Here is a 72,089-nt window from a genome sequence, read left to right as displayed (position 1 = left end):
CTAGGTGTTTATGAAGACTAAAGTTTTATTAGTTTTAGTTCAATAACTTTAGCTAATCAAAGTAATACCTTATATGTCGTAATATATCTCAGGGGCCCATTTTGATAAAGTGAACAAGTATGCCAACTTATCGCAGAGCGGAACTTACAGAAGAAGGGAACTCTTCTTACACAGATTGTCTAACACTACTAAAGCAACTTTTTTCCACAATAATTACACGAGGTCAAAGCATTCAAAGTATTATCCATTCACTATTTCAGTAGGGTTTTGAAGAACGTAGAAAACAGATGATCTCATAGATCAGTCACTCCGCTCCTCAAATCGGGCATTGCCCCGTCAGTCTATAGATTTGGCAGTAGCCTGCAAAACGTATCTTAATATGACTATACCATTTTTGGGTGTTCATTTTCTATCTCTTAGGTCACGCAGCAAGAATTGCTACATATCAGTGTATGCTTTGCGCATTCCATAGTGATGAAATTCGGAAAGTAAACTGCCATGTAGCAAGGGATGGACATATAAGCATTTTGCAATAGGTGTAGCTTCGCCAATTGGCTTAACCAGTGGCCAATACAGGACAACAGTTGCTTGATTATTTTGGCTTTACGTGTAAAAGTTGAAAATCTAACCTGTCACATAATTGTCTCCACCTCATTCAAGGGGAGAAATGTGATTTTTCAATTTTACACAAGAAGTAGAAAATTGTTTTCCTTCCAATTCATCTACTCTTAGCACTAAAAACTGAGAGAGAGAGGACTAGAAATTGTAAAGCATCGGTGAAATATCAAGCTAAAATGGCATTCATATCACTCCAACTTAATCAGTCTATACACACCATATAGATAAAATTTTATGCCAAGCAGTAGTAGGACAAGAGTGGCATAGGCTCTGTCCTGGCTCTACTGCACATGTGATATACTTGCTGATGAGATAACTTCTCAATCTTGAAAAGATGGCATTTTTCAAGAATTTAAGATTAGGTATAAATAGTAATTGCATGTTTTCCACCTTATGACTTACATCTCTCACCATAGCTCATGGATGACCAAGCACTACCAAAGATAGCAACTGACCAAGCATTATACAGTTGTTCAGAAAAGACACAAAGTCATCTAAAAGGAGTTAAACACTCTTATAGGCGGAGTCAACGAAATAAGCACACTTTATGACACCATTTGCAAAGATCGTGCATGTACACTTGCCTAAGTCTCCCGCTTTCTCCTCCTCTCCCCCAAACTCGGAAAAAAAATACTCATTTTCTGAATTAGTTAGTCTCTTGAAAGAATACCTTATTTAATTCATTAGTTAGTCTCTCCAATTTGGCCCTCTCTTCAGTAAAACCCAGGCAAGTGTGCTTTTTCATTCTCTCCATCATAACGAATATTTTTTTCCTCCCTCTATCAAAACTAGTTGATCAATACTAAGTTTCTTAATCTTATAACGGTGCAACTGTCAGATGGACTTGTTAATAGAAGTTGTGACACAAACATTGGAGTTGGTAACTGATGTTAGGGACCCTTAACAAAAGTCCTCAAACTCCACCACGAAAAACCATGTTATGTATGGCCACAGGTTGCAAAACAAAAAAAAATGGTCAGAAGTATGTAGCATGTAGGGTACAAAATTCACCACCTCGCCTCAGATAACCTAACTAAAAGAATTTACAAAATAAAGAGGGAACAGGCCAGTTATCCACAGTCAGGACTCAGGTATAAGGCCGTGCAAAGATGCCTAGAGTGAAATTAACTCAAACTTCTCACACCTCAGATATTCCAAGAATTCACAGTGAAATCGCACAGAGTTTGTGATTATTTTTTCTTTTTTCTAAGAAAATGAATTCCAACAGATGGGACTTGCCAATTGCCCAAAGTCGGTAAACAGAGGCGGGTCTACGATTTAAGTTTTATGGGTTCAACCTTTAAGGTTTTTAGACCTATTATATTTTTTAAAGTTATGGGTTCATATTGCTATATATTGCAATATTAATGAATTTTTACACATAAATTTATGTTCCACGCCAAAAGTACTGGGTTCAGTTGAACCCGGTGCCGATACATTGCATCCGCCTCTGTCGGTAAATGATCTTGTGGGCCTAGGTCTAAAACCTATGAACTTTACTAACGGAATTCGTATTTGTGCTGCTTAACAACGTAAGTGCACCAATGTACTTCACTAGTTCAGAAACAGAGGAACGTATGACGATTTTCGCCCCTAACCAAATCTACAATAATCTGTCCGAAACATCAACAATGTTCTGCTGTGCCACTAGTTTTCTCTCTCCTTGCTTTTCCTTCACTTATTTCTTTGTTCTGTTCTCATTCTACCCTTTTGTTAATCTTCTCATATCTTCCTAGTTCCTACTGATCATAAAAAATAAGACATACTTATAATTCAACTAATTTCATGTATTACTACCACTGCTATAATAAGATTTTTATAATATATTAAGTTAATGTAAGACTGACTAAATACTTTTCAAATAATCACTCTTGAGCTCCTCATTTTAGATCTAATCCCTCACCTAGTGACCTACAGTATAATCCTTATAAATCCCATCCACTGTTCCTGGCAACTTTTTAATTTTTTTGGGTATAACCGAGAAATACAGGCCAGCGGCGCACGTTCGAAACTCGAGGGATAATGGGTCTGCTCATCTACCCTTCTCTACTTAAATACCATACTCTTGTCTTCGGCAGGGTTCGAACCCCTGATGTGCACCTCATCTACACATTACACGTTGCTCTTTTACCACTAGACCAAAGCCAAAGCCATGGGGTTTGCTCTAGGCAACTTTTACCTGCGGTATACAGCAGAGCCAGAGCCAACACAAGAGCCAGAGGTGATTAAAAAGCACATCTTTTAACCACCCACACTCACAAAATTCATATAATCAAGAAAATTATCATACTACCCATTGCATCCAAGGGTGTGACTTAGCAGTCAATGAAATGGAAGAAATATGAGGTCTTCGGTTCAAATCCCAGCATAGGCACAAAAACACTAGGCGGTTTCTTTTTATTTTCCTAAGCCTTGGAAAGCAGAGCTGCCCGTTACCTGTACCTATACTCATACGCGTAGCCAAAATTTGAAGCTTATGGGTTCGGGATGCTAGTGCATTTAAGTTACTGGATTCAAAATTAATAATTTGTATATATTCAATAGATTTATTAAGACAAATATAGAATTGGACCAAAGCTATTGTTCAACCGAACTTGTATCCCCAGAGGCGGACCCACATTGTGGGTTGAGGGGTCACGGGACCCCGTTAGCCTCGGCAAAAATCATGTATATATATCTTATGTATATTTGTACATATATATGGGACCCCTTAAATATTTTGCTTATGTCCCCCAAACACAGAAAACTGGACGGGAGAAATGGTGTTGCGTGCTTAAGTTCCCTACTTTGGTGGATGGACGTGGTTCGAAACCATCTTCAGCTTTTTCTCTTCCTTTCTATTTTAGTTCTTGCTTTTTCTCCTCCTTTCTATTTTAGTTCTTGCTTTTTCTTCTCTTTTCTATTTTAGTTCTTTAACTACAACGATAATTTACACTTAGCAAATTGCTTTATTTTTTACTTTTATCTTCTTCTTTTTTTAATTCAGTTATAGTTTAGCACTAACACATAATAGTCTACTTAATTAACTTTTCTTTTTCAAATTCATCCCTTAAAATTAAAAGCCTCAAATTGCAACTTGTAACTCCACAAATAGAAAAATAGAAAATTCTTCTGCCACAACCTTCTTCAACAATTACTTTAACTCCGACTCGATAATGGTAACTAAGAGTTTGAGACTCTTCTTCGGTTCTTTGACTATTAACATATCCTTAATCTTGATTTCTTTAGTAAGCTTTTGATAATTTAAAGTTTGAACACCCTTTTGATCACTGACCCCTTTTTAATTAAAAAACTAAAAATTTTAAAAGTGTGAAACATGGTTAATCAAATACCTTCCCTTTCCATAGCACCAATTTTGCGAAGAAATCTCTCTCTCTGCTAGGTACTTTCTTTTTCTTTAGAACTTCTTTTTGTTTATATTTGGATGATAAGTCATCATAATCATTAAGTTTTTAAATAGTTACACGCCGAATTTTATAGCTAGTGATTAGCATACAGTGGTTCCCCCATCGTACTCATATCCTGGTTCCGCCTCTACGTATCCCACATGCTAGCTCTGCCCCTGCTTGTGCGGGTGGGAGGTATTAGGTACCTGGAATAGTCGAGATAGCCGAGATGCGCATAAAGGAAATTATCATAGTACCCAACTCCTTGCAATACCCAAAAACACAATGGAATATCAAGAAAAAACAATCTACATCAGAAATGAGAAAACCCCAAATTACAAAAATAACCAATATAAAATTACCATCATATACTGTAATCAAATTAACAGTAAACTCACAAGATCTACTAGTACTAGTGGAATTACGATCAATTTAAAGATAATTCAAAAGTCAACTGGAAAGAAAAAAAAAACAAGTACCTCAACTGTCCAAATGAAGAAATCAAGTGGTTCAGGTGCCTTTTCTTTGCTTATCATCTCTCAATATCAGTACAATTTAATTGAATTTTCCTAAACAGAAAATATATAGTAGATCATAAAATATATTATAATTCAAACCCCAATAATAGCAATAAAACAATTAGCTACCTGTAATCACTGTGTTGATTAGGGTTTTGATTTGCTACATTTGGGTGAGTTTGTACCGAAGAGAAGGAGAGAATTTTCAGTTAGCTTTTCTTTTCGTACTTTTTACTTTAGTTTAGTACTTTAGTCTACCGCAACAAGCTTTCTTTTTTCGTAACTATGTGGGGCCGACATGGGCCCACTTGTTGGTATTAGTCAGTTGCTGAATTATATGTTTGTGTCGTTCGCTTCTGCTTCCACGCGACTTATCCGTCAGAATTTAGCACGTGTGTATTTTTAAATAGCGGGAGCCTTGGAATAAAGATAAAATTATCTTTGTATAATTTATATATTAAAAGTTCGAGTCGTGGAATCAATCACTAATATTTGTATTATGGTAAACTATCCACATCATATCCCTCGATATACGCCTTTTCCTGAACTCTGTATAAATACAGAATACTGTGTATATCAAACTATCCTTTTGTATTTTTTTAAATAGCAAATTGCTTTATATTTCATGTAAAACAATCGTGGCGTCAAGATTAACTTGAGCTCGATTGTTTATTAAATTTTAGATAAACAAAAAGAAATTATCTAATATATTTGTGTTATGTTTCTTAACTCACTTCATTAACTACTAGGTTACATCTTTGAGTGTTATTTCATGTGACACAAGTTTAATTAACATGTAGCTTATGATATTAACCAGTACTCCCTTTGTTTCAATTTATGTGAACACATTTGATTGGGCACGGAATTTAAGAAAAGAGAGAAGACTTTTGAACTTGTGGCTAAAAATGAGGCACATATATTTTGTGTGGCTATAAATCATTGCATAAAGATAAATTGTTTCCAAATAAGGAAAGAGGTCATTCTTTTTAGCACGAACTAAAAAGGAAATATGTTCACATATATTGAAACGGATGGAGTAAGAGATAGTTCGATAGCCCGTGTTGTGCACGGGCCCAAGTTTAAAGGGACAAACTAACCTAATTCAAGTTAATTAATTATTTAACTGTATATTCTATTGAAAATTTTGTTTAAGGAGTACTTCAGACGAAATAAATGAGATTTTCACTCATAAATTTTCAGCAAATTCTTTGAAGACAAGTTCACCGTTCATGTCCACACATAATTCACACTTTTCAATTTCAATTTCATATATTTTTTCAACCTCAATCAGTTTGAATGTTTACAAAATTTTGAATTTAAATCCTACCAATTTTTTTAATTAAACCTTTATTTTGAGGATAAAGAGATATATAATGAAAGGTGACTAAGATCCAACATTAAGCTATAGTAGTATTATTCTTTTTTTTTAAAGAATGGCAATGGCACGGTATAAGCATCAAACCATCTAATATTTATTTTATGTTTTCGTTATGATAATAATTTCCTTTTGTTAATATCATAATTCAATTCTATTCTTATAATTCTAAGTAGTATTTCATCATCTTATCTACCTTCGCTCTGGACGCCAATTTTTTCCCCCTCTTTATTCTTCTGTGAAAATGTTTTAAGTTCTTACTCCATTTTTGTAAATCAGTTAGCATAATGTATATGGCCTTCCTTTATTTTATTAGAGAATCTATCTTTAATATCATCGTAAAATACCTAATGCCTCCAACAATTATTACACTAAGTTGTACCAAGTCTAATCATGTAGCATGATAATACTTTTATTTAAACCACTGAACTTTATATGCTTATCGCTTATTTCAGAATTTTTTTCATATGACTATTGTTCCCAAATTCATTTTACTTTAATTACAAATTGTTGAATAAAAAATATTTACTTCTACAATATAGGTTTTTATGTTGTATTATTTTACTGTATTAGGTTTGTATCTTACTTTTCTATAGTCCGTTGTAAAAAAGAATTTTCTTGACTCCAACAAAGTTGACCTTAAACCGGAATGAATAACAAAATCTTTGATTCTTTTTATGTGAATAATACTTTTGGGTAGCCAAAATAAATTGTGCAAAATAACTACAAATAATATAAAAAAATTCACAGAAGATGATAACGACATTGTTTGTAAAGAAAATAGAAATTGTTGTGGGTGCAAAGCCGAAATAGACTGGAATTTGTTATAAAATAAAAACTGTAAAGTATAGACAAGTATAGAGAAAAACTGATATATTATTCAAACTTCAAACTTCAAACTTTTGTACATAATGAACTGAAAACTCATCTATTTATAGAAGAAAGGAACCAAATGCGAGGCTTTTCATGAAGCAACTGCAAGGCTTTTCTTTAGCTTCTTGTAAGTTGTCTGCATGAGCTGCTTGCAACCTGCATGTTTAATAAGAAGGTGCTGCTAACCTGTCTGCATCAGCTGCTTGTAGATAAATTTCAACAGATTACTAAATGGATAATTTTCTTCAGGAAGATTATGTATAGCGGAGTAATAAATGGATATCCACAATATAATTATTTTCATAACACTCCCCCTTGGATGTTCATTAAAAGGTATTGTGCCTCGTTAAAACCTTACTAGAAAAAACCCAGTGGGAAAATCCTAGTAAAGGAAAAAGAGTACACATATTTAGTAATACGCATTTCTAGCTGCCTCATTAAAAACCTTATGAGGAAAACCCTATGGGAAAAAGGCTTAGTAAGAAAAAAAATACAACGCGTATTTCACTCCCCCCGATGAAAACCTTATTTCAAATATTTGAGTCTTTGCATTCCAATCTTGTATACCATCTTCTCAAAAGTTGAAGTTGGTAAAGATTTAGTGAACAAATTTGCTGGATTGTCACTTGAACAAATTTGTTGCACATAGATGTCACCATTTTTCTGAAGATCATGTGTGTAGAATAATTTTGGTGAAATATGTTTCGTTCTATATCCTTTTATAAATCCCCCCTTTAATTGGGTTGTGCATGCAACATTGTCTTCGTATAGAATTGTGGATCTTTTATCACACTACAAACCACATTTTTCTTGAATAAAATGAATCACTTATCTCAACAGTACGCATTCCCTACTTGCTTCATGAATAGCTATTATCTCGGCATAATTTGAAGAAGTAGCAACAATTGACTGCTTTGTGGAGCGCCATGATATGACAGTACCTCCACATGTAAACACGTACCCGATTTGAGATCGAGCATTATGGGGATCAGATAAATAACCTGCATCTGCATAACCAACAAGATCTGCACTACCTTTGTTAGCATAAAACAAACCCACATCAAGAGTTCCCTTTAAATATCGCAAAATATGCTTAATCCAATTCCAATGTCTCCGAGTAGGAGAAGAGATATATGTTGCTAGTAAATTAACAGAAAATGCTATGTCAGGCCTTGTAGCATTAGTAAGATACACAAGTGCACCAATTGCACTGAGATAGGGTGTTTCAGGACCAAGGAGTTTCTCATCCTCTTCTGGAGGTCGGAACAGGTCTTTATTTACTTCGAGTGATCGAACAACCAATTATGTACTCAATGGGTGCGCTTTGTCCATGTAAAAGCATTTCTGTATAGGCAGATTGATGTATAAAGATCATGTTTGCTAAATGTTCAATTTGCAGTCCAAGACAAAGTTTTGTCTTTCCAAGATCTTTCATCTCAAATTCTTTCTTAAGATATCCAATTGCCTTTTGGAGCCCTTCTGGAGTTCCAACAAGATTTATGTCATCAACATTAACAGCAAGTATAACAAGTTCTGATGCCATTTTCTTTATAAAAATACATAGACAAATAACATCATTTATGTAATCCTCTTTCAGTAAATATTCACTAAGGCGATTATACCACATGCGCCCAGATTACTTTAAACCGTACAAAAATCTTTGTATCTGATTGAATACATTTTCCAAGATTTCGAATATGCTTCATGCATTTTAAATCCTTCAGGGATTTTCATGTAAATCTCATTATCAAGTTACCCGTACAGATAAATTGTAACCATATCTATCATATGTATTTCAAGCCTTTCACGTAAGGCTAAACTGATGAGATATCGAAATATTATGACATCCATAACGGGTGAATATATTTCTTCATAATCGACTGCAGGTCGTTGTGAGAATCATTGTGCGACAAGGCGAGCCTTGTATCTTTAAACTTCATTTTGGTCATTCCTTTTTCGCACAAAAACCCATTTATGACCAACTGGTTTTATACCAACAGGTGTTTGAACTACTGGTCCAAAGATCTCTCTTTTAGTAAGTGCATTCAATTCTGATTGAATTGTCCCTTGCCATTTTGGCCAATCAGATCTTTGTTGACATTCTTCGATAGATCGGGGTTATCCTCACTATCTTGCATAATATTAAGTGCAACATTATAAGTAAAAATATTATCCACCACTATTTCAGATCGATTTAAATTAATCTCATCACAAGTAGAACTTATTAAAAATTCCTCGCTTACTTGAGTCTCGGGTTCAATGATTTCTTCAGGAATCTCATAACTAATCAGATCTTCGGTCTCTTGAGGAGATCCTTTTATAGTATCGTTTTGATCATTTGTCAATTTTCTTTTTTGAGGATTTTGGTCCTTAGAACCCAAAGGCCTACCACACCTCAGGCGTGCTTTAGGTTCACTAGTTCTTATGCTAGTAGATAGTCCTGCTGGGACACCAATTCGTATAGGCACATTCTCTGCAGGGATATGTGACTTAGCTATCCTTTTCAAATCAGTAAACGCGTCTGGCATTTGATTTGCTATATTTTATAAATGGATGATCTTCTGGACCTCCTGATTACATATAGGGGTACGTGGATCAAAATGAGATAATGATGAAACTTTCCACATAATTTCTCTTTTGATACCCTTTTTCTCTCCCCCTAATTGTGGAAAATTTGTTTCATCAAACCGACAATCTGCAAATCGAGCAGTAAATAAATCTCCCGTCAATGGTTCAAGATAGCGAATAATAGAGGGTGATTCAAACCCAACATATATTCCTAACCTTCTATGCGGACCCATCTTACTGCGTTGTGGTGGTACTACTGGCACATATACAGCACATCTAAAAATTCGTAGATGGGCAATATTTGGTTCATGACCAAAAACTAATTGTGACGGAAAATATTTATTATAATGTGTCGGTCTGAGACGGATAAGTGATGTTGCATGCAAGATAGCATGGCCCCAAATAATAGTGGGCAATTTTATTTTCATAAGTAGTGGTCTTGCTATCAATTACATGCGTTTAATAAATAACTCTGCAAGGCCATTTTGAGTATGAACATAAGCTATAGGATGTTCAACTTTTATCCCAACTGATAGACAATAATCATCAAAAGCTTGAGATGAGAATTCTCCAACATTATCAAGGCGAATAGACTTTATAGGATAATCTGGGAATTGTACCCTTAATCGAATTATTTGGGCTAATAGATTTGCAAACGCCAGGTTGCGATATGAATGTAGGCACACATGAGACCATCTTGAAGATGCATCTATTAGGATCATAAAATATCTAAACAACCCACTTGGTGGGTGAATAGGTCCACATATATCCCCATGTATACGTTCTAAAAGGGCAGGGGATTCGATGCCAACCTTCATTGGTGATGGTCTAGTGATCATTTTACCTTAATAACAAGCATCACAAGAAAATTCATTATTTGTAAGAATCTTCAGGTTCTTTAATGGATGCCCACTCGAATTTTCAGTAATTCGTCTCATCATTATTGATTCAGGATGGCCCAAACGGCCATGCCAAAGCACAAAAATATTTGAATCAATAAACTTCTGGTTTATGATAGAGTGTGCTTCAACTGTACTAATCTTTGAATAGTATAAGCCAAAAGATAAAGTTGGTAACTTTTCTACAATGCACTTCTAGCCAGAAATATTTTTTGTAATATAAAGATATTCCATATTCATTTCATTTATCGTCTCAACATGATACCCATTTCGGCGGATATCTATAAAACTCAAGAATATTCTTCGAGAGTTGAAGGAGAATAATGCATTGTCTATTATAAGTTTTGTTCCCTTAGACAGAAATATAGTAGCTCTTCTGGACCCTTCAATCAAACTTATATTACCAGAAATTGTAGAAATATTTACTTTTCCCCTATGCAAATAAGAGAAGTATTTCTGATCTTTGAATATGGCATGAGTTGTTCCACTATCAATTACACAAATATCTTCATGATTGGTCTTTGATCCAAACATAATTTGAGGATTATCCATATTCTTCAAAATGACATAAACAAAATAAATATGATAGTAAACATCATTATCAAAGCATAACTTTTATTTATGTACAACAATTATATAACCATACTATCTACTACAAACAACAAAAATTAAAATATTTACATCTCTATAGATTCATCACCGATCACATGACTTGTTTCTCCTTCCGGTAGTGCAAAGTAATCAGCTACATCCAAATGCATGAAGTCTAAATTATCTTCAGAAATAAAATTTGCTTCAGCATTTTTCTCTGTCTTCTTCAAGGAAGCTTGATATAGCTCAACCAGGTGCTTTGGCGTACGTCATGTACGTGACCAGTGCCCTTTTCCTCCACATCTATAGCATGCATTTTCTGGCTTTGCTGCTTGCACTGCTTCATCGCTTTTGCTCCTTCCTTTTCCACTGTCGGTGGTAAGGAGGCTTTTTTGGTGCATTATTATTACCATGATTAGAGTTTATTCCCCGATCACGGCCATGACCACGACTGGGGCCACGTCCTTTTCCGCGCTTAACTTGGTAGAAGTTCGTCTCATTCACTTTAGGGAATGGACAAGAACCAGTAGGTCAGTGGTTTATGATTTTTCATTAATAGCCCATTATGTTGCTCGGCTACAAGAAGATGTGAGATAAGTTCAGAATACTTTTTGAATCCCATTTTTTGATATTGTTGCTGCATAAGCATATTCGAGGCATGAAAAATGGTGAAAGTTTTCTCCAACATATCATGATCAGTAATATTATCACCACATCGTTTCAATTGGGAAATAATTCTGAACATAGCAGAATTATACTCACTGATAGATTTAAAATCTTGTAATCTTAGATGAGTCCAATCATAACGTGCCTATGGAAGAACGACCATCTTCAGGTGGTCATATCTATCTTTCAAATTATTCTACAGTATGACTGGATCTTTAATAGTGAGATATTCCATTTTCAAGCCTTCATCAAGGTGATGGCGTAGGAATATCATTGCTTTGGTACGGTCTTGGTTTGATGCTTAATTTTTGTCCATGATGGTGTCTGTCAGACCCATCGCATCAAGATGAATTTCAGCATCAAACACCCAAGACATGTAACTTTTGCACGATATATCCAGGGCTACAAACTCAAGTTTAGAAAGATTTGACATTATTTAGAAAAAGAAAGTTCGTACCTCTGATACTTTCAAAGTATTTGCTCGAGATGGCAGAGTCTCGTGCTGATAACGTGTTATAAAATAAAAACTGTAAAGTAAAGACAAGTATAGAGAGAAACTGATATATTATTCAAACTTCAAATTTCTGTACATAATGAACTGAAAACTCCTCTATTTATAGAAGAAAGGAAGCAGCTGCGAGGTTTTTCAGGAAGCAACTGCGAGGTTTTTAATAAGAAGCTGTTGCAAATCATTTCATTGAGTTGTTTGCTACCTGCCTGTATTAGCTGCTTGTAGATAAATTTTAACAGAGTACTAAATGGATAATCTTCTTCAAAAAAATTATCTATAGCAAAGTAATAAATGTACATCCATAATATAATTATTTTCATATCAGAATTGTATTTTTATGAGTTGTTGGAGAATAGAAGGAGAGAGCTCGAGGGGTGAGGGACGTGGAGACTAAGAGTCAGGCATATACACATAACATGGCTGTAAAAAGAGAGCCAAAAAAGATTGTTATGTACTTATTGGGGGACCCACGTGGTCAGGAAATGGACATGTGGCGTGGAAAAATCCAGGTAGGCCTTGCAATTTCAGCAAACATATCAGCATGTACAGGTGATAAAGCTAGCATGTACAATACCTTTAAAATAGATAAAGTATGAAACTCCAAAAATACCCTTGTAATGAAGCAAGCACGTTGACGGAGAGCTGTTAAACTCTCACTTATATAATAAGAGAATTTGATTATAAGGATGAAAAAATAATATTAGAATAGTTAAAATTAGAGCAAACATCACATCAAAATTGAAGTAGAAAATATTTACTGAAGAGCACTATAATATGGATCTATTTGATGGCTAATGGTGTCAACCCAAAGCAATTGTTGAGCAAGATAAAAATTTAGCATTGACAGTGACTGAAATATTTCTTTAAAAATTATCTGCATTTAGTGTTAATATAATTGAAGAAATGTATGGTTAAGTTAAATAAAAACTTATGAAGTTTCATATAACACTTCAAGAGTGGCAAAGACTCATGATTGAAAAAAAAAACTATAGAAAATAACATTAGAATCATAACTCGGAGTATGAGCTAAAACAATACTTAAGGATAAGGTATTGTGTCAAGGAGCAAGGAAAGTGAGCTATTTTTAGTGTAACTCACACATGAAATGCATATCACTTGAATATTTTGATTTCTAAGAATAATTCTTTTTTTCCAACTTTCTTAGAACAATCTTAAACGTTTCAATATTAGTGCCATCAACTACATCAATCTCTTAATATTGATATTTTACTTCAGTGGGTTAAAACGGTCTAAAAATACTCTTAATATGATGTGATATTATCTGTTTTGGACCAAGCCCGTACGATTTTTCTGAGATTCATTGTGTGTGTCTGCAACTAGCTTCTTCTTGTGTGCGCGTCTCGAAGCTCGTAAGGGTAAGCAAGCACCATCGTCATACTCGTCCCTCGTCCAGCCAAACTTGGATTCTGATACCAATTGTTGGGCTAAAATAACCCAAAGATACTCGTAAAAAGTGCACGGACACCCTATTTGGTCGCCCCCATTTAACCTATACCCACTTTTTAAAATTTGTTTAACTTGTATCTACTTTAAACAACTTTAGGCTTTTTTCTCCTCTTTCTTCTTCTTCTTCTTCTTCTTCTTCTTCGGGTGACAGTGATTTTATGTGGTGTTTGTGAACATATTTTAAGGTAGTTTATGATGTTTTATAGTGGTGAGCTTTTATGACGCTTTATTTTTTACTATTGCTTAGGGTTTTTTTTTCTTTCTTAATTACAAAATGGGTTCGTTAGATTTATTGTTGTTTTGACAAATTGATGATTGGGGTTTGTTCTTGATGATATTTGGAGGCTATGTTTCAAATTTGAGCTCATTTGAAGTAGATTTAGGTATTAAATCGTATATTTGATTGTTATAATTCGAAGAACAAATTTCTGCTTTCGGACAATTTGCACTTCAGGCCTATTTGGCCTTAAGTACATGAAATATTGGTTGCACTTCAAACCTTTGGGCCTTAAGTGCATATGAAGTGCAATTTTTCACTTCAAACTTATTGGTCTTAAGTGTAGGAAAACGTTTGTTGTATTTCAGACCTTTTGGCCTTAAGTGCATCTGAAGTGCAATTTTGCACTTCAGACTTATTGGCCTTAAGTGCATGAAACATTGGTTGCACTTCAGACCTATTTAGTCTTAAGTGCATCTGAAGTGCAATTTTTTCATTTCAGACTATTTTTTTTTAACTTCAGACCCGATAAGTCTTAAGTTGATCGTAAAGTGGATATGCTTGCAATTCTTTTTGCAAAATGGGTATAGGTTCAATTGTGACCCCTAAACCGGGTATAGATGCAAAAGCCCCAAGATACTCTTAACATAGTGTGATATTGTCCGATTAGGACAAAACCCGCACAATTTTTGCCAATCTTACACCATTAAGAAATTCATATACTTCATATATAGACTCTCAATTTTTTCAACTACTAATATAAGACTTTGTTCGCACATTTAACATACTTAATCTAAGAGTTGCTGAAAATGCAACGAACTGAACACAAATCATTCTTGGCAATTATGTCTAGAAATTTTGCTAGGATAATTGCAAAGTTATCAATATCCAACAAGTATTAAAATAATTAGACAAGTAGCAGTATCCCATACTGAAAGATCACAAAGATACGTACTGTGAACTTAGACAATTATGCAGTATCACAACAAAATAATTTTCTATAACTAATTATGAGAAAGGTCAAAAAAGAAAAGACAAGAGCATCAAATCATCTCATACAACTGATCTGAATTATTCTCGAAATATATTAAGGGCACAGTTTCATTTCAATAATAGAAGAAAACCGCATCATATCCACAAGTTTTTATTTACAAATTATGTACATAAATATACTCTGGTGTGATATTTTATGAATTAAAAAGATAGTTGGGGATTAATATCTTTCTTCCCAAAATATCACACCAACTTAATTCGTATTCATAGTCATACACCTTGCATCTATTATGTATCATCACATGATCATCATGTAACTCTTTGATAATCATATTATTAGATGTATTATCACATGGTCGCCATAGCTCTTTCATAAAATAACCATGTTATTCGTCTCTATTTGATGTATCATCACATGGTCGTCATATAACTCTTCGATAATCATGTTATTCGCATCTATTTGACGTAATGATTTGGAAGTCCATTACTCATATGATCATTTAACTATCCAAAATTATGGACCAAAGTCATTTTTCTTTCGTTTGTAACACGAAAGTCACTCAACTATTCCTATTGCACACAAATAGTCACTCAACTGGAATTATCAAACTTTCCGGTGGAAAAATATGACGTGGCAGTCCATATGAAATTTTTATATTTTTGGACCAAATAAAATACACACCCAAACAAAACATAATAAATTCACCCATACACCCCATCCGACCCGCTAAAAAAAATCCACCCGCTTAATAAAACCAAACGCTAAAACACATCTTTGTTGCAAACGCATCTCTCTTCTTATAAAATGCAGCTTATTATTTTTCATGGTTTCACTCTAGTCCTTAATCTCGTACCATTATTATTGTATAAAAAGTAGAAGATAAACCGTAAAAAGACGAATACAAATCATTGAGAAAAGAAGAATACAGGTCGCTCTAGTCCTTAGTCCTTAACCTCGTATCTATTATTGCTTTATAGAACAAGAGTAAAATCATGAATAAAAAAGAAATCTACTTTTTATAAGAAGAAGAAGAAGAAGAAGAGGAGGAGAGATGCATTTGCAACATGGATGATGCGTTTTAGCGTTTGGTTTTATTTAGTGGTAACTTTTTATTTTTAGCTGGTCGGATTGGTATGGGTGAAATATAAAAAGTCCATGTGAGCTGCAATGTCACTTTTTTCTATCGGAAAGTTTGATAATTCCGGTTGAGTGACCATTTGTATGCAATAGGAATAGTTGAGAGACTTTCCTATTACAAAGAAAAGAAAAGTGATTTTAGTTCATAATTTTGGATAGTTGAGTAATGAACTCAATAATTTGGTGAATCGAACAAAATTACACGTGCAAGTTCTGCATTTTTGCAATGGCAAGTAATTATAGCAGTCCCAGAAATTTTTCAAGTGCAACACTCAGAAAGAAATAGCAAGATACAGCAATTGTGTAGTTAAGCATCTGATTTTTCTATAAAAACTAAATGCCAGAAACTAAAGCAGCCTGATGAACTGTTAATAATTGGTTATTTATGATAAAATTCTTTTCTCGTTAGATGAGAAACATAAATTATACGGTGAATATACAAATATCACATCTCCATCGCCCATAACGAGTTAAATATAACAATGAAGAGAATAATTGAACAATTTTGTAAGATTAGACGAACGGTGCTGAGCTAAGGAACTCTACATCAGGATAAGTTGATCTCTTTGCATCAGAAAGTTCATACTCAATTTGCACCAATATGAACAACCATGTCAAGGTTAACATGCTTGTTTTCACCCGATTCGGATCTGGACTGTCCAACATGTTTGTTTTTACCTGATTCAATTCTGGACTCTCCAACATGTTTGGTTTCACCCGATTCAGATATGGACGCTCTAACATGTTTGGTTTCACCCGATTCGGATATGGACTGTCCGACACGTTTGGTTTCACCCGATTCAATTCTGGACTCTCCAACATGTTTGTTTTCACCAGATTCAATTCTGGACTTTCCGACATGTTTGTTTTCACCCAATTCAGATATGGACTCTCCAATATGTTTGGTTTCACCAGATTCCAATCTGGATTCTCCACTTATGCCTGTTAAACTGAGATCAGGTGCCGCTGTAATTTGGCTTAAAGTCCTAAACCATGACATGTTATGGTCATGCTGCCCTTCATATGTTGTAACGACCATTTTTGGATCATGGGATGCCCTCTCTACATGCTTCTTCACAGGGCAACCAGCAATTGAGCATCTGTAGTAACTCCTATAGATAAAGGAGAAGTTGGCATTAGCGAGAGAAAAAGCATTTCAGATAGAACTTTGGGGGGGAGTGGAATGAGAAAAGCTGACAAAGTGGAAATAAGAAACAAGGTATCAAAGCAACACAAAGTAGAAACCAAGAACATGGAGACTACAGAATATAAAGATAACTAATTAAGGAAATTAGAAAACAAAGACGATTGTATTAATACATTATGCAAGTTAAACACTTCTATAGGCCGAGTGTCCAATTTCAGCAACTATGGCAATTGTTTGCACGAGATGATCATTCAAGCGACCATACATGTACTATAACCACACTTATAGAAAACAAGCATAGTTCTATTTGACAAAAACAGAAATTATTAGACTCGTGTCTGATAACTGCTGAGTACTAATTGCCATACTAACCCAAAAGAAAAAGGGTTTCTTTTTGGCACTGTAGAACATTGACTAAGAGGTTTTAAATTTAAAGTATATTCATTTTGGTATTCCAATTTAATACTGGACATGTTTGGTCGTATTCTATCTTCTTCTCTTTTTTTTTAAAATTAAAAATGGAAAATTTCTGGTGTAATGTTACATCTGATTTCTGAAGTCCATGTTGGACTTGAGAACTCGGAAGAATCCAGTTGAGAACACGTATTACCAGGGTAATGGAGGATTGTATAGGGACCATAGAAAAACTTCCTGTTTATATTAGGACAAGATAACAGAAAAATTGTACTAAAAATAGTAAAAATAACTCATGCAATATGGGAGAGAGATAACAGCATTATTTTGATCGGATGCATAATTGCTTTCAGTCAAGAAGTTGCAATGCTATAGAAGCATGGTTAAACTTCAGTATCTTTCACCAAGATTATAGAGTCGGTACAGATAATGCTTCCATTTTTTGACAAGGAACTATCCGATCTTGTAATATGATTAGAAAGGATGGCTTATCCAATTCGAGAAAACTGTGTGGAAATTTAATTAAAAATAATACAACTAAAATTAGAACATAATAGTAACGTATAGGTGGATCTCAAACCTAAGATTCAAAAGAATTCAGACTAGACAAGAATTCCTTATTAGTTTATAACTAAAAATGTAAAAGTCAATTTTAAACTTAAAAGTCAAATACTCTTAATAGCGGGAAGCAACATTTAGATAGTTTTTAGCAGTTGATGTCATACATGGGTGAGCTCCACTGAAACAACTTCCTTTAAAAGGTTGTCCATGTTAGAAGAGTGACATATAGTGTACCTTGTTGACGTTGATGACAAACATTATGACACGTACAATCATGTGTATCTAGTTTGTGTGTGCATGCATAAAGATCAATCAGATGCATTCATTTAAGTTTGACCAAAGCCAAGACACATCTGGAGGCATCCCTATTTCCTATCCCACCACTAGTCCGTTATCCCCAAAAGAAAAGAAGAACCAATAGTTTTACACCAAAACAAAGAAAAAGAGGATTAGACATATTCACGATACACATCCCCTTGGGAAAAATTCTGCAGCTTCGTGCTCAAGTCATTGCACCTTATTAACCCTAACAAAGGAGCTAACTCTGCGCATCATTAGATCTACTGAATATGACGCATCTATAACCTACTCTGCGCTCCTATTCACTCCACTATGACCTATGTAGGAATGTTTTAACATCATGTTACAAATAACTGAATGCAGAAATCATTAACTGCTTGGTCATAGGGGTGGGACTACATTTAGACGTACAAATGCACAAAACTTCATTGTAAATCTATCTTTCCAGATTATCAGTAAGTGCAGGAGAAAAAGTGGAAGTGAGCCAAAAAGAAAGATCCTTTTTTCCACCAATAGTCTAGTTTCCAAAATTACTAATAGTTTCAACATTACATGTATCATGAGATTATTGTGTAACAGCTCTGCGGGAAAATATTCTGAGGATGAAAAAAGATAGTGAGGAAAGATAACACCTGATATTGAAAAGTGATGATAAAAAGAATCCTCAGGCACTGGCATACAAAATTTGCAAATATATGTTTTAAAGTAATAAATATATGTACCTCGGATTTGGATTGCCTTTTACATATTTTTGCCCATATTTGCGCCAGCGGTGACCATCGTTGACTATATCTACTTCGCTCATGGTCTGAACAATGTGTCGTGGTTCACTATGGGACTTAATAGGTGGAGTATCATCCTTAGCAATATCTTTTTTTCTGTTGCAAAACAATTGCATTAACTTTTAACTTTAAGAGAGTATGTAGACCTTAAAACACCAAAGACAAACATGGCATGGGATTTAACATACTGTCTTTTTGAGTCTGGACCACTATTCTTATCGACCTCATTTTCTAATTTATGTGGCTTCAAAGGCGTAACCTGCATACCAGCACCAGCTGATACAATGTCCAATGCAAGCGGGGCCTCTGATGGCTTACTAGATTCACATGTTTCTCGCGTGGTAGATTTCTCGCCTTCAGCTAATAAATGTCACAAAATAAAATTAGTAAAAATTCTAGATCAAAGAAACTCATAATTCACTCAGAAATTTTGAGTACCTTCTTCTGATGTAGTGAGCACTGGAATGTCTGGTTGTCTCATTTGCAAAGGGGCCACCAATCCAGGAGAGGTTTGCGGTCCACTCGGAGTTTTCGGATGTTCATGCTTCCCAATATAGTGGACATCTGTAATATGCCCGTCATGTGATCTCTCCACTTGCTTTTTTGCAAGGCAATTAGGGTATGTGCACTTATAATAACTCCGAGTAAACTCATTTCCTCTGACAAGCTTCTGACCATACTTTCGCCAGTTATATCCATCTTCCAATGGTTTTTCAGGTAACCTGAAGAGAGTCATACCGCGATCAGATGGCAACCCATGGCCACTAGTATCAGGATTTCGCCTCGGTTGCAACTTATCCAAAGTTTTCTCGGGCCTTATGGGATAAGTCACTCGTTGGTGATCAGATTGTGATACAACTACCTCCATGCTCTGACTCTGTATTTGATCTGAAGAATCTGAAGACTTACCAGATAATGGGGAAACCACTTTCTCTATTACACCAGATTCTGATCCACATGATTTTGCATCTGAGACCTTTGGTAAAATAGAAAGTTGACTACATACAGATGCATCACCCTCACTCTTAAGACCCTGTTTCTGCCGCACATTTTCTGACTGGTACTGTTGTTCTTTAGAAAGAGAAATATCTTCTTGATTAGATTGTGACACATTACTTGACACGTCTTGGCATGTTGAAGGATGTGTAGTTTCCTCTTGATTACTTTTTGATGCTTGTGCGTCAGCAGCAGGACTCAGTCTCTTCTGCAACTCACCAGAAACAACATCAGCTGAAATTGGTTCACATCTCCCTTTCTCTTTTAACTCTGGGTTGTTGGTTGCAGGGTCAGGGTCTGGCTTCCGCTGTAAATTCTCGGAGGAAACTTCATTTGTTGCCTCTTCTCTAGGGGTACCCATTATCCTGTGCAAAACCATCTTTGAATCATGAGAACCAAATTATACACAGTTCGGCAGGGGAACAAAGTACAAGTATACGGGCAAACGAAACCTTATTCCAGGGCAGTTATCATGCTGTGCATTTTCAAAAATGAATTAGCAGTAATAATAGATGCTGTGAGTTAACAGTTCAATACTTATCAATTGTTGAATTTGGATCCATTTGAACAACAACAACTACTACGCCTCAGTCCCAAACAAGTTAGGGTCGGCAATATTAATCCTCACAATTTGGATCTATTTGAACATGAAGAAATAATTCCAATTATCTGAGAACAGAACAAAATAGCTGTTCATGGGAAAGGGAGCATTCTATTGAAAATACCACTGACTGAAATTTAAGAGTGAAATTCTAGATACTCAGGTTTAAGTTGTTTCCGACAAATAAAAACCAAAAATTGTTTACACAAGATATCTGGGTAGTCACATCTGCCTATGGTGCCATATGTGACAGAAAACTGGTCGCAAACATGTTTGACACAAAGTCAATGACCTTACTTATGCGCAATGACAATGAACTTCCACGTGAGAGTCCCTATTCACCAAACTTTTACAGGAAAAAAAACACAAGATCAACGCCAGTGGAACTGGAAAAGTAAACTTTAGCTGAATAATTAAATTGGGATAGAGGGGAAAAAGTATAGATAAGGGAACAATTTGAAGGGTTTAACATGGTGAGATAGCAATATTTTTGAAAAAGATGATGAGATAGTAATATTTTTTTAAAAGGGAGAGAGTAATAGTCACGATCCAAATCCTAGTGACGGGCGCCCGTTACACTACTCGACCCGATCGAACCAAACCATATGATATACTCTGACCATATGCATGAAAATCAGTTAATCGCGGAAGCCATTTGAAAATTATATACATTTTCAAATCAAATCATGAAAATAATACTCCCTCTGTTCCACTTTATGTGACACAGATCAAAGTACGAGGGTCAAACTAATTAATTTTCAGTGTGAATTTGGACATAAAATCTTTAAGTTTTTTAAATAAATTATTTGCATATTTTGGAGAGTCCGTGCAACATAGATCATAAATCACAATAATCAACAATTCAAAATATTTTAAAAGATTTTAAACGCGGTCAAAGAAAAACTCATCTAACTCTCCAAATAGTAATTATGTCACATAAAGTGGAACAAAAGGCGTTTATATTATTGAAATCACCGTTTCGCTACAAGCCTTATTTAGATGACAAATGTTCTAAACTTTAAAAGAATAATGATTATTTGATTCACTAAATAGGGAATTTCAATAACTAGCAAAAATGAACAAATAAAGTTAGACTTTTGAATCACCAATTACATGCTTTAAAAAGATGAAAACAATTTGGAATTCATAAGGGTATTAGCATTTTGCCATAATTATTTTTTTCTCAGAAAACTAAAAACGATGCCCATCTATTTTTTTAACCAAAAATCTCCGAGGACCAGTTGTACACGGCTAGAAACTCAATGTATTAAGGGCCCGCCCCTCTACCCTTCTCCACTTATATAAACGGATTTTGTTTGCAGTAGAGTTCGAACCTCTAACGTGTGGCTAATCCACACATCATGAGTTATACTCTTACCACTGGACCCAAAGCTACGAGGCGACAAGGATGAACATCTCTAAACAAGAAGGATATACATATCGTGATCTTTCTAGCGTTTGAAATTGAATGTTGTGTGGTTTCTTTCTTGAATTCAAATAAAAAAGGTCCATAGTGTAGAATATTTTATTAGCTACTAGATACAATCAAGAGTTCAATTGAGTCTACGTTGATACTTCACAACATTCAAAACACCAAAAGTAGCATTTTACTCTACCCAATCATTGAAAAATCATCCATGCTCCAAACCATAACCCAATACTAGACACAAAAAGTAGCATATATATCAACAGTTGTGACAACCAACTGTTGTATTCATAATAAATAGTTGCATTTCTTTAACCAAGACAACCAAGAATACTGCAAACCATATCCTAAATTTTCCTTTCATTTCAGATTAGGACTTAAATGTTCCTTTCTCTACACGCTTCTTCACCAAAAAGGGAGGAATGCAAATAGATTATCGAAACTAAGTAAAAAAATTAGTTAACATGTCATGCATAATATATAGTTTCTTTCTCACTCTATTTTTTCTAAGTCTGAATCAATCTTTGTATTAGATCTTAGCTAGATTTTATGGGTGGAACGGAACAGCTTTTAAAAATTTACAACTTCTTTCAGGTAATAGTGCTGGACGTACAATCCAAGTAAGTACTTGAATATTTCCCCGGTCGCTGTACACAAACCAAAACAATGGTCCATCTTAATTCTTTTTTTTATATATATTGTAAGATTTATTGATGTAAGACAGCAAAAGCTGGACAGAGTACATCCAAAAAAGGATTTCAAGAGCTGAACTATGCCCTCACCATTCCTAACAAGAAACAGCCATTTGGGTAACACCATTTCACAAAAAGATATCGAGGAAGGGAAGCAGGAGGTATACAATTCTATGAGGACGCAATTAAAAGAGCGCATGTATCGTGCAATAATGATGCTATAATAGACTGCATGGAGATGAGAGAAGATGCTGGTACAAGAAACCTCTAGATGATAATAGATAGGGAACGCTAATTTCAGAAGCTATAACCATGTAAAACTCTGCTATGCTATTGCTATGACATGTCAGAAATGGAATTGGTGTCATTGAAGAGTTAACTAAACTCTGGGGCTGTTTCTTTTGGAAATTACTAAAAAAAGGACTTACAAATCTAGGAAGTCTCTCATATTGAACCATAAACTCAGCAAACCAATCAATTTTCATGATCAAGTGAAGCAACATGAGTTCCGAAGCAAATCTCGGGACAATTGCCAGAATTCCTATTTAAGCATGGGTAGAGTTACGGTACCTGTGCCGGCGGGAGCTAGCAGGCACCCGTGGACTAATCAAAGTGCACGATGGCCCATACACCACCGTCATCCAACAACAATCCTATTTAGCAATGACTACATAAGTTAATGAAAAAAGGAAAAAAAAAATGGGTTTTTTCCAACAAAAACCCTATGCTCAACTCCTTCCAGCCTAAGTCTTATCAGCCATTACCAGGGTACAAAAATCAAACAGAAAGGAGAAAATTTAGCACCAAAGCATAGCAAAATCTAAGGGCAGACAGCTACATGAACTTAATAAAGAACAAGTCTTTAATCAGCAAAAGCCCTAAAATGTAACTAAATTCTACAACACTCAAGAAAGAGATAAAAACCCAGAAACAGTAGAGCGCGCACAGACACACACACACACACGAAAAAAAAAAACTAAAGAATTGAAAGTCAAATTGAACAAACCCTTACAAATTCAAGAACCCAAATTCACAAAGCTAATTTGTACCTTCTTTCTGTTTTATTTTGCCCCTGTTTTCTCCTGGGAAGGTGGGGTCTATAACAAGAAGCTGGTCATTGACTTGGACCAAGTACTATATAGCTCATAGAAATAAGGTATTACCAGTATACAAAAAGTATTGAGTAATAAAGAAGCTGAACAAATTGAGAAAAGGTCATTAACTGTGATTTTGAAGGAAGAGTAATTGTTCAACCTTTGGATTGGAGTGGGAGAGTGAAGTCAGCCGTTGGATTTGTTTAACAAACTTTTGCAAGAGAAAGAGAGAGGGGAGGGGGGAGGGGGGGGGGTAATTCTTATTCAGGAGATGGAGAAATTGGCTTTGTGATTTAAGAGGAGAATCCTATTACTATTTTTTCATGGGTGTCAGTGATGTCCCCCCAAATAATGGCACGTGAGTCATATTGATCGGACCACAGACGTTGTGTGTTTGACCTCTTCCTTTTTACTATTTCCTCTGTTTTGACGACTTCTTATTTTTATAACGATTAAATATAACCTTTTACAATCAAAAATTATTTAAACTTAAACCCCGTTATACTGTCAAGGTGTTTGAGCCTTTACCCTTATACTTTAGTTTAAATTTACCCTTAATTTTAACGAAAAAACACGTGGCGGCTCAGGAATAAAAAAAATTATATGTGTGTTCCACGAGCTATTCTTGCCTCCGGTCGCAAAACTCTTTCAAAAGTGGTGTTTAATGTCTATTTATATGTGTAGGAAAAGACCTAAACGACATAGCCCAAGTCCTAGTCAAATAAGGAGACGAAATAAGCCTTCAAAATCCGGATCAGGCTCGCCTCAGACCGTGCCTCGCGAGGTAAAACGCAAGATGCATCTAGCCCCAGACCGTGCGGCGCCAGGCATTCAGCGCGCTCATCCTCGCCTTACCCCTTGCGTCGCCTGCTCCCACGCGAGCTCAAAGGCTCGCCTCGCCAACTTCTTCATTTTTCCGCTGCTCACTTCTTTCTTTCTTCTTTCCAACTGTTTTCGAGCACGCTTTAAACTTTAAATCTTCCTTTTGCTCTCATTTCATCTCCAATGTACTTACACATAAAATAGACTACATTACGCGCAAATAAAGTATAGTTTGGCATTAAAGCACCTAAAATGTAAGGTAAATAATGTACTAAAATATGGAATTGTAGTCGAACATCAATACCCCACACTTAAACGTTGCTCGTCCTCGAGAAATCAAACTACACTTATAGACACGAACTTTTTAAGTAATTACCTTAACTCGTCACACCAAGAATCTTTAAAATATACTAAGCACAAAGATGTAACATTCTCACCTCAAGATTTGACTCACAAACACCATGCATTATTCATAATTCACTTGCTTACTCTAACATGGAGGTTAACGACATTACCTCTCCATTATAAATCACGTTCCCTAACACAACAAAGAGATTAGTTCCACACACAATAAAATTTAAGACTGTAGGAACTCAAGGTAGGAAGAATTCACTCACACTCAAAAATAACATTCATATGCCACAAATGATGCACCATAGGCTTGTCCGTAGTGTAATACTCTACTAATCGAGCTCATTCAGTCTAGGATCAAGTAGGACTTTAACTGGTTGTAATGTAGGTTGCGGGTCGGGTAGGATACATTTAGATGAGTGACTACACCTCCCTTAAGCACTTTAATACATATACTTCAACACTTAAATCCATGCTTATGTCAAACCAAAACTCCACATTCACATCAATGTATATTATCTCATACTTCTTTAAGCATAATTACATCACTAACCACCACCATCAAGAATTAATTTTTTTTATACAATACAACTATATGTATTTTTTTCAAGTGGCTTTTATTGATATATTTTTTTCTTCTTTCTTTTCAAAACGGTACACCTTTCTCCTTTTTTCAAAATGTTCCACTCAAAAGCCAACCACCACCCCACACTTTAACTTTTACATAATTCGTCACAATTCAAGTACTCATGAGAGACGACAAGTGGTCAATTCAAATAAAGGGTAAGGCTTGTAATGTGGTTACCAAATAAACAAGATTATAGGCTCAAAGGGGTTAATTACGTTATATGACAATTAGGCGGGTAAACTATATATATCTGGATCAACAAAGAAACGCCTATATCACTTCCCAAACTAAACAAGACTATTATTTCGCTTTGCACACACACGAGGCAAGTTCTAGACATCAACTGCAATGCACAGAATACATACAAACCTTACACAGACATGGCACATAACTCACTCAGGATTGATTTTATCACGACACTCTAGTCAAAGCAGTTAAGCAATTTTAAGAATCTACGATTTAAGGTACTTATACTAGAGTCAAATACTGAGCATAAGCGTCACAATCAGAGTACTCACTATTCTCAATGCATAATAAAGTCAAGAGATATCGCTGCAATTCAATTCATAGCACAGTGATTTCTACTCTTAAAAATTAAAACTAACTACACCTGGTTCAACTAAAACCCTTGGAAAAGAACCGCGGCACAAAGAAAAACCAAGGGGGCATTACTACACTACCTACAAGAAAATCTTTTTGGTTTTTTTTCTTTAGACTTAATTCCCTCAAGAAAACTGTCTAGGAGATCCATCGTCGGGAAGAATCCAATGTTTTCTACTTAGCAAGACGACACTACACATTTTTATCTTCTTTTTTTAAACTAAGACGACACTAACTACAAAAAACTACAAATTCAAACAAGAATAATATTTACAAGTTACCACCCACCCTTATTTCATGCAATGTCCTCGATGTATACTCAAACACATAAAACAAAAAAAATAACAAGTAGGGTGTATGAAAACTCCCTGATCAAGCCTCGTCATCGCCTTCCTCCTCGAAGGTTGCCCATTCCTCATCTTCTGCTTCCTCCTCATCATCATTATCATCATTCGCCTGCTCGGCTGCTCCGGCTCGGCCTCGGACTGCTCAGGTGTGTTGACATCCTCATCCTCTAGGAGTCTGTAGCCATCACCAAGACCAACCAGCTATTGAGTATGAGCATTGAGCGGGAAACACCCCTCCAATATGGCCCACTCCTCTGTAGTGGCCGAACGACCCCCAATCTGAAGCTGTAAGTCCATCATCCCATATAAATATGCCATAAAGCTGTCATCGCGAGCATTGCACTCGACACCTGTCATTGATGGCATAACAGTCTCCTTCTTAACCCAGACGCTTGTAATGTCCATTAGTCATAGGGGATGATTAATTATGTGATCGAAATCTTTCTCCTCCTCCACCTATTTTTGTCTCAAGTACTGAGTCAACATGTTTGCAAAGGGCATTCGATCAATTCTCTTACTAGTTCTCACTAGGGACATATAGTATCGGATCAGGTGGCCCACATTCACCAGCTGGCTAGTCATGAGGAAATATAGCACACACGTCCTCTCACGGCTAATAAGAGTGTCATGATTGCAAGGTAAGAGCCGTGTATTAATCAATTTCAGCCATACTTGAGCCTCTGCCCTCATTTTCTTCTTAGGGAATTTTCTATGACAATTGGTTTTCTTGTCCCGAACCCAAGCCGCCACATAATTGACACCACAAAGAGTGTGTCTCAGTTCTCGATATGTAGGACGGGCGATGAAATGTCTAAGGGTTCCTGAGGAACATCTGGGCACCTAAGAAATTGCATATTGCTGAGGCTGAAAAATCTATCAACCTTCCCCAAATGGGCACCAGCTGCTCAGGATCCTTTGGATCAAAACAAGCATAAAATTCTCGAACCAGATTGACATTTATATCCCCGGTATTTTTGAACACATAACTCAGCCCCAAATCATTAATACCTCTCCAGATTGCTTGGTACTTGGCTTGTAGGCGACGCTCATGAATAGCAGATTCTGGATGTATATGTCTCGGCCTACAACGTTTGTACCAGTCCTTAACATGTGGAGGTATGCTCTTGAGTCCAATCTCCTGCTGTCTTTGAGGTTGTAGGCGAGTGGCTGCTATAGCTGCCACAGCTTGCAGTCCTTCACCCTGACTGGAAGTATCTTCCCCCCTCCCCCATTTTCTCTTCTTCGGTGTAGGTGCGGAGGGAGCCTTAGCCTTAGACGGAGCAGTGGATGTGGCCTTGCCTTTACCGGTGTCCTTCCTTGGAGGCATGTTTGTATCTGGCGACGCGAGGATTCTGCCTTGCTTTCCCCCTCACGAGGCAAGCTCCAACGCGAGCTCTGGGGCATGCGGCGCAAGGCTCCACGCGAAATGCATCTCGCTGTAACCATTGCGAGGCGAACTCCCACGTGTGAAATACACCAGGCGACACGAGGCTTTCTGCCTGGACCAGCTCGCTGGGGACCAGGCGATGCGAGGTTAGTGTTCGATGCTGCCGAATTTTTTCTGCTAACATTTTAGTTCCTACAAACGAAAAGAAAAAGAAAAAAAAATTCTAACTACGCTAAAAATTAACTACTAATTGGGTTGCCTCCCAACTAGCGCCTTAGTTAATATCACGTCATAACAAACACAATATTACAATGGGTTGCCTCCCATGAAGCGCCTGATTTAACATCGTGGCACGACACAGACAATCGACTTAAAGCTCGCTCAACCTTGTTGGCTCTAGCAAATGAGTCACCGATACTACTTTCGTCTCATCCATGCCCAAATAATATTTCAACCTGTGACCATTGACTCAAAACTTGCGAGAGCCATCTTCTGAAGCAATCTCTACTGCTCCGGTGGGGTGAATCTCTAGCACACAAAATGGTCCAAGCCATCTGTCACGCCCCAAAATCGTTGAAGTGCGACCTGTGCTCAACCGAGTAAACCTAGTCGAGCAAGCCTAATTTACATTAACCTCTCATCATTACTCATGCATGATTTTCCATATCATAATAAGATCTTGACTTTCATATTAAATACACTTGGCTTAATGGCCCATATTTTCTTTCTCGTGGTTGTTACAGATCTCTATAAATAGGTGTAAATACTGTGAATATAAATACATGACAAAACTCAAATATTTAATTATATGACCCACAGTGTACATGGAGCTTCTACGACAATGGATACCTATATACATAAAATGAACTAGACCCAAACACCCACTAGAACTGTAGCGGGCTCACCATAAGCTGGGTAGTGAAGAAGATCCCTATCAAAGATTCATATCATCCTGTAGAAGTATACATGCATCCATTAAAAGATACAACGCCTCCGGTAAAAGGGACGTGAGTACATGTGAAATAGTACTCGTATGTAAGGCAGTCAAAACAACATATGAAAATACGACAACTCAAATAAGAGGCAAATAAAGTACATCAAGAAACTACGAAACATCTAATAAAATCACATTTCAAGTCTTTTTATACTTGCATCATTCTAACCTTCTTTTAGGATCAACTGCGCCAGATGAACTATACGTGGAATACATAATATAATGTAATTATAACAACATGTACAAACAATGCCAACGAAAGTGGCACCTTCCTCCCTTAATTTACACATATACATTTTGTAGATCGTCCTTAGTGTTCACATATCATATAATACACTTATGCGTCTCATAGACCGTTCACAGCGTTCACTTACACAATACAAATACACATATTCAAGGGCTTGGAAATACAACATGAATATGATGAATCATGGTAACAATAAATAGGCTTAGATAGCCGTTAATATCAAGCAAATTTATTAATAGCTTCTATTCAAATTTATCGATATTAAGTCGGGGATCCTTTATAACCACCTTCACACAAAGAGGCCATGCCGCCTCACCCCAACATATGCCGGTGGTGGTATATCACGATACCACAACCTCTACATAAAGCGACCCTGCCGCCTCACCCCAATATATGTGGGTGGAGGTGTATCACCATACCACAATCCCAACACAAAGCGGCCATGCCGCCTCACCCCAATATATGCGGATGGAGGTGTACCACAATCCCAACACAAAACGGCCCTACCGCCTCACCCTAATATATGCGGGTGGAGGTGTATTCCACAATACCACAATACCTACACAAAGAGGTCCTACCACTTCACCCCAATATATGCTGGTGGAGGTATAATCCCAATCACAATACCATATATAAACTCAAAGCAACATAGTTTGTCATTACATTTAACGTCGTAATTACTCATATCATTGGAATACTTCATGTCCATGCTCATCATGGAAAAACAAAACTCATTACATTAGCGCATACATGGTAAATCAATAAGTCTATTTCAATGGTACATGGACCCAATTCCTTTTCTTAAGGTTCATCGTCATTTAACAAAGGACAGCTCTCTTTCATCTCATTATTCACTCCCTTGACCTCTTGAGGTCATTATCTAGGTTCATGACTCTTGGGGACTTAACAATCAAAGTCATTTACATATATTATTTCAGAAGCATACAACTATAGTTGAAACCATTGGGACATACAACACTTCAAAATTCTCATTTAGGCAACGATCACATTTCATGTTCATACTATCACTTACTTGTAGTTGCCATGAGTGATCATGGAATATTAAGAGCATTTAGAACATTTAGGAACATCATAGCCTTTACTCGCAAGAACGTAGGGGCTTATAACACATTGGAAACAAAAGTACAAATACGTACATCTCATAACCTTTCACACCCTATATCACGTAATCTGTACTTTCAACCACTCACAAAATTATTAGTTCATTTTCTCTCTTGGCCATACATATGATTCTTCTTTCATGGATCAATGGCCGTATTTCCTATTCCACACTTTCATATCTTTCCTTTCATGGATCATCATCCTAAATATCAACATATACAATATCCCGAAAATCAAAACTTTAGGTTTATTAGTAATTAAGGCTTTAAGCACAATGGATTTCTTCTTGAATTACTTTTTCCCAAAAAGGACAATACACAATTTCCACTCACGAATATGTAAGAATGCAAAAAATATTGAAAATACTCACTAAATATAGCATTAGCTAAAACAACCACATATGGGCATCACTTGAGTTCATAAACTTTTAGGCAATTCTATTTTTCAAAGTCAATTTTTGAATAATTGAATCAAAGATCATTTCATAATCTTTCTCACATCATCTCATTTCATGGGCACCATTGGCCACAAGTATAACTTTTACTCTTGGCACGTTCACCACACCTTATATCCCCAATTCACTTATTTCACCTCCAATCATCTTTATAGGTTATCTACAATAAGACATTTACAATCAATACTTTAGGTACACATATAAGCAATTAAGAGTCTAAAGCATATTGAGTTTTCTCATACAATTTGACATCATAACCTTTCCTTGAAACACCACTCAAAGACATAGCATTTTAATACACATATCATTCTTGAACACATTCTCAAAAGATAACATAATGTGATAGGAATATTCGGAACACGTTTTGAATACATAATTCTCGACACTTTGCTTATTTGGGACATTCAAATTTATTGGGAACAACCCAGAACATAGAATAAGGAACTTAAGACATCCATACTTGAAACTTACGGGAACATCATTGAATTCAATTCTAAAAAGGAAGTTTAGCCAACATACCTCGCTTTGAGCTTTCCTTAAATTACTACAACATTCCGGAAATTCTAGCAATCCCAATCTATTTTGATACATAACAAAATTGAACCATAATTAGAAAGATATTCATGGTCTCAGCTCATTTGAGCATTTCATCAAACATTAGGTGTGCAAATTTGGCTACAAGGTTCTTCTACAAGATTTCCCTCACTCCTCAATCTTTACTTATTTTAGCCCAACAATCTTCTCACAAATCTTATTGGTATATATATGTATAAATAATACTCTCATACCCAAGAATCATACTCCTAATCAACCATCTTCTACCTAAATTCGAAATTAAAAACTAGGGTATGGAACCTTACATCTTAGATGAAGAACTTGTGAGATTTCCTTGTTGGATTTCAAAGTTTGGACAAGATCTTGATAAAAAAATACTTCATCTACTTCCTCTCTCTAGAACACTCTCAATTCTCTCTAAGAAAACCTCAGATAATTGCCCCAAAATAAACCCCAAAGCCTATTTATCAAAATGGGGTCGGGTTATGAAAATAAAAAATTAACCCTCCGAAAGCAGGTTTGCGGTCGCATAATGGACCGCAGAATGGGTATGCGAGTCGCAAAATGGTCGCAAAAATTGGTGCCCAAAACTGGGCTGTTCTGGTTCATTCTGCGACCAGTTTGCGGTCCCAAAAGCACTTTCACGATCGCAGAATTATCGTAGAATCTCATTTTTCCAGCCTTTGGTAATTTGGTCATAACTTATTGTAGAAGTGTCTAAATAACAACCGGTTTGAAGCGTTGGAAACTAGACTCAAAGGTATTTAATTTGATATGTTTATAATATCCTAAGTAGTTATAGTTTGGTAGAAGCATGCATTTGAAGTAGGATCTTGTGCGAACTCACTTGAAACTTTATCCCATCATAAAATTTTCAACTTGACTTAGCCTTGGGGCTTTTCTTAGACCATAAACCATTATTAATGCACATCATACATATATTATCATGATCAATTAATATCATTCATATAATAGTCCTTGTATACACATAAAATAATATAATTAGCGTATATCAACTTTCTTAATAGCGCTTAAGTACTTCAACATTTTCCGGGGTGTTGCACCATCTTGACTTCAATTTGCCCGGAAACAACCTCAATCTCGAATTGAATAATAATACCACGTTTCCCGGCTTAAAAGTTTGCTCAAGAATGTTTTTGTCGTGCACCAGTTTCATTATTTCCTTATATAACCTTGTACTCTCAAAAGCATGGTAACGAAACTCGTCAAGTTCATGCAGCTCTGTGGCTCTACTAGTTCCAGCGGCCTCCAAGTCCAGATTTAATTGTCGTAATTCCCAGAAGGCTTTATGCTCTAACTCCACCGGCAAGTGAAATGCCTTTCCAAACACCAATTTATACGGTGACATACCAATCAGAGTTTTGAATGCAGTGCGTTAAGCCCATAGCACATCATCCAATTTTCTCGCCCAATCAGTCCGAGTAGCATTTACAGTTTTTGTCAAAACACTTTTGATTTATGTGTTTGACACCTCGACTTGCCCACTTATTTGCGGGTGATACAGAGTAGCAACGTTTTGGCGAACGCCATATTTCTCCAACAACTTTGCAAAGGATCGGTTGCAGAAGTGGGTGCCCCCATCACTGATGATAGCTCTTGGAGTGCCAAATCAGGTGAAGATGTTTTTTCTCAGGAAACCAAAAACTTCCTTCGCATCATTTGTTGGAAGTGCAACGACTTCTACCCATTTCGAGACATAATCCACCGTTACAAGTATGTACTTATTATTATATGAGCTGACAAATGGTCCCATTAAGTCGATTCCCCATACATCGAATACTTCCACCTCTTGAATTGGGTTCATATGCATCTCATGTCGACGGGAAATATTCCCCGTCCGTTGGCATCACAACTTTTCACCCAGAAGTGTGCATCTTTAAACAACGTCGGCCAATAAAAACCTAACTCCAACACTTTAGCAACTGTCCTTACACCTCCAAAATATCTTCCATACGGTGAAGCATGACATGCCTGCAAAACAGAAGATTGATCTATCTCGGGAATGCATCTCTGGATCATGTTATCAAGACAAATCCTAAACAAATATGGTTCATCCCATAAATACATACGACAATCACGATTTTTTTTTTCTTTTGCACAGAAGACAAGTTATAGGGAACAATACCGCTTGCTAGGTAATTTGCAATATCTGCATACCATGGTATATCCTCGAGGCTTGTTGCTAAAAGTTGTTCATCTGGGAAAGTCTCCATGATCTTCTCCACCTCAACCTTCTTTTCCGCTCCTTCAAGCCTGGACAAATGATCAGCAACTTGGTTTTCTATTCCTTTTTGGTCCCGGATTTCCATGTCGAACTCTTGTAGCAGTAGCACCCATCGAATTAGGCGCGAATTTGACTTCTTTTTCTCAATTAGGTACCTGAGGGAATCGTGGTCAGTGTAACCAATTACCTTTAAGCCTATCAGGTATGACCTGAATTTATCAAATGCGAACACCACAACTAGCATCTCATTCTCTGTCACTGTGTAATTCAGTTGGGCACCGCTCAAGGTTCTACTTGCGTAGTATATCGGATACATGAATTTATCTTTTCGTTGCCCAAGAAGTGCTCCCACAGCATAGTCGCTTGCATCGCAGATTAGTTCGTAAGGTTGCCCCTAGTCGGGGGCCACTATGATTGGTGCAGTCACCAGTTTCTTCTTCAACTCCTCAAACGCTACCATGTAGTCATCAGAAAACACAAAAGGGTGATCTTTTTCAAGCAGTTTACACAAGGGGTTAGCAAATTTGGAGAAATATTTTATAAATCGTTTGTAGTAACCGGCGTGGCCAAGGAAACTTCTTATTGATTTGACAGAAGTGGGTGGTGGTAACTTTTCTATCACATCAACCTTTGCACGATCCACCTCAATGCCTTTACTTGACACTAGGTGACCCAATATTATACCTTCATGTACCATGAAATGGTACTTTTCCCAGTTGAACACCAGATTAGTCTCCACACATCTTTTCAGCACTCTTTTCAAATTCTTAAGGCAGTCATCGAACGAGTCTCCTACCACTGAGAAATTATCCATGAATACTTCCATTATGTATTCTACCATATCTGTGAAGATGGCCATCATGCACCTTTGAAATGTGGCAGGTGTATTGCATAGGCCGAACGACATTCTCCGGAAAGCGTAGACGCCATATGGACTGGTGAATGATGTTTTCTCTCTATCGTTCGGGGCAATAAAGATTTGGTTATACCCCGAGTATCCATCCAGAAAGTAGAAGTGCGACCTCCCGGCCAATCTTTCTAACATCTAATTAATGAACGGTATAGGAAAATGGTCTTTTCAGGTGGCCTTGTTCAATCTTCTGTGGTCCATACAAATTCGCCATCCCGTGATTGTTCTTGTTGAGACCAGCTCGTTGTTCTCATTTTCCACAACAGTAATTCCACCTTTCTTTGGCACACATTGAACTGGACTAATTCAGTTGTTGTCGGAGATGGGGAAAATGATTCCCGCATCTAACCACTTTATCACCTCCTTTTTCACAACTTCTTTCATGTTGGGGTTCAACCTTCTTTGATGTTCTCTGGAAGGATTGTGGCCATCTTCCAGTAAAATCTTATACATACAGAAGGCCGGACTGATACCCTTAATGCCTGCAATGGTCCAACCAATTACAGTTTTGCACTCTATTAGTACCTGCAAAATCTGTTATGCCTGCACATCTAGCAAACCCGATGAGATAATAACAGGTAAAGTTGAGTTAGGTCCTAAGAATTCATACCTGAGGTGAGGTGGTAGCGATTTCTGTTCCAACTGTGGTGGCTCTTCGATTGATGGCTTAGCTGGAGGAGTCTTTCTTTCTTCTAAGTACAAAGACTCAAATTCGAGCTCTCTTTTCCAGAACCCTTGGCCTTCAAGAGCCAGCACCCACTCTGCCAAGTCCTCTCCATTTACTTCCTCTAAGTTCATGAGATAGGCTGCTAGGGGGTCTTTAGCGTTCATAGCCTCATCTTCCTCCTCCAAAATTACATCTAAGGCTTCTATTAGAGAGCAGTTAGCAAATTCACTTAGTCGTTGCATAGACTTCTGTACATTGAACGTTATCTCTTCATTGTTCACTCTCATTTTTAGCTCTCCAGTTTCACAATTAATTAGAGCTCTCCCGGTGTCCAAGAATGGTCTTCCCAAAATTATGGGAATCTCCTCGTCAACCCGGCAGTCCAGAATGACAAAATATGCTGGAAACACAAACTTTCCAACATGCACTAGTACATCATCAAGGATACATGATGGCCTCTTCATTGTCCGGTCGGCTAGTTATAGTAACATGGATGCGGGTCTTGCTCTTCCAATACCTAACCTTTTGTAGATAGCCAAGGGCATCAAGTTTATGCTTGCCCCTAAATCATATAATGCTTTAGCAAAAGCATAGATGCCTATTGTGCATGGGATTGTGAAACTCCTTGGGTCTGACAACTTCTCAGCTATGGGTCTCGTCATGACAATACTACAGGTATGGGTTAGTACAACAGTGGCCAAGTCTTTAAAGTCGAACTTGCGAGACATCAAATCCTTCATCACTTTGGCATACCTAGGCATTTCCCTCAAGGCGTCAATCAGTAGAATGTTCACCTGAATTTGTTTCAACATCTCCATGAATTTCTTATACTACTTATCCTTCTGATATTTGGCCAATCTTTGTGGGAATGGTGTTGGAGGTCACTTCCTTCCTGTGATTTGAGTTTGATTCTGCTCGGGCACTGCTTCTACTGCCTTTTCTTGCACTACCTCAGTCTCCTTCACAACCTCTTTTTCTTTGCTTGCGTCCTCTTATGCATGTTGTATCATTGATATCTACCCTAATTGAATCTCAATGCCTTTTATCGCTAAGTCATATGCGCCCACTCTCTCTTGCATTTTTCCATTGGACCCAATCAGTTGTTGCAGCATTCCTTTAATTTCAGACAACCCATCATCTTGTCTCATTATCTGTTGTTGTTGAGGCTATTGATTAGCTAGCTACTGATTTTGCTGGTTGTATCCTTGTTGCCTTTGGTAAGGAACAACTTGACCCTTTGGTCACATAGCTCCAGGATTGCTGCTATTATTGTACTGTTGATGTGTTGGTCTATATTGCTGATTCTGTGACCCCCAATTCTGACCACCTTGCCTCTGTCCTCCATAGTTGGCCACATAGTTCATATCTTCCTGATAGTTCTGGTTGTCACTTTTTGCACTCCAAGAGTATTTATATGGTTGGTTAATGCATGGTGTACATAAGCCCCCATTAGTCGTATCAAATATGCGTACCTGCTACTTCTGGCCTGATTCATCGATCTTTTTGGTGAGGATACTCATTTATATCATCAGAGTGGCCATATTTTCAGCTATGGAGTTGTTTGGGTCCAAAGTCACTGAGTGAATGACAGGAGTGATCGTAGAGTCTCTTGTCATCCAAACTGAGTTTTGAGCCATTTTATCAAGTAGGATCTTGCATTCTCTGAATGATTTGCTAAAAAATGCTCCACCTACTGAAGCATTAACATTGGTTTTTAAGCTGTCTGCCAATCCCATGTAGAACCTCTGCCTCAATGTGGACACTTAACCAACATACCCTTGAACCTCTCCCACGTTTCTTGTAGTGTTTCTGTTGGTCTCTACCTGAAGCTCAATATCTCATCAATTTGTTTGGCAGTCTTATTGGGTGGGTAGAACTTGTTCAAAAATTGCTTGACTAATTCCTCCCAAGTAGTGATGGAGTTTATGGGGAGTGAATTAAGCCAAGTCTGAGCCTCTTCCGTCACCGAGAATGGAAACAATAACAGCTTTATTGCTTCCGGTGTCACATTAGGTTGCCTTTGCGTGACACATATCGACAGAAAATTTTCCAGATGTTGCTGAGGATCTTCAATGTAAGACCTTGAGAATAGTCCCTTATTCTGCAACAATGTAGCATGTTGTTTGTGATTTGAAATGATTCCGCTTGTATCTGAGGGACTGCAATTGCGGTTGCCAAATTTTCGGCGGTGGGTTGTGCCCAATCATATAATATTGCTTCTGGCACAAGATGCGCCACACCCTGATTGTTCGGGTCATTCGCATTATTTCTGTTGTTTGGATTTTCTATTACGTCATCTATGTCTGGTTCGATTTGTTCTATTGAGTTCTTTTGATGTTTGCCCTTCTTGTTTGCACGATTCAGTGCCTTGAAAACTTTCTCAGGATCTGATAATACTTCGAATAATTCACTAGTTCTTGAGGAGTTTCTAGGCATGCACATGTAACACCCAAGAATACAAACGTTAGAATTTCAATGTATTTAGTTTTAAATGAAGAAAATACTACACTAAGAATTCTAGCACTTCTTTTAGCTGTAATTAATAACACCGTTAAATCCCCGACAATGACACCAAAATTTGATCATGCCTAACTATGCCTTATAAAAAGGACTAAGTGGTCGTTGTAAATATATTCCCGTTAACAAGTCCGGAGTCGAATCCCACAGGGAATTAACCTACTAAGCACAACTACTAGATTCACACAAATTCACGTAATCAATCTTTAGAAATATTAAATAACGAATGTGATGTTTACTAACTAAAGATCAAGTAATGAAAATGCAGTAATTAATAACTAACTACGAACAGGTTATAGAAAAGATTTGGAATGATCTAAGGTTCTGCTTTCCCTTATTGTCGGACTCCTTCCCACTACGTTTTCTATAAATTTGCCTAAATTTTCTCTACCGATCATGAGCGCTCTGAGTGTCGTAATTCTCTCCCGAGTAACTACCACAATTTACTAGATATATTCTTCTGAACTACGCTAGCTGTCACTAAGTTACGGCTCAATCGGATCTCACCAAGGTTTCATTATTCCTAATCCAACCTTTAAACCCTCTGTATTGATCCCTCATATACGTTAGGAGTGTTGTTGTTCAACATCTACCTAAATATGCACTCTCTTTCGAGTAATACACACTAAATAGGCACACTCGATTGAGAGCTCTTCAACCAACCACAATATAAATGTAGTTGAACAAATAGAGAAAAAGTTACGGCAAATCTATATTAACGTAACATGAAAATCATCCTCCAATAGGTTCCATCAAAACCCTAAATTAGAAGTTTAGCTACTCATACTCATAGTAACAATATCCTAAGTATTTTGCATAAATAAATTACAAAGTAAAGAAGAAGGAATGTAGAAATCGATGATTCTATCCCCCAACGGGTGTTCCACAAGCTATTCTTGCCTCCGGTCGCAAAACTCATTCAAAAGTGGTGTTTAATATCTATTTATATGTGTAGGAAAAGACCTAAATGATATAGCCCAAGTCCTAGTCAAACAAGGAGACAAAATAAGCCTTTAAAATCCGGATCAGGTTCGCCTTAGACCGTGCCTCGCGAGGTAAAACGCGAGATGCATCTCGCCCCAGATCGTGTGGCGCTAGGCATTCAGCGCGCTCATCCTCGCATTACCCCTCTTGTCGCCTGCTCCCACACGAGCTCAGAGGCTCGCCTCGACAGCTCTAATGCGAGCTCCATAGCTCGCTTCGCCAGCTTCTTCATTTTTCCACTGCTCACTTCTTTCTTTCTTCTTTCCAACTCTTTTACGCGCAAATAAAGTATAGTTTGGCATTAAAGCACCTAAAATGTAAGGTAAATAATGTACTAAACTATAGAATTATAGCCGAACATCAAGCGCTTTATCTTCGAATATGGAATTTTTGGCGCGAATCCGAATTTAGTCGGGCCCCAATACGAGTACCAAACAATGGATGGAAAATCAACAAAATGGTGTTTAATTGAACAAAAAAGTTATGACACTCCCTCCATTTCAATTTATGTGAATTTATTTAATTGGGCATGAAGTTTAAGAGAATTTTTTAAATATGATTATAAATATATTATAATATTTAAGTGGCTAAAAATCTTTTGAAACTTATGGCGTAAAAATATTGCATATCATTTATTGGCTGTGAAAACTTCTCATAAAGAGTAATATTGAAGTCCTAAAATTAAGAGTTTCCTTGTTAAGAAAGGGTTCATTCTGTTCGAACTCGGACTCCCAGGTAGATGCCTCTACCGGCTGACCTCTCCATTGCACCCGAACTGAAGGATAACTCTTAGATCTCAACTGTCGGACCTGCCGGGCTAGAATAGCCACCGACTCCTCCTCGTAAGTCAAATCTTTGTCCAATTGGACTGAAATGAAATCTAACACATGGGACGGATCACCATGATATTTTCGGAGCATAGACACATGGAACCCCACCATAAACAATAAATGACGCCCTTTTTGATCCGCGTAACTCTTCTGCCTGGACAATGCTGTGCGAAGCCGCTCCTGAATCAGCTTTACTTTTTCCAAGGCATCCCTCACTAAATCAGTACCATACAACTTAGCCTTGTCTGGCTCAAACCATCCGATGGGAGAATGACATCGCCGATCATATAAAGTCTTAAATGGATCCATCTCGACGTTGGACTGATAACTGTTATTGTAAGCAAACTCGTCCAAAGGCAAGAATCGATCCCACTGCCAATAAAAAAGAAATAGTTTTATATAAATTGAAATGGAGGGAGTATCATTTTAATTTATGTATTATACTAGTTGGTTGTAGTCAACTTTAATTCATTTAGTATTAATTGGTAGTAACAAAAAATATTAAAAATCACCTAGTGTTATATGTGTTGCCAGAATTTGAACCTTGATTTTTAAGGTACGGAATCACTTCACTAACCAATAGGTTATACCTTGGACGCAGAACTAGGCAACTGCTTTACAAATAAGATAATATTCCACCCTTAATAAAATTCGTAAAAAGCATGCTTTAATGCATATCTCTATTTTTTGTTTATCTTTTTTGGCATTGAATTCTCAAAATACATTCTTGTATGATCTCAACAAATGGGAAAAGGAAAAACTTCCATTTTGCATCTCATCCTGTGAAAATTAAATATGTCATACTTTATAATAAACATGTAGACAATTGCCAAGTCTTCACATTCTTTAGTTTAATCTCTATGAGCTAGTAGTTATTAAGGTGTATACATTCATGACCAAATATTTCCAAGGCTTTCTTATATCTTATTGAAACAAATTTCAGGCCTCATGTTCCATATTCTTCCTAATATTTCTGTCGATTTTTGGATTGATAAAATAACGTTGTAGAGGAAAACAGCGCAGAGATTCTCTACAATGACACTGTCGTAGACCAATTAAAAGGGATATAACGCAGTTTTAGCATATCAATGAATATTGTTGTTGTTTGTTGGTCATCACTTTTTCCCCATGACAAACTAATTCACACCACTTATTAAACTTAATACATTGTTATTGAACGCTGCTTTAACCAAATGTTTGCAGTGACCCAATAGAGTTGATGAAAGAAAGGAGAAAAGTATGAGGAAAACTCAATAACTGGATTAATATTGGAAACTTTTCTTTAAGGTGGGGAAAAAAATTCAGAAATAGCCTGATTTACAACGGTTAATTGAAAAATAACCACAACTTCAAAAGTAATTGAAATTTGGTTATTTTTTCACGTAAAGATAAAATCTTAACAAAAACACCCTTAAAAATTCGAAAAAATTCCAAAAACTGACTAGCCGATGCTATTTTCATGTAAGGTGGAGCTTGTCAATTGCAGGCTCATGTGTAGCATGTGATAACAACAACAGCCCAGTATAACCCCACTAGTGGGGTATGTGGAGGGTAGTGTGTACGCAGACCTTACCCCTACCCTAGGGTAAAGAGGCTGTTTCTGATAGACCCTCGGCTCCCTCCCTCCAAGAATTCTCCACCTTGCTCTTGGGGTGACTCGAACTCACAACCTCTTGGTTGGAAGTAGAGGGTGCTTACCACATGTGTAACATGTGATACAAATGGAGAAAACAGCTCCACAACTACAAGCTCAACATAGTCACTAAGGTAAGCACTTGTTGTCATTGATGATATATTGCAGGATACTGTCACTTAGCTACATGATCCAGAAAGGTAGAAACCGATAGTCCAACAAAAGATGATTAAACAGGCTGAACACAAGAAAATATATACATACAAGCCAGAACTGTTACTAAGTAACTAAAGGTTTCTCTGGAATCAGTTCCTGCACTTGATGAGATTCAATGACCTTTTTCGCAGATTCCACGACGGATTTGCCATTGACATAGTGTTGTCGACAGACAGGCATGTACATAGCAGCACCACCTATAAGCTCCTTCTGCATCTCTTCAGTTTTTCTTAAGGTAAAAATTGCTCGTTTGCCACATATTTCGCATCTTGCTGTCAACTTTGTAACGGTATCTGCTAGTGGAATAATATCAAGTACTGAGCCAAACTTCCTCCTGTAAGCAAGCATGAATTATCATCAGAATACAGTTTGTGCTGAATAATTTGACACTCCAAATTCTTAAGTAGTCAAGGATTACCTTAAGTAGTCACCATCTAGGCCAGCAACAACTACAGTCTTCCCATCGATATCAGTAGCTTTGTAGCAGAAATCATAAAGGTCATCAAAAAACTGAGCTTCATCAATGCCAATCACATCCACCTGCTAACGACTAGATTTCTTAAGGTATACAATTATAGCTAACTAGAAAAATAAACTACAACACAATGAAGAGCAAGAATCATATCGAGATTATTATGTTAGAGTTCCACAACAGTTAGTATCTTCTTGTTTGCTAGACAAAATTGTTCTTTCAAAAGGTCAATAGCTCTAAGACAAGCAACTTTCACCTTCTCCATTACTTCTATATGCTCAGCTCTTCCCCTTCACACTGGACCTTTTTTCTTTGTCTTGGTAAATTCCAACCCGCTAAACCCACTACTAACCAGGAGCACAAAATAGGTTCTTTCTTTCAAAACAACCTCGACTGTTCAATCAGATACATACACTTCCACCATATACATGCTACTTTTCAACAGGATAAATACCGAGTAACTCTATCCATTGAGGTTTAGGCAGATAAAAATAAACCGCCAAGTGTTTTTGCCTTGGTTGGATATAAAACCTAGTCCCCGATGATGTTTATTAGCTTTATTGACCATTAGGCCACACCCTTGGATGCAAGACGAAACAGCGGTCTTTTCTGTTTTATTCCCTTAGTCAAATCCCCAACTTTACAGCTGGAGATGGAGAGTCCTCACCACTAGGCTAAAAGATAAACAAGATTCCAGTAAAAGTTTTTGCCATAATTAAAGAGAAACCTTTAGTTCCTTCCCTTCCAATGAAAATAAAAGGAATTGATGCAAGAAAGTTGACTCTTTCTTTTTAACATCAAAGCTTTCCAATATCAAGAAGGTTGCAACCAAAGAAGAATCTAATCACTCATAGACAAGAATCTGATAACTCATACCCAAGCAAAACGATTGGTCTACATATGTCAAACATAACAAACTAATTTTCTAGGATCAACAACAACAACAACAAACCCAGTATAATCCCACAGGTAGGGTCTGGGGAGGGTAGTGAATACCCATATCTTACCCCTACAGTGAATGTAGAGAGTTTGTTTCCAGTAGACCCTCGGCACGAGGTAGTTTTCTAGGATCACAAACCTAGAATTTCAAGAATAGGCACTAAGTCTCAATTCACATAAGATTAGTCCAAGAATAGCACGAGAGGAAAGCAAGAAAAGGACTGCACCTTTTCATAGGCATCTGATCCAAATCTTTGTTTGAAAGATGAGAGATCAGGCAATGACCAACATGGGAGTTTTGTCCCGTCGTGAGTCACCACTGCATCTACTGCATACCTTGTATCTTTGTTTGACTTGATCATTACCACATTTCTGCAACACAGTTGAAGAACACAAGTTACAAAAAGGATAGTAGAAATTAATCAACCAAATTGGCAACATAGCAACTACTTCAATATAACATGTCAAAGTTCATAAGTTGGAGCATATACAACAATATTATAATCAATCAAAAAGTTCCATCTATCCGAAAAGATTGATACATTCAGATACCTCAACTTGTTGTAAACTCCACAAGATACAGAAACAAATAATTTAGTACTAAGGTTATGTTTTATATGTTATGCATATCTAGCTTAAAATGTTACCCCCTCAGTTCAATTATGTGTGGCGGGGTTCAAAGTTCGAGTGTTAAACTCTTAAATTTCAATGTGAATTCAAACATAGATTCTTCAGATTTTTGGAATAAGACTTCATATTTGAGAACTACTTATAAGGTGATATATGTGACAATAGTTAATAATTGAAAAATATATATTAAACCACTTCAAAGAACATGGTCAAAGAAAACTCACCTTAACTTCCCAAATAGTAAGAGTGCTGCATAAAATGGAACATAGTGAGCAAAAAAATTCCTATATTTTAAGTTATATGCGCACAACGTGTAAAGTTTTTTTTATACTGACAATTCAGCCTATATAGTAGGTTAGTTATCATTTTTAACAAGTTACAATTAATACTTATTTTAGAGATTTACCTATTATTAACTTATAAGTGACTAATGGTGTAATATTCTTCACACCATCAACAGTGACATAGCCAAGAATTTTATCAAGAGTGTTCAAACTTTAAAGAAGTCAATAAATTTATTTTCAATGAATAAGTGCACCAAATATTTTTAATCAAACTACATAATATTTAGCTAAATCATAAAAACACTTGTAATAGAACTATAATTTTATAATTAAAACGAACACCCTTAACCATAGGGCTTCCTCTTTTTACTCTATTTAAGGGTATTCGAAATATAATATATGATGATCTAAAGTGGAATTCAACTTAGGGTGTTCACTTGACCACACCTAGGACAACAAAGCTACGCCATTGACGGACAATATATGGAACTTAAACTCTTTTTTTCAACTGTATATCCAGTTAAACAAAGGCAAACAACTTAAAACAGAGGGTAAATTACATAGATCTAGATTGTAACTAATCCACAACCCGTTATGCCAATCAAGCCTATAAATTCTTGAAAAATAAAATATTTTTGTACCTGCCCATTTTGGCTTCAGAATTGACTCGGCGAAGAAGGGCAGTGGTTTTACCAGCAAACATTGGGCCAAAAATTACATGGATTTCGCCTGAATTAACATGATTATGGCCTCTTTGATCTGTTCCAGTGGGTACAGAAACTGGATTTTTAAACGATGAAGTTGAATAAGACATGGTGAAGAACTGAAGATTGTAATTTTTTTTCTTTTTCGGAGCTATGTTTGTAATTATGTGAGAGGAAAAGATGAAGAAAAGATTTCAAAGCTTTATAAAAAAGGTGTTGATTTTGAATTTTGGAGGAAAGGGTCAAAGGGATATGATTTTTTTGTTTTTAGATTTGGAGGGAAACAGTAAAATTACTCAACTTCTCGAGCAAACAAAAAAAATCTCGATACACTTTTTTTTTTTTTTTTTAAATCCTTTTTTGAAATTAAACAGTTAGTGATAAATAAATATTTTTGGTTAGTTCCGCTTTGATTTTCTTATTATTGTTGTTATTACTTTTTTTTTTTTACATCTTTAACCGACGATCTATCAGAAACAGTATCTCTACCTTCTCAAAATATATTTAAGGTAAGCATTATCCTACTCGCCTATAAAATTACGCTGTGTTTGTTGTTGTTATTATTGTGTTAAATAGATATTTATTCAGATCAAATTGTAATTTTAGAAGAAAAAAATTCTAATTCATTCTTTAAAATGTTGGGGAAAAAACAATATGTTAGTCCAACAAATTTTCGTTGATTTTAGAAAACCATTCACTCCATTTTTCCTTTTTAAAAAAAATATTTTTGGTCACTTTGTTAATATTTTAGTGATTTACAAATAAACCACTAAAGACTCTGTCTAAATTACGTAAATTACCAAATAAAGTTTTTTTCCTACTTTGCTAAAATATGAATTAGCAGATACTTTAGAATACTAATAAAAGTTTCTACGGTTGTTATTCGGCCAAATTGACTAATCTAAGTAGACTTTTTTCATAGTTGAATGTCAACTTTAATGTGATTTATGAAAACTAGATTTAGGTTTGGCAAGACCCAAAACAATAAAAATTTGAAAAAAATTGTGATGCCTATTTATTTGACTTAACTTTTACTGTACTAATGACATATATTTGGAATTTTTTTGCTTAAGTTTTTAAAAATGAGTATTTAAAGTTTAAAAAAGAATATTTGTAAGTTAAAATTGTGATTGAACTTAAATTTCACTTGATAAGAAAAGGTTGAATTTGTGCGAGTATTTAATTAAAATATTATTGAAATTTGCTTTTTCAACTTCAAAATTTATATTTTTAGGTCGAAGTTGAAATACTACACATGATTATAAATTACAGATTATTTTACAATCTCATTACTTGCAAATTGAAGTTATGTCAAGCTTACTCGGTGGCATTACTAAAACGCGATGCTTCTTTTTTCATTGGAAAAAATGTCAAATTTGCTCTTATACTATCCCAAGTTGAGCAATTTTATTATTCATTAATTTTTTCTAATATTGCCCTTGTTATTAGGAACAAAATCTTGTTTTTTGTCCTTGATCCTCAACGGAGCTTCAATTTGAGGTAATTTTAAATCATAGTCAATAATTGAGAGGTGAATTTAATATATATTTTCTCGAAAAAATTTGGACTCAGGAAGTTCACTCATTTACGTTGGAGCTCCATTAATAACAAAAAAAATGAAATAATTCAGTATTGACGGAGTATAAATAAACCAAAAGTGTAACATATGAAAATATTAAGCAATTTCAAATAGTATATGTGCAAATTTGATCTTTGTACATTTTTTGGTCGAAAATGAGAAGTTTCCTTATTTATTCAAAGCCTCTTCCCTCTATCTAATCTTCAAAATCAGACCAAGAAAAACTTCAAACTCAAACGTCTAAGGTCAAACTATCTCCTTTTCTTTTCCTTCCCCATTACACCAATTTTTTGCAGTAAGTATATATAAGGAAGGAATTAATTAGAGGACAAGCAATTCAAAAGCCAATCCTTCAGATCAAATCACACCAAATTCCTCTCTCTTCTTTCTTCCTCATTACCCCATATTCTCATTCTTAACAAAAAAAAAACATTTTAAAAATCTAAAACCAAACCAAAAAATAATAATTAAAACTTTAAAGGCTTGAGAATTGAATCAATCTCCTCTTATAAACACATAGTATTATAGTTCTCAATTTGGTCAAAAAAAAAAAAAAAAGTGGGAACAAAAAAATAAAGGGCAATATAGAGGGGGCATGTTGTACTGCCTCCTCTGTAGATCTTGTTGATTTTTTCATTTGGGTATTTTCAAAAGGCAGAATCTTGATTTGGGTATTTCTTATTTTCCTCAAAAGTCTTTTAAGTTTGATGAAATATTTTCATTGTTGGGTTGCTGTATGCTCGAGCTTTTACCTTTGGATTCTTGTTTGTTTGTTTCTTTAAGGATCGGATTCCTTTTGATTGAATCTGATAATATTTTGATCAGTTTCAGATTCTTGTCTGTTTGTGAGGCTCTCTTAATACTACTTCATAGTAAAGGTATGACCTTTACTGCTTTGCTGCTCTTTATTAATAATCTGCATTTCATTTCATTAATGCTGTATTTTGGATTTACCTTAAGCTTTCTCTTTTTCTGCAAAATGAGTATGGTACTATGAAGAAAATTGTAGTATTGTTTTCCTTTTTGGGGGGGCTTAAAGTAGCTTAATCAGTGGTGAAGTTAGAAATTGCGCTAAGGGTGTTCAAACTTGAAAGAAGTGAAAAAGATTTCCCAAGAAAGAGTGTTAAATATATGTTATATATCTCAAAAATCTATTATTTTACCTATATACACAGTGTAATTTTTCGACGAATACCACCCTTAGCACAATGTAGCTTCGCCCCTGAGCATAATTTTGAATGGAAAATGTGGAAGTTAGTTATTCAGATTTCTTGATTTTGGTATCATAGGAAAATGCAATCTGAGTTTGGCAAGTTATTTGTTGGTGGAATTTCTTAAGTTGCATAATGTTGAAGGGAAAATGTGGACATGGGTTATTGAGGATTGTTGATTTTGGTATTGTAGGAAAATGCAATCTGAGTTAGGCAAGTTATTTGTTGGTGGAATTTCATGGGACACAGACGAAGAGCGTTTAAAGGAGTATTTTAGTACTTATGGGGAGGTTATAGAAGCTGTAATTATGAAGGATAGGACTACTGGCCGTGCTCGTGGTTTTGGTTTTGTGGTCTTTGCTGATCCTGCTGTTGCTGAGAGGGTAGTTAAGGAGAAACACAACATTGACGGCAGGATGGTAAGCTGTTTTAATTTCTATCTGATTTCTCTGATAAATAATCCATTTTTCTTACAATGTCATAATTTAATAGGTTGAAGCAAAGAAGGCGGTTCCAAGGGATGACCAGAGCACAACAAGTAAAAGCAGTAATAGTATTCATGGTTCTCCTAGTCCTGGTCCGGGACGTTCAAGAAAGATTTTTGTTGGAGGTTTAGCATCCACTGTTACTGAGATCGACTTTAAGAAGTATTTTGAGCAATTTGGAACAATCACAGATGCAGTAGTTATGTATGATCATAACACTCAAAGACCTAGAGGCTTTGGATTCATTACTTATGATTCAGAGGATGCAGTAGATAGACTCTTGCTCAAGACTTTCCACGAGCTGAATGATAAAATGGTTGAGGTCAAGCGTGCTGTCCCTAAAGAGTTATCCCCAGGTCCTGGCCAAAGCCCGCTTGATCGGTACGGTTATGGATTAAATCGGATGAATAACTTCCTTGATAGTAGATTTAGTCCGATTGCTGGAAGTAGGAGCGCCTTTGCGCCATTTGCTTCTGGTTATGGTATCGGTCTTAACTTTGAACCAAGCCTGAACCCGGGATACGGGGAAAGTGCAAACATTAACAGTAGTTTAAGCTATGGACGGGGACTGAATCCATATTATAGCTCAAACAGATTTGGTGGTGGTGCTGGGTTTGATGGAGTTAATGGAGGAAACACTTTGTCCTTAAACTCAGCAACTCGCAATTTATGGGGCGATGGAGGACTGCGTAATGCAATAAACTCCCCGAGCTCTAGAAATTTTATAGTATCTGGAAGCGGGAACATTGTAGGAGGAAACTTTAACAACAGTGGAGTTTGGGGTTCATCTTCAATTTCCTCTCAAGGTGGAGGAAATGTTATTAGCAAAAGCGGAAATCTTGGTTATGGAAATGGTGATAACATGTATGGGTTGCCAGGAGGCTATGACGGAAATGTCAGAAAAAGTGGGGCCCCTTTAACATCATATGCTGCATCTAGTGGTAGTTATGGTGTGGGGGATTTAGCTGATTTCTATGGTAGTGGTTTGGGATATGATGATCGCACTTGGCGTTCTGAGCAGGATGCAACTGGTTCTCTTGGCTATGGACTAGGCAACGGACGCTCTGACATGTCAGCTCAAAGTTCTGCAGATTATTTAGGTACTTATGGAGTTAGCAAAAGACAACCAAACAGAGGTAAGCTTCTCATTAATTCTGATGCCCACATGTGATTATAAGATATGTTGTTATTGTTTTTATTGTTGTTAATATTATTATTTGGATAAATATATATCTCACATGATTATATGATAAAAGTATCTAGCTATCTGCATCAGCGTTAGAGCGTGATTGTGCTTAAACTTCCCCTTCAGGCTCTTTACTTTCCTTAGCATGGATCAAGAATATTGACAATAACCTAAAGAAAAGCGTGTAAATTGCTGTCAAATTATGGTCTTTTGAGACTTCAAAATGGGGCCGAAATTAGTTGGCCAAGTTGATTGGGGAAAGCCATAAAGAAATCTTGAAATAGCATTACTTCTGTTACCTCGCCCTCTTAATGGTCATTTCCATTTATTTTTAGTAAATTAGGTTCATTGTTCATTCTTTCTTTAGCATATGGTCTATCGGAAACAACCTCTCTGCCCTCCCAGGTAGGAATAAGGCTGCGCACATCTTACCCTCCCCAGACCCCACTCATGGGAATCCACTGGGTTTGTTGTTGTTGTTAGGTTCATTGTTGGTTGTTGACTTATGTTTCTAGAATTCTTGTTATTTGTCTGCCTTACTCATCTAGATCTAACAACTAAGGATTACTTTTTTTTCTTTTTCTTTTCATAAAGAGCTAAGAATTTCTCTGAGTTTCTTTACTTGTCCTAATTGTAATAGTTAGAGAGTATAATCTCCACTGTACTTCATAAGATAGGGACATTTTGGATCAGAAAATCTTAGTGAATACTGTAATGTCTCAGCCTTGTGTCTATTAATTGATGTTCGAGAACGATGGTTATGGTCTAAAACATATATTTAGGTAGCATACTTTATCCAGCAAATTGTATTCCTATAAATAGCCAAATTATAAGAATGTCCTTTACACCAATGATATCGATCAGTATGTGGGATCAAAGACCTAAAAATCAACAATTTTGTTAAGCATGGTAAAATAGAGTCAAGAAACCTGAAACCAATTTGGGCTATCTACAAGAAATACTATGAAATATCGACGAGATCACTAACAATTATCTGCGTGGGAAAATAGAGGAATTTTTTCCTGAAAGAACTGAACATGAAAGTGCTCATATTATGATTAACCAAAAACAATATAGGGAACTTTTTAAAACTTTCTTGTTTGGTTTGATCAAACCAGCTCTTTCAAGTTCAGTATGTTTATTAAGTATGGATAATGTAATTAAATCTACAATACTTACTATATCAAGTGAAATAATTTAGAGGGTGGTGATGTGAGTCTTAATCTAAACAAGTTGGCATCCTATATGGATTCTTTTCCACTGTACTCTGTTTTTGTTCGGACAACTTCCTTCCATGTGATTTTAGATCTACCTCCTAACATATTATAGATATGTTGGATCTTAAAGGCCCAATATTTACTCCCATGTAGCATTATCGGCCTTACAGCTGTTCTCTAGAACTTGCCTTTTACTTTGATAGGTATCTTCCTATTGTAACACTCTGATAGCACTTCCCCATTTCATCTATCCTATCTTAGTTTTAATTTTATCTTACTTCTCCATTTCAACCATCCTATTTTAATTTTATTTTTATGATACTATTCTCATTTCGAAGGGGAGCCTTGACGCGACTAGTAAAGTTATTGCCATGTGACCAGAAGGTCACGGGTTCGAACCGTGGAAACAGTCTCTTGCAGAAATGCAGGGTAAGACTGCGTATAATAGACCCTTGTGGTCCGGCCCTTCCCCGGACCCCGCGCATAGTGGGCGGGAGCTTAGTGCGCCGGGTTGCCGTTTTTTTCCGATACTATTCTCATTCAACCGAGTCTAGATATTTGAATTGTCTGCAGTTAAGTACCGCAATTTCGGCTAATCTCACTTCAGTTTCACTCTTCTTATGCTGACACATGATTCAGAGTGAAATGTCTGATACAACTTCTCACATCTTGTTGCATGTCCTTCTTATATAACCTCTCAAGCAAATTTCTTGAAAATTGATCCTGCTGTTGGAAATAAAATCAGAGAAACGATCAGTGACAAATCTTACAAGTGGATATCTCCGCAAATTATGCATGGAAATTGCCATTTTGGTTTCTTCAAGACAAATTACAGATGATATCTACCTTCCATTGCTTCTTTTACCACTACCTCTGACACAGGCCGTTTAGGCTCCTTCTATTTCATAACAATGCTTTGCATATTGGAAGGTTGTTGCAAGTCGGGTTTGACATATCTCTTTCTCTGATTCTGTCAACTTCCCCAACTTCTCCCTTCATAATTTACCGAGTATATTAGTTTCCTAAACTCCGACCTGCGCCTCCCATTCTGTTCAGAACCTTTGTATTTGCTCAACTAAGCTCAATTCTAGTCAAGAGGACCATTTTCTCCATTTCAAAACCCTATGAAAAGAAATTAGTAAAATGCACAAATCATCCTTTGGACCCTAATAGGTTTAGACTTGTTCGTACTTGCCAAATGGTTGTACATTGGCACATGTGTGTCTTTAAGTCCCATTTCTGTCCTGATTTTCACCTTGGTTTTCACCTCGCTCTATGCTATGCAGTTGCAAACATGTGAGGTGGCTTCCGAGTCCGAAATGTGGTCCACTTTAACCCCACCAACCTTGCTTACCTCAAAAATGGTCAGACAGACTTTCACGTTTGTTGTTGTCTCTTCTTGTACTCGTCTCGAGCACTGAGCAATTACTTGTGATGAGAGAACAAAAGACTTCTTTTGCTAGAAATGAGAAAGCTTTGTTTTTTGGTAAAGAGTATCAGAGGCAAATTTCTTTCTTACTGTTCTGCACTTCTGCTCTAAAATGATAGTCCTCTTGTCATTAGGCTAAGAAAATCTGACATTGCTTTTCAAAGGACAAAATCGAGCATGATAGCGATCACATAATGTTTAAAAAATCTACCCTCTTGAGCTTCTTGACTTAATTTTGATGTAGTCCTTGTCTGCTGGCAACCTCAATGCTTTGGGCAATTTCATCTGAAAAGTATATTTCAACCATAGTCTTATATTCTTAGTTTGTTTTAGTTACTTGATAGGAGGGTGGGGAGGTCGAAGATTAGGGTAGAAGGCTAGTAGGTAGTCGAGCGTTTCTCTTTGTCTTACTCAGTTCGCTAGCATTAGTACAACAACAACAACCCAGTGTAATCCCACAAGTGGGGTCTGGGGAGCGTAGGAGTTCGCTAGCATTTTTATTCATAGATTGTTATTACTACCTAGAGTTTAACTGCTTTCTTGGCTTCGGTCTTATTTTTGTCTTGTTGTTGTTCCTACTTGTTGCCATTACTTTTGTTCATCCTTTCTATAGCCGAGAGTCTATTGAAAACAACTTCTCCCCTTCTAGGTAGGGGTAAGGCTGCGTACATCTTACCCTCCCCACTGGGTTTGTTGTTGTTGATATTGTTTTAGTTTCTTCCTGTTCTCTCTTCCTTTTCTATACATGTGTATGTATACATGCAAATCCTCGTGATATGGTACAGGATTATTCTACTCTTAATCTGCTCATGCTCTATTGGTGCAGGAAATGGTGACTAGGAGAAAATATCGGAAACCAAGGGTGTTATCGGAGGTGAATTTTTTTTTTTTTTTCGTGCAAATCGAATCCTGAAATTTGCATATTCCACAATTACATGGATTTTGTTTTGAGTTATGTTTTAGTAATTCCCTTTTTTCCCTCGAGTGAGATGTAAAATCGGATTGCAGCTGCAGCGATACATACAAAGGAAATATACAATTTTTTGCACAAAATTTATATTCCATGTTTTTGCTGTAACGTAGCTGCAAAGTTGCAGATTCTTGGCTGCAATCGTTGGCTTTATAGTTTGTAGTTCCCTTAAATAGGATTATCCTTTTCATTTGATTGTATGTGAGGTTGATTTAGCGGGCGTTTGGACATAAAGAATTGTAAAATTCCAAAATAGGGGGAAAAGTTTTTTCAAGTGAAAATGATATTTGAAATTTAGAGTTGTGTTTGGACATGAATATAATTTTGGGTTGTTTTTGAAGTTTTGTGAGTGAAAATTTTGAAAAATAACTCTTTGGAGTTTTTCAAAATTTCAAAAATTTTCAATGCATCTTCAAGTGAAAATTAGAAATTTTATGAACATACGCTGATTTCGAAAAAAAGTAATATTTTTTTGGAAAAAAGGAAAAAATTTCTTATGTCCAAACAGATTCTTAATATGAAATATGTAGAGGGATACCCTATAACAAATTACTACATATTCAGAGTGCTTTACTTTTCTTCATATCTATATACTAGATGGGGTACCCGTGCGATGCACATGCCCAATTGTTGCTCTTTTTTGGAAAAATGACATTGTATAGCCACTTTCAAAATAATAACCGAACAAATATACGTTCTTTGTACATTTATATATATATATATATATATATATATATATATATATATAAATTATGTTATATACAAAAAATTATACACTTTTTCGCCCATCGAATGTAATTCTGGCGCGGACTAAAACTGAAAAAAGCCCCTCATTTTTCTTGTTTTCTTCCTTTTAATATTTCTTGATCTATTGCTAATTACACACTTTATTCGTCTTTAAGGAACGAAGAAAGAAAATAGGCTTTTGTGTGATAACGTATATAATCATGTTTACATATATTGTTTTTTATATGTTGCGTTATGTGCATTTTTAATTTTTCTGAAATCGTATTACTACAATCACTTTGTAATACTTGTCGAAGTCCGACACTTTATTATAACAAAGATTATACAATACTTCAAGTACAAGTTACAGTATTTCTACATAGGTTCTACACTTTAAAAAAAAAAAATAGTTCTGCACAACCAAACTTAAAATTGATTATAAAAAAATGATTAAAAAGTCAGTTGAAAAATAAGTCTGTGATGTACTTTCTCATTGTTTAAATTGAATAATATATAGTTGTATCTTTTAGTATTTTCAATTGTGTTAATATATTGCTTTTCTTTTTTATTAATCAAAATTTGAATAATAAAATATATTCATTTTATTTCCAAATAGATGATGCAAAAATGTTTTTTTTTTGTTCTTTGAAATAATAATCGTGATTTTGAATTATTGAAAAAATAATAATAAGTAAATGTGTATTTTATTCTAGTTTAAAGACATATTTGGATAATTCATTAAAATTAATAAATTTTTCGATCACACATATTTTCTAATTTCATTTTATATGATTGAGATACTCTAGGGTGTAGTTCCACTTTCTTTACTATAATTATTTAATGAGCATTATTTTAAAAAATAGTTAATTTTACATTTATGTATTTTGAAATTTATATAATGTTGAATTCTTTATTAAAAATAGAGGAAGTACCCAACTAACTTTGATCATAGAAGGAGAAGTATAATCTTACATAACGATACTTCTCATGCTGCCTAATATATAATAAAGAAAAATAATTCCCAAATTAGTTGTCTTAATTTTTTGTTTAGATTATTTTCAAATCATGTTTTATAAAGGGAATAATTTTTACTTGAAACTATATTCTATTCTTAAATATATATATTTTTCCTGATTTTATAAAGTGTTCCCATTGAAATTGCAATTTAATGAGAATTTATATAAAATGATATCAATTGATATTAATATAAGAACATTTTAATAAAAATCTACATAAATTATTGCCACTTTTTTTAAAAATATTTTTTACAAAAAATATTCAGTAAATAAAACAAATGAAATCATTTTTCTTAAGGAGATAATAAAATTATTATATATAAATGTATGTTATCATAGTATGTTTTTATTCAAATGAACGTTTAAATTATAAAATTACCTAATAGATAATTTTCTAGTTAAAAATACTTATTAAAAAAATATTTTTTAAACAGTGAGTGAGAACAGAGAAGTAATCTACTTTCAAACAAACGAAAAAGTAATAGTAGTAGTCAAGTATTGCGTTTAAAGAAGCAAGTTAAGGTTGAATGGGAAGCCCTTGGTCGACCTCTTATTGTTTTTGAGCTTACCTTTTGTGATTGAATGTATAAAGATATTACTATTAGCTTATTTAATAGGTAATTAGCACACATTTAACCGTTTATAATAAGTGTGAATCAATATCTTGGAGATAAGGCAAGTAGCATATTATAATCAGGTTAAATTAGCTTGAGAGGTGTTAAAAAAAATTTGCACTGTCAATACATATAAGTTAATTATTTTTTTCAGGTTAACATTATATTCTCAACGACTCGCTTTTGTTAATGTTGAATAGTTTAGTCATTTTAATGGGTGAACTGATGACCATACACATTTTGACTAGGCAATTTCAAGAGGATATTGATGATAATATGCATGGGATGCTTTGAGCCCTAGTATGGTCTCAATGTATGTTGTTTGAACTCTTTAAAAATGTTGCCGAAAGTATATTCGAACCTCTAAAAGTAGTACATATTTGAAGGATACAACATGAGTACGGTAACGTTTTCGGAGAGTCCGACCAAGATAGGTCCCAACAAAGACAATGTAAAACTATCACCAAGGATGGATCTCAGCTCATATAAATGATAAACTCGTGGCCTCAGCAATTTAAGTTCATCTTACAAATTTGAAATGTTTCGAATATTTAATAAGAACGATCAGCTTAGGATATAATGTCAAGATGGCCGAGTTGGTCTAAGGCGCCAGTTTCAGGTACTGGTGCAAAAGGGCATGGGTTCGAATCCCATTCTTGACAAAACATTTTTGTTTCAGTATTATTCAATAACTACAATGACTGTATTTCCCTTAAATGTATGTATATTGCTTGTAGTTTGGTAGGATATTTCAATAGTTATTTGTTAACAATTACTCCTTCCGTCCACTATACTAAAAATATATTTTCACTTTTACTTGTCAACTATACTAAATCAAGAGAAAGATAATTTTTTTCGTATTTTACCTAAGGTTGTCCAGTCCCGTCCCACTTAATTCTAAACGGGATGGGCCCATGTTAAACGGGATGGGACGGGATGGCCATTTCGTCCCGTTTGTCCCGTCCCGTTTCATCCCTTCCCGCCTGTCCCGCGTCCTTTTTTTTTTTGAATTCTAGTCTTTGGACAACGGCTCCAATTGCTTACTAAATTTTAGAAAAATTTTATAATGCTACAAAATATTTTTCTGGTATATATTATCTTACTGTTACACAAATATTATGGTATATTTGTAGATTTTTTGTTGTATTTGGTAGGTATAAAACTAATCCAACTAATGCACCGGCCATTAATGAAATGATTGAAAAATTGAAAAAGTATTTTTCCCTATTCCCCAAGTTTATTTAATTTCTACTATACTTAACCCATCTTTAAAATTAAGAGGTGCAAAGGGACTTATTCATAAAATTTATGAGAATTTAGCAATTCAAGAAAATGAACAACCATCTCTCAAAGACTGCCATGCTAACATATATTCTTATGTTAGATCAATGTTTGATAAATATAAATCTATGGAAACAACCGGTGGTGAAACTGCTCCTTCTACTTTTAAGTCTAGAGTAGAAGTTCTATGGGAAGATATGGATGATATAACGGGTTTTGATTCCTCTATTGATGATGAACTTGATTCTTATCTTATTCAAGGATTGGAAAGTATTAAAGATGAAGAAGGCAACAAACAACTTTTGGCATGGTGGAGGGAGCGTGACAAGACTTTTCCAACACTTTCAATAATGGCCTAAGATATCTTTGCTATTCAAGCATCATCAGTAGCATCGAAGAGTGCTTTTAGCGTGGCAAAATTTCAAATCGAAGATCATAGACAGTCATTAGCGGAGGACAGCCTAGAAATTTCCGTATTATTCAGAGATTGGATTAATTCAGAAAGAAGAAATTTTGGTTTTGAAAAATTAACCACTAGGGAAGAAGAAGAATACAATGAGATACTTAGCACTGGGAGCGATGACGGCATGAAACTCATGGAACATCAATCAACATTGCCAATTCCAGAACAATGTCCGAGAGAAATTATAGATAAGTTACAACGAAGTTATATAGGAGCTTGTCACACCTCATTTTTTTTCGAGGGGGTAGGGAATATGGGAATTTTTCCAATTAAAGTGACATTATTCGAAATGGGATTATTTGTTTCAGTCAGAGTCGTCATTTGGAATAATTTATGGTGTCCCAAGTCACCAGTTTATTTTAAATCCCAAATCGAGGAAATGTGACTCTATTTTTGTGGTCTGCGAACACAGAAGATCGAGTAAGGAATTCTGTTAACCCAGGAGAAGGTGTGAGGCATTCCCGAGTTCCGTGGTTTTAGCACGGTCGCTCAACTATTAATGATTGGCCTAATTATCTGATTTAATACATGCTTAAAACTTATTGTGCATTTTTAACTTTTAACCGCTTTTAATAATTTATGGAATTTATTTGAACAAGTCGCGATGTCGCACACTCATTTGTTTTTGTACATATTGCGAGTCGCGTCACGTGAAATGCACCCGCAATTTATAACATGCTTATTTTTATTATTATTCGAAGTTGAAGTCAAGTCGTGTGAAACGCGCACTTGAGTTGGGGTTTACGTATCATTTTTGTGGTGCTTTTTAGCTTAGTTTCCAGTTTGTTCGGGGCTGGAGTTTAGGTGATGTATTGCTGGAGTTTTCGAAAGAAAGCCGAAAAAAGAATGACACGAGTAGAAATTCCCTTATCCTAGAAAAAGAAAAAATAAATTTCTCTCAATTCCCTCCTCCCTCTTTTTTTTCTCCTTCTCTCCTCTTTTTTTTTCTCACATTTTTATAGAAAACTTTTCGGAATTTTCAGTTTTATTTTTATTTTTTTTAATTAAAAAGAATTTCCACTTCTGATTTTTCTTATTTTAAAAAAAAATTATTCCTTAATTTCCTTTACTTTTATTTTTTAATCACTTTTTAAATTTTAATATATTTAAAATCTCACTTTTTTTTTAATTTCCCACTTATTTTACTTTTATTTTTTTAATTTTCCATTTACTTTTACTTTTATTAAAAAAATCAGATACCCTTACTTTTATTTTTTAATTCCAACTTTATTTTACTTTTAATTTTTTTAAATTTCCACATTCTTTTACTTTTATTTTTAAAATTTTTCACTTTCTTTTTATTTATTAAATAATTTCTACCTACTTTTACTTTTAGTTTTTAATTTTATATTTATACTTTTACTATTTTTTAATTCCCATCCGCAATTTTTAAAAAATAAAATAAAATAATAGTAATTAATTTTTATTTATTTTGGTTTTTTAATTCATTTTATTTTAAAATAAAGAAAAAAAATACTAATATTAATAATTGACCTTTTAAATTATTATTAATTTTTACCCTATATAAAAAAATGTAACAAAGCTAAAATAATATATATTAAATTTCTGAAAATATTTACATAGTAGAAGGTGATAAAAATTCAAATATAGTCAAATATTAGGTGCTCACAACTGTCCCTCTTTGCTTGGAAACATGAAGAGTTTTTAGGCAAAGACTAGGTGTTCCATGTGACTAATTTTTTACCAAACCATTATTCAAAAGGAAAAGAAATAAAAGATAGGGTGCAACCGAGTCTTGGTTTTGGACAGCCTACATATCCCGGGTTATAGGGGAATCAGGTAGCGTATAGTTCAAGGAGACTGGTGTAATGATGAGTTGATGAGTCGAGTGAGGTTCCGTCGAGGCTCCGATCCGCGGTCCTGCTATTATATCAAAATAAAAAAGAAACTAAACAAGCCTATCAGTTATGAGTTACAAGATTCCTATCTATGAGTCTTCAGAAACTTGATCTTGAGTCTTGACTGGTTCTTCATACAGACTCTGATCTAAACCTTGATGCTCGCTAGCTGTAGGTTCTAGTTCAATTTTCTATAGTTTCTTCTAATCAAAACGGGACTCCAATGCTCGTGGCTTCAGTCATGTCTTGAGCATTCCACATCTTTTCAATTGCTTTTGCATTTTGGATTCACTTGTTATTTTTCTTTTTATTTATTTTGAATTGAGACTTCTTCTTTTGGTCATCTCGAACCTTGTGCCTCGAGGTAAAACCTACTCAGATACCAAAACAAATAAACGAACGAAATTTTTCTGCCCCAGTTTGCACTAGGAAAATTTCGTGAGTTATTGTAACAAAATTCTAAACTACTTCTTTATTGAAAGTAATAAAAGGTCGGGAGTGGGGTACCCTGAAAAGGTCATGTTTTTTTTGGATGGTGTTCTTTTATTGTCAGAAGGATGTCTCAACTAAGGATTGGTATACCTTATGTTGGGAAAATGTGGCCAGGGAATGAGATACCCTATATTGGCAAAGATATCGGGGAGTGACGTACCCTGCATTTAAGATCAAATCAACTAGGGAGTGAAGACCCTATGTTGGAAAAATAGGCTAGGGAGTGGAGACCCTATGTCTAAAAACATCAACTAGGGAGTTGAGACCCTATGTTGGAAAAACGACTAGGGAGTGGAGACCCTATGTCCAAAATAATCATCAACTAGGGAGTGGAGACCCTATGTTGGAAAAGCAAACTAAGGAATGGAGACCCTATGTCTAAAAATATCAACTAGGGAGTGGTGACCCTATGTTGGAAAAACGATTAGGGAGTGGAGACCCTATGTCTAAAATAAAATCAACTAGGGAGTGGAGACCCTTTGTTCGAAACATCAACTAGGGAGTGGATACCCTATGTTGGGAAAGAAACTAGGGAGTAAAGACCCTATGTCTGAAATAAAATCAACTAGGGAGTGAAGACCCTATGTTGGAAAGGAGACTAGAGAGTAGAGACCCTATGTCTAAAATAAAATCAACTAGGGAGTAGAGACCCTATGTTAGAAAAGGCAACTAGGGAGTGAAGACCTTATGTCTAAAATAAAATCAACTATGGAGTTGAGACCCTATGTATAAAAAAATAAAAATCAACTAGGGAGTGGAGACCCTATGTTGGAAAGGAGACTAGGGAGTAGAGACCCTATGTCTATAATAAAATCAACTAGGGAGTGAAGACCCTATGTTGGAAAAGAGACTAGGGAGTGGAGACCCTATGTCTAAAAAAATAAAAATCAGCTAGGGAGTTGAGACCCTATGTTGGAAAGGAGACTAGGGAGTGGAGACCCTATGTCTATATTAAAATCAACTAGGGAGTGAATACCCTATGTTGGAAAAGAGACTAGGGAGCAGAGACTCTATTTCTAAAAATAAAATCAACTAGGGAGTGAAGACCCTATATTGGAAAGGAGACTAGGGAATTGAGACCCTATGTCTAAAATAAAATCAATTAGGGAGTGGAGACCCTATGTCTAAAATAAAATCAACTAGGGAGTGGAGACCCTATGTTGGAAAGGGTGACTAGGGAATGGAGACCCTATGTCTAAAATAAAATCAACTAGGGAGTGAAGACCCTATGTTGGAAAAGAGACTAGGGAGTGGAGAACCTATGTCTAAAATAAAATCAACTAAGGAGTGGAGACCCTATGTTGGAAAATAGACAAGGGAGTGGAGAACCTATGTATAAAATAAAATCAACTAGGGAGTGGAGACCCTATGTCTAAAATAACTTCAACTAGGGAGTGGAGACCCTATGTTGAAAAAACGATTAGGGAGTGGAGACCCTATGTCTAAAAATATCAACTAGGGAGTGGCGACCCTATGTTGGAAAAACGACTAGGGAGTGAAGACCCTATGTCTAAAAATATCAACTAGGGAGTGGAGACCCTATGTTGGAAAAACGACTAGGGAGTGGAGACACTATGTCTAAAATAATCATCAACTAGGGAGTGGAGACCCTATGTTGGAAAATCAAACTAAGGAGTGGAGACCCTATGTTGGAAAATCAAACTAGGGAGTGGAGACCCTATGTCTAAAAATATCAACTAGGGAGTGGAGACCCTATGTTGGAAAATCGACTAGGGAGTGGAGACCCTATATGTAAAACATCAACTAGGGAGTGGAGACCCTATGTCTAAAATAATCAACTAGGGAGTGGAGACCCTATGTTGGAAAAACGACTAGGGAGTGGAGACCCTATGTCTAAAACATCAACTAGGGAGTGGAGACCCTATGTTGGAAACATCAACTAGGGAGTGGAGACCCTATGTTGGGAAAGAGACTAGGGAGTAGAGACCCTATGTCTAAAATAACATCAACTAGGGAGTGAAGACCCTATGTTGGAAAAGAGACTAGGGAGTGGAGACTCTATGTCCAAAAATCATCAACTAGGGAGTGAGGACCCTATGTTGGAAAAGTGACTGGGGATTAGAGACCCTATACTACCATGATATTGAATTGTTTTTTCTTCTTTTATTTAAGAGAATGAGTAAAATTCGGGAAAGAATTTGGAGAAGACTTCCCTTTTTTGGAGTGGTTGTTACTACAGAGCTATTTTAGTCTCCGCGCGGTTTCTTTTTGGTTGCACCTACTTCTTGCAAGGTTGCTTTGTATTGCACCTGTTTCATGTGGTTCAAACAAAGAATAATTTGTCAGTTTGAAACAATAGTTGGTTTTGCGGCCTTGAGTGATTCAGTCACTTTATCTTGGCCGACTTATTTGATGGTACTTTCAATTGCAACTGGTTGTTCCTTGAACACCGATTTCATTTTTGGCACCGGAGAACCCTTGGCTTTTCCCAAAGTTTACCATGACGGTTAGTCGCGTGGGACTTAACCTTTTTCATCTTCATTTTGCCTTTGTAGGCTTTTCACTTCTTTCCTCTAAATTTAACTTCGGAGCATTGGGGAACCTTTGGCTTTTCAAACTTTGCCAAGACGGTTAGTCACGTGGGACTTAATATTTTCAACTTCATTTTTCCTTTGTAGGCACTTCAATTTTATTTCCTCCTTCTAAGATCTTTTGATTTTCGAGCATCGACTGCCATGGCTAGTCGAAGTTGACTTGATGCCCCTGCCGAGGCTGTGGGTGCCCTTTTTTGCATATTATCTTGTATCAAACGAGAGCTTTCTAAATCAGTCTTACCATCCTTTATTTGTCTTAATTTCGGAACAGAGTTAGACCGAAAGGGATTCAAAGAAAAACAAACAGTAGAATAGAGAATGAATTTAGGCAAGAAGTGTCCCTTTCAGGGAAAGGAAAGAAGGACTTATCTGGAGTACATGCAGACTTCAATGAACATGACATGCCTTTTGGACTGGATGCCTGATCTGTGTAAACTGTCCGACTCTCAGAAATCCTTCACAACTTTTGTCTTGAAACCGAGAAACCTTGCCTAGGACTGTGTCAATGCCAATGGCTGTGAAGATCCTCTTTTCGATCAGTGGCGCCCTTTGCGTATTTTTACCAACTGACCTCTCTCATTTCTCTTCTCACCATCGCCTTATAGTGCTTTTTGCGAGTTTTCACTAACAAGGCTCTCATTTTAATTTCTTTACTTCCCATCGCCTTACAGTGCCCGTGAGGATTTTCACCAACAAGACTCTCTCATTTCATTTCTCTCATTTTGGTTGCATCAGATCCTGTGACTGTATTCTCCAATTCTTGAACATTCTCATTGATTAATCCAAAGGACTTTGAAAAAGGTTTGGGTGAAAAGTATTTGGACTGACTTACAACTTTGGAACCCTTCGGGCGAAACCATCGTCGAACCATTATAAATTTTGCCCAGTTTCAACTTTTGGGGAATGTGGATTTTTATTTTGGTGTGACTGAACCCCAGAGAGAGGCTACCTATCCTTTCGAAATCAAGTCAAACGTAGTTCAAGGAATTTTGTTTCCGATTTTCTTTTCTGTTTTGGTTTCTTCTCTTTCTTTTCCTTTCCTTTTTTCTCATTTTTCATTTCATTTTCTTTTTGTCTTTCTTTTTGTCTTTTTTTTTGGCAATAAAGCTTTCAGGTTCCAAAGAGGGTAATCTAAGAAAAAATAACGGGCTCAAAGGGTTTACAAAGGGTTTATAGTGTTTGGGTATCAAGAATGAAAGTCTTCATCATCCCAATCAGAGAGCATTAAAGTTGCGTAAAAGGGTCAAACATAATACCTTTTGACCGCGTTTGCATTGACAGTTGTCTCAGGGTCATTTCCTTCGATTCTTCCGAGGTACAATGCTCCCTTTTGCAGTACTGTGGTTACAATGTATGGACCTTTCCAATTTGGAGCCAATTTTCCTTTAGCTTCTTCATGAGCTGGGAGGATACGTCTTAGAATGAGTTGCCCTTTTTCAAATTTCTTGGGCCGCACTTTCTTGTTGTAGACACGAGCCATTCTTTGTTGGTACAACTGCCCATGGCAAACTGTGACCAATCATTTTTCATCAATAAGTGTCAATTGTTCAAATCGGTTCTTGACCCAATCTTTATCCTCAATCTCGGCTTCAACAATGATCCGAAGAGAGGGAATCTCAACTTCGTTCCAATTTTCTATTTATTTTCTTATAAGCCTTGTCTTCAAAACATTCTGCTTCTTGATTAATTATTTCGAGGTATGGAGGCGTTTTAGGATCTGGGCATGAAGTTCGCAAGCATGTCATGTTATTAAAATCTGCATTAACAGAACTGAAAAGAGAATAAGAAAAAGTGACAAAATTAAGAAAAGAGACATTCTTGGACAATGAAATATTAATTTCATTTGACATTTTTTTTTTTGAATTTTAAAGACAGAAGGGTTTACATCGGAAAGTAAGACAATAAAGTAAAACATATGGATCACACCCTAAGATAATCCGGACGCAGAAAGGATAGCAAGACTGGCTACCAAAACTCCCGTTTGATGGGGAACTTTCAGGCTTGGCGACCATTTTTCGGCTTTTCTTCTGTCTCGGCAATGGCTGCAATGACCTTCAGTGCCGGATCAAATTCCTCACCTCTCCAATTTCTGTTCATCAAACCCTCTGAACCACTTTGAACGGCGTGTGATGTGGCCTTAAAGGCAGCATGACTCAAGATTCGGCCCGTTTTTAAACCATTTTCGACCATATCCCCAATTTTAATAACCTCGGCGAATGGTCTACCCATAACAGACATCATGTTCTGGAAGTAGTCCGCCTCTTGGGCCTGTAGGAAAACCGTAGCCATTTATGGTTCGTCCATTTGAGGGTTTACCCTGGCGGCTTGCTCGCGCCATTTGACACCATATTCACAAAAACATTTTGCGGTTTTCTAGACACAGAGTTCTCTTTTTAGATTTTTCACTCTTGCTTTCTCTTTTTCTTTTTCTTTTTTGTTTTCTTTGTTTTTTTTCACTCTTTTCTTTTCTTTTTTGTCACTCAGTTTATTTAATGGCTATGATCGAATCCGATGGGGATTTCCTACGTATCATGACGCCGCATGAATAAGATAATTATGTAGTTCAGAAAAATAAAAAATGAAGTAAATAAACTAACTTTTTACAACACTCAAACTATGAAAGCGTTTAGAAAAAAAAATATAAAAAAATATAATATATATATATATATATATATATTTTTTTTTTTTGCATTTCGATTTTTTTTTCTTTTGAAATTTTCGAAGGAAAGACTTTTAAAGAGGAAAGAAAGCATTTTTGGGTTTTTGATTTTTGATTTTGTTTTTGAATTTCTGGGCAAAAGACTTCTAAAAATGGTGGAAAATATTTTTTGGGATTTTGATTTGATTTCTTTTCTTCTTCTTTTTTTTCGAATGAAAGACTTGTACAAAGAAAAAATATTTTTGGGTTTAAAAAAACTTCTTATCTTTTTATTTGTTTGGATTTTTCTAAGAAAAGACTCATAAAGAATGAATTAAAGGAATTTGTTTTTTGGATTTTTAAAAATTAGGGCCGGAATAGATGAGGTTTGCCTACGTATCTCACATCCGCTGAGAATCAGACCCGCATAGTTCGGTCAGATTAGGAATAAAATAAATAAACTAACTCTTTTTTTGGATTTTGAATTCCTTTTATTTTTCCAAAAGAAAGGCTTATAATTGAAGAAAGAAAATATTTTTGGATTTTAATTTATTATTATTTTTTTGAGAATTTTTGAAAAGAAAGACTTCTAAAGAAGAAAGAAAATACTTTTTTGATTTTTGATTTTTGTTTTTTCGAATATTTTGGAAAAAGACTTCTAAAAAGGTAGAAAATATATTTTTTTGAATTTCGATTTTTTTTTGGGGAATTTCGAAAGAAAAATTTCTAAAGAAGAAAGGAAACATTAAACTTCTGAAAATATTTTTGGATTTTTAGAAGAAAAGAAAATATTTTTAAATTTATTTTAAAATTGGGGTCTCAAAGAAAGACATTTCTAAAGAACGAAGTAAAGAAAAATATTTTTGGATTTTTCAAAAACCGTGGGTCGGAACCGATGAGATTTGCCTACATATCCCACATCCGTTGAGAATTAGACCCGCGTAGTTCGGTCAGTTTTGACGGAACATGGGGAAGAAGCATGACTTTTGAAAACATTGGCTTATTTTCTTTCTCTTTTGTTTTTCAAACGTTCGGCAGACTTTCGAAAATTTTCAAATACCTACCTTTCACTCTTTTTTTCCCCATATTCTAGAAACCGATCAACATGCAAGCCGAAACAAACATATGCACAAGTAGCACGTAAAAATGCATCAGGGTGGTATTTTATATTGGGTACACCTGTCCTAGACGGACCCAACCCTTGTGTTGAGTCCCCAAAGTCAAATGCACGTGATGCAAACAAACGTTCCTACTAGTGATCCAACATTAGGCTATGTTATTCTAGGTTTAAATCCTGGGTGTGTTGTTCTAGACCTGACTTACCCGAGCGGACAACTCGAGCCGAGAGGGGGCAGCGTACCGGGAATACAGAAGCTTCACCGGCTTTGCAAGTTGTCTGATCCTCGTTCTAAAATTAAGGGTATGACTCTAACAGAAAATAAGCCATGCGAAGCACATGCTTCCCAAAAGATTTAGAAGACTCAGAGAGAAGAAGGGTGTCGTAACAATTTTATATACAGTTCAAGCAATATAAAAGCGGTAAAAAGCGGCATTTAGCACATTAGGCTCAAACACGTAAAAAATCAGATAATAAATAAAAGCCAAGTATAACAGCTATTCTAAGCTCGAATTCTTAACCCTGAACCAGAAGTTCTGGATTCTTGTCCCCAGCGGAGTCGCCAGAGCTGTCACACCTCCTTTTTCTCGAGGGGGTAGGGAATAGGGGAGTTTTTCCAATTAAAGTGACATTATTCGAAATGGGATTATTTGTTTCAGTCAGAGTCGCCACTTGGAATAATTTATGGTGTCTCAAGTCACCGGTTTATTTTAAATCACAAATCGAGGAAATGTGACTCTATTTTGTGGTCTGCGAACACAGAAGACCTGATAAGGAATTCTGTTAACCCGGGAGAAGGTGTGAGGCACTCCAGAGTTCCATAGTTTTAGCACGGTCGCTCAACTATTAATGATTGGCCTAATTATCTGATTTAATACATGCTTAAAACTTATTGTGTATTTTTAACTTTTAACCGCTTTTAATAATTTATAGAACTTATTTGAATAAGTCACGATATCGCACACTCATTTATTTTTGTACATATTGCGAATCGCGTCACGTGAAACGCACCCGCGATTTACAACATGCTTATTTTTATTATTATTCGAAGTTGAAGTAAAGTCGTGTGAAACGCGCACTTGAGTTGGGGTTTACATATCATTTTTGTGGTGATTTTTAGCTTGGTTTCCAGTTGGTTCGGGGGCTGGAGTTTAGGTGATGAATTGCTGGATTTTTCGAAAGAAAGCCGAAGAAAGAATGACACGAGTAGAAATTCTCTTATCCTAGAAGAAGAAAAAATAAATTTCTCTCAATTCCCTCCTCCCTTTTTTTTCTCCTTCTCTCCTTTTTCCCCCTCACATTTCTCTTCTATTTATAGAAAAAGTTCGGAATTTTCAGACTTTTTTTTTAATTTTATTTTTTATTGTTTTATATTTTAATTAAAAAGAATTTTCACTTCCCATTTTTCTTATTTTTTTAAAAAAATAATTGCTTAATTTCCTTTACTTTTATTTTTTAATTTCTCACTTTTTAAATTTTAATATATTTAAAATCCCACTTTTATTACTTTTTTTTTATTTCCCACTTATTTTACTTTTCTTTTTTTAAATTTCCACTTACTTTTACTTTTATTTTAAAAAATCAGATACCCTTACTTTTATTTTTTAATTCCAACTTTATTTTACTTTTCATTTTTTAAAATTTTCACATTCTTTTACTTTTATTTTTTTAATTTTTTACTTTCTTTTTTTTTATTAAATAATTTCTACCTACTTTTACTTTTACTTTATAATTTTATATTTCTACTTTTACTATTTTATTAATTCCCATCCGCAATTTTTTTAAAAATAAAATAACAATTATTAATTTGTATTTATTTTTGGGTTTTGTTTTAATTCATTTTATTTAAAAATAAAGAAAAAAAATAATACTAATATTAATAGTTGACCTTTTAAATTATTATTAATTTTTACCCTATATAAAAAAATGTAACAAAACTAAAAAATATATTTTACATTTCTAAAAATATTTACATAGTAGAAGGTTATAAAAATTCAATTATAGTAAAAAATTATGTGCTCATAGAGCTTACAAATATTAGTATGATAATTTGTAATTGGCTACTAAGAGGCCTAGTTCAAACAAAACCCTTCCTAGAAGGTGGCTGCGTAGATTAGGTGCTCTTCAAAAGAATTATATTTGTATGTGAGATTTGAAAGTTCTATTAATAAAATAAAAGGCTCTAAGCGTTGAATTACTTTTATGAACTGTCTTACACTCTTACTTAGTTACTTAATGGCTTGAAATTATATTAAATAAAATATAACTCTATAATAAATTTATAATTACTAGAATATTTCATTACAAGTCTTTTATTTTAATATTTTATAATTCTATACTTAGTTTCTTAATTTTCATTTAATTTTTAAGTTTATTAAATAAGTAAAAAAGCTAACTGTTGCAAACTTTAAAAACTTAGTCATTGTCAAAAGAATAGGCGTTGCCAAACTCAATGCTTAAATAATTTTTTTTTAAATGACACTTAAGGCCCACGAACCCGTCCCGTCCCGTCCTATCCCATTTGTTAGCGGGACGGGATGGGCCTACCGTCCGTCCCGTCCCGTCCCATCCCGTTTGTTAGCGGGACGGGATGGGCCTACCGTCCGTCCCGTCCCGTCCCATCCCGTTTGTTAGCGAGACGGGATGGGCCTACCGTTTCGTCCCGTCCCATCCCGTTAATTTTATCCCGTCTCGTCCCGTCTCGTCCCGTCCCGTTGGTCAACCATAGTTTTACCCTTATTATTAATCACTCATTTTCAAGCTTATTTTTCAAGACTTTTTGAAATGCTATCATTATTAGGGATTATATGATGAAATACATACTATATTTATTATTTATTAAGGAGCGTAAAAAATTCAAAGTGGACAAGTAAAAATGAACGAAAGGAATGTATAACAAAGAGCTTCGTTTTAACCAATAAAATATTACTAGTTTTCCTCTTATCTTATATAAAGTGGTGTCAGAGTTAGGCTGCACGCACCTAACTAAATCAACTACATGTTGGTTACTCTGTTCAGTGTTCACTAGACTTTGACAAATGGTGAAAAACCACCTTTGATTTGCATCAATTGAAATTTGTACCTAAACGACACTGTTAACTGCTTTCTATATCTTTTGATGTGATACACAATAAGCTTGAGGAAACTATGGAGAATTTTAAACAGTTTTGCTAGTTCAAATGAACCACACCTCCTACCAGGGTAAGTGTGGGGGTGGGAGAGGCTGTTGATTGAGGGTTTGTTTGTGGGGAGTGGAGATGGAGGTTGATACTATATCTTTTTAAACTTGGATGAACTTAAATAAAGCAGAATAGATATAGAAGATTTATATAATCGCTTCTAACTTATTTGTGATTGAGAAGTAAAGTTGTCCTTGCGTATGTATGATTCGAAAGACCAGAGAAATTGGTCATTTCTATGCATTTTCCAGCTAACAAGATATCATCCAATTGTAGCAGAGGAGTCAAGAATTTGTTGTGAATTCATGATAGAAGAAGCGGCACATCCAAATATGGTGGCCAAAAACACAAGAACTCTATCATCTTGTTTGGATTGTTGTTACATGTCGTTTCATAATATATTATATTGTATTGTATTGTATCGTATTGTATTGATGAATATAATATTTGGATTGATTGCATCGTTTATCGTCGTTTTATGATGCCACACACTAACAATATGAAGAATAATCTTGCAATATTACTAAGAAAAAATTGGATACGGGAGTAGAATTATTATATAAAAAAATAGGGTAAATAATAAAATACAATTATTTAATAGTAAGGAAGGACAAAATGAGAGGAAAAAGCAAGGAAACGATGCCGCCACATCAAATCCGCCGCTACGTAACGATAGATTTAACAATACGATACAATAATATAAAGTAACAATCAAAACAAACATTGTATTTAAACTAACAATACAATACAATACAATACAATACAATACAATACGTAGCAATCAACCAAACAAGCCGTAAAGGGTGAAGAAAGAATACTTCCATAATGGGCAAAAAATCATACTGAATACCGTAAATCAATTTGTATATAAACATTAATAGTAAACAGTAACAAACCTCATCCTCACATAATACAATCAACAAAATATGTAATAAAAAAAATGGATTTTACATCAAATCAATAATAACATATGTAACATAATTAAATAATTCCCCGAGAAAAATCTTTGTTTACAAGAACATCAAGAATCCACCAACAATTGCCAAAACAAGTGATTCAAAACACCCCAACTCATCATCCTATGAGAAGATTATGGCGACGTAGAATCCGGAGATGCTACAGCTATCGCTTTGCCATTATCAGCATCAGGACTATCAGCGGCCGGGGCAATGTCCACTACTGGTGCCGGTGCCGGTGCTGGTGCTGGTGTTGGTGGTATGTCAGTCCCAAAAATAGCTTCAGGAAGTGAAACTTTATCCACCTGATAAACAGCAACAGGATAAGTAGCGCGAACCGCGCTACTAACTTTAGTATTAGCCCATCCTGAGGTTAACTGAACGGTCCCAGACATATCAGTGAAGTTCAAAGAATATAATTCTCCTCCAGCAAATGTATTAACAGGGCTAATTTTACTAAGGTTCTTGAAATCAGCTAAACTATAGTAATGTGGCAATGCATGGAAAAGACAAAGGGATTTAAGTTAATCAGCTGTGAGATTGGAAAGTAATGGTTTCTTGAGTTTGGAAAAGGCTGAGTCTTTGTGTTGTTGGCTTGTTTTTGGAATGTGTCGATTTGAGGTAGTCGAGGAACGTGTGGAAAGGGCCTGCTACTGAGAGTAATTCAGTTATGTTTGTGTATTCTGGACCTGGTGCTGATGCAGGAGATAGAATTGGAGATTCAATTGCTTGGCCATTTACTGAAGTTGAAAGGGCTAATAGCAGACTAATGAACATGACAAAAATGGAGTAGTCCATTTTCTTGTGCTGATGTAAACTGAACCTGCAAGTTCAAGATCTATAGCTCAACCATTAAAATCTCAGCAAATCGAATACAAAGTATTTGCATCTTTAACATGAAGGAAAAACATGGAAAATTCAGGTCAATTTCACATGTCATCACGGAACTTTACTCACTATAACAGTAGTTCCAAAACTATTATTTGTCCAATTAAAGTAACTAAATTATATCTGAATTCGTATTAACTCAAATACTGTCGTTGGACTTTACCCACGGTGACAATAAAGTCATCAAACTACTTTCTATCACTGAATTCTCAATAGAGTACATTATCTTTCCAAGTTCAAAATGCTTGTAATTGCAGCAAAATTTTGAAAAATAAAAAAGAAAGAAAAATGCAATTTATCAAACTGGCTGAACAAAGAAGCAGATCTACCCCATACACAAATTAATAAGAGGACATAATGAAAAAGAAAAAAGAAATGGTGCATAGAAGAAATAAGGGGAAGTGAAGATATTAGAAACAAAGAATTATCAAGGGAAAATGCAAGGACAAAAGAGTGATAATGAGAGAACTGACCTGAGACAGAAAAGCTCAGAGAGACAAAAAGGATTAGGGACTAAAGGGTATGGAACTGAAGATACAAAGAGAGATTATATAAAGAGAAAGTTACAAATTTTACAAGTGAAAAATGTAGGAGTAGAAGTTCAAGTCTTTTGCTTGAGACTATGATTATTTTCACTTTTGGTGTTTCCTATTTTGAGGCCGACACAAGTCCCGACTTGACAGTAACTTTAATGACATGACTTTAAGGAAAAGAGTTTATGTGAGTTGGCCTATCTATGTCTTTTAGATTCTCAATTAATTTATTTTTGGATATTTCTCCTAGAGTCTCCAAATTTGTACTCTATTCATCTTTCCATTTCTATATTCTTGTTTCAATCATCCTATTTCAAAACTTCTCATTCAACGAATTCAAATTCACGTCGTAAAATTCTTTTACTAATAACATGTGATATTTGAATTTCACCGACTCACGTCCGTATAGGGTTCTTAAAAGGAAAATCGTTCCATATAAGGAATCTCTATTCCTAGGACTTTAATGGTTCTTTGAAAGCCACACGATGATGTTTTAATGCTTCCTATTTTATTTCTAGAGCTCAAGCTTGAGACTTTTGGTACGAGTGAAATGATCTTATATTTCACCATATACTTGTGTGATTTCATCTCTCAATGTAGTACTGTGGTTTTGACTTACTAATTGCATGATTTATAGTACTCTTCACGGTTTTTGAATATTATTTCGTCTTTCTATTATCTTCGTCCTAAAATATTTATTACTTTTTGCTTCTCATACACTAAATGAAATTAACTTTAAAAGTATAATCTCGCCAATTTAATGGGAGAAAACTCTCAACTTATAAGATCGATTAAAATAATGTTTATAGTTTCACAAATGTGCAATGGTATTAGAAAGAGATACACCGATAAAAGTACTCTTGAAGATACGTTCTTACCTTACAAAAGTTATGAATATTTTCAAAATTTAAGCCATTTATATTTTACGTGTACATATTAAATCACTACATAGTGAATCAATTCTTACCAAATTAAAGGTAAGCTTTATTTTCCATGAAAGGAGTAATTAATTGTGAACTTCGCATACTTTATTTATGTTTGCTTACACTTTGTGCCTCATAACGTGCCTGTTTTAAGTGTAAACCCCTTTTAGTTTTGTCTTAATATAAACAACATTTCTTCTAGTTATATTTTCCAAATAAAGATACAATAAAACGAATTTAACTACCAAAAAGATATGGTAAGTACCGCTTCATCTTTAACTAAAAGCATTGAGACTCGAATTCAGAGGCTGACCCATGATTTAAAAGTGACGGGACACCACTATCAAATAAAAATTTGAGCAAATGTTAAAGCGGGAATTGAATCCAGGCAGTGGACTATA

At 35.5% G+C, this 72,089-nt stretch overlaps 4 protein-coding genes, 1 non-coding gene and 1 pseudogene across 12 annotated transcripts in view; 2 read left to right on the top strand and 4 right to left on the bottom strand.

The window, feature by feature from the left end:
• Positions 1 to 4,787, bottom strand: part of LOC104093140 (uncharacterized) — a 5,913-nt gene extending 1,126 nt beyond the window's left edge. Inside the window, exons 1-2 of the mRNA XM_009598855.4 lie at positions 4,652 to 4,787; positions 4,484 to 4,573 (exon numbers count right to left, since the gene is read on the bottom strand). Of these exons, the coding sequence (XP_009597150.1) occupies positions 4,484 to 4,540 (57 nt within the window). The 5' untranslated portion in view covers positions 4,541 to 4,573; positions 4,652 to 4,787. The remainder of the gene's footprint in view (positions 1 to 4,483; positions 4,574 to 4,651) is intronic.
• Positions 4,788 to 16,119: 11,332 nt separating this feature from the next.
• On the bottom strand, positions 16,120 to 24,068 carry LOC104101174 (probable WRKY transcription factor 20). Of its 4 annotated transcripts, XM_009608607.4 has the most exons (6): positions 23,789 to 24,068; positions 23,310 to 23,392; positions 19,463 to 20,385; positions 19,213 to 19,384; positions 18,965 to 19,120; positions 16,120 to 16,932 (listed from the first exon to the last, which is right to left on the bottom strand). In XM_009608607.4, exons 2-6 carry the CDS (start codon positions 23,378 to 23,380, stop codon positions 16,407 to 16,409), a joined length of 1,848 nt encoding a protein of 615 aa, XP_009606902.1. In that variant the 5' UTR covers positions 23,381 to 23,392; positions 23,789 to 24,068; the 3' UTR covers positions 16,120 to 16,406. The 4 variants fall into 4 exon arrangements, with proteins under 4 accessions (XP_009606902.1, XP_009606904.1, XP_070033246.1 ...); XM_009608609.4 differs by lacking the exon at positions 23,310 to 23,392 and having other exon boundaries at positions 23,752 to 24,067; XM_070177145.1 differs by lacking the exon at positions 23,310 to 23,392 and having other exon boundaries at positions 19,463 to 20,399; positions 23,789 to 24,067.
• Positions 24,069 to 41,249: 17,181 nt separating this feature from the next.
• LOC104101172 (thymidine kinase-like) lies at positions 41,250 to 44,589 on the bottom strand. Its single transcript, XM_009608606.4, has 4 exons — positions 44,309 to 44,589; positions 42,981 to 43,125; positions 41,761 to 41,882; positions 41,250 to 41,676 (listed from the first exon to the last, which is right to left on the bottom strand). The coding sequence occupies exons 1-4, from the start codon at positions 44,479 to 44,481 to the stop codon at positions 41,406 to 41,408; spliced, it is 711 nt and encodes a 236-aa protein (XP_009606901.1). The 5' UTR covers positions 44,482 to 44,589; the 3' UTR covers positions 41,250 to 41,405.
• A 1,702-nt stretch (positions 44,590 to 46,291) lies between these two features.
• Positions 46,292 to 52,531, top strand: LOC104101171 (heterogeneous nuclear ribonucleoprotein 1-like). 5 transcript variants are annotated; one of them, XM_018772429.3, is made up of 5 exons: positions 46,292 to 46,621; positions 46,782 to 46,828; positions 47,240 to 47,580; positions 47,654 to 48,782; positions 52,305 to 52,531. In XM_018772429.3, the coding sequence occupies exons 3-5, from the start codon at positions 47,359 to 47,361 to the stop codon at positions 52,316 to 52,318; spliced, it is 1,365 nt and encodes a 454-aa protein (XP_018627945.1). In that variant the 5' UTR covers positions 46,292 to 46,621; positions 46,782 to 46,828; positions 47,240 to 47,358; the 3' UTR covers positions 52,319 to 52,531. The 5 variants fall into 5 exon arrangements, with proteins under 5 accessions (XP_018627945.1, XP_018627944.1, XP_009606900.1 ...); XM_018772428.3 differs by having other exon boundaries at positions 46,776 to 46,828; XM_009608605.4 differs by having other exon boundaries at positions 46,294 to 46,621; positions 47,355 to 47,580.
• A 2,854-nt stretch (positions 52,532 to 55,385) lies between these two features.
• TRNAL-CAG (transfer RNA leucine (anticodon CAG)) lies at positions 55,386 to 55,466 on the top strand. Its single transcript has one exon. It is a non-coding gene; the product is annotated as a tRNA-Leu (tRNA).
• Positions 55,467 to 69,235: 13,769 nt separating this feature from the next.
• Positions 69,236 to 70,828, bottom strand: LOC104101170 (fasciclin-like arabinogalactan protein 7; annotated as a pseudogene).
• Between the last annotated feature and the right edge of the window lie 1,261 nt (positions 70,829 to 72,089).

This window comes from Nicotiana tomentosiformis, chromosome 6 (genome assembly GCF_000390325.3).
Source record: "Nicotiana tomentosiformis chromosome 6, ASM39032v3, whole genome shotgun sequence".
Lineage (NCBI taxonomy): Eukaryota > Viridiplantae > Streptophyta > Magnoliopsida > Solanales > Solanaceae > Nicotiana > Nicotiana tomentosiformis.
Note: the sequence above shows the minus strand (reverse complement) of the source record. Positions and strands in the feature narration are given on the sequence as shown.

What these genes read in the sequence shown, in the direction of transcription:
- LOC104101174 (XM_009608607.4), bottom strand. Translation starts at nt 23,380, where the DNA reads ATGACGGTGGTGTATGGGCCATCGTGCACTTTGATTAGTCCACGGGTG. An exon ending in GCTAGCTCCCGCCGGCACAG is followed by an intron (nt 20,386 to 23,309) that starts GTACCGTAACTC and finishes GGTTTTGCACAG; the next exon opens with GATAATGGGTACCCCTAGAG. An exon ending in GGTCCAGACTCAAAAAGACA is followed by an intron (nt 19,121 to 19,212) that starts GTATGTTAAATC and finishes GTTTTGCAACAG; the next exon opens with AAAAAAAGATATTGCTAAGG.
- LOC104101172 (XM_009608606.4), bottom strand. Translation starts at nt 44,481, where the DNA reads ATGTCTTATTCAACTTCATCGTTTAAAAATCCAGTTTCTGTACCCACT. An exon ending in GATCAGATGCCTATGAAAAG is followed by an intron (nt 41,883 to 42,980) that starts GTGCAGTCCTTT and finishes AGTCGTTAGCAG; the next exon opens with GTGGATGTGATTGGCATTGA. An exon ending in CTAGATGGTGACTACTTAAG is followed by an intron (nt 41,677 to 41,760) that starts GTAATCCTTGAC and finishes GCTTGCTTACAG; the next exon opens with GAGGAAGTTTGGCTCAGTAC.
- LOC104101171 (XM_018772429.3), top strand. Translation starts at nt 47,359, where the DNA reads ATGCAATCTGAGTTAGGCAAGTTATTTGTTGGTGGAATTTCATGGGAC. An exon ending in ACAACATTGACGGCAGGATG is followed by an intron (nt 47,581 to 47,653) that starts GTAAGCTGTTTT and finishes ATAATTTAATAG; the next exon opens with GTTGAAGCAAAGAAGGCGGT.